The sequence below is a fragment of the Humulus lupulus genome, chromosome 5 (genome assembly GCF_963169125.1).
Source record: "Humulus lupulus chromosome 5, drHumLupu1.1, whole genome shotgun sequence".
Classification (NCBI taxonomy): domain Eukaryota; kingdom Viridiplantae; phylum Streptophyta; class Magnoliopsida; order Rosales; family Cannabaceae; genus Humulus; species Humulus lupulus.
The window spans coordinates 6,967,369-7,039,457 of record NC_084797.1 but is presented as its reverse complement, the minus strand read 5'-3'; the positions used below and the strand labels follow the sequence as shown (position 1 = coordinate 7,039,457).

Genomic DNA, 72,089 nt, shown 5'->3' with positions numbered 1-72,089 from the left:
CATTGTTTGAAGTAAGTCCGGTAGTGTTTCTAGGCGAGGACAATTCAAAATCTTCAATACAGTAAGAGAGGGCATTATTCGAATCAAATAAAAGACTCTTTAGCATTGGGAATGATGAATTGACTAAATTTGGTGAATTTAGTCGACTTGTTGAACCAACATCATCTTCTTTATCTCTTTTAGCTTTTTTCATAAATTCTACTCCCACCTTTTTCAGACTTTTCATCCAATGTATTTCTAGATGGTGGAGAAATTGAAGTTCCTATAAAGAGGGTGAGATCACAATTCCAAAATTGAACTCGTTTTGTAAACGAGTTAAAGACAACATCCAACTAGGAGACATGCAAGGACCAATGTAGTTCTTGATGATTAACGATCTCAGGTTTCGATGATGTGGTTCTAAGGCTTCAAGTATTGTACTATCATCTTCAACTTCACTCATTTTTTCATCAATTGTTAAATTCTTCTCAACAGGAAAAACTTCCATTGTGATACATTCTTTCTTTACCAAAAATTGGGCAAAGTCATGCACAATATCGTACATCTTGCAACTTCGAATAGCACCATCAAGATCATCCTTTATTGAATTTTGAAAGAAAGATCGCATGCACAAATTTTCAAAACATTGATAACCTTCATTCTCTGTATTTTTTCCATAATCATGACCTAAATAGCCTTGTGACATCCATATTTCAATCAATACATCCTTATAAATATCATCATTGTCACGACCCGAGCCCTAGGCCGTAGCAAATTTGTAATATCCATAACTTGGGTGGTTAACGGTCAAACTTTGACCCTCGGTGGAAAATAGTATTTATAAATGATCCTTTAATTTATATTAAATATTACTATAATTATAAGTCGAAACAATGGGATAACTCCTATAATTATATATGAAAATATTACGGATAAAAATAGGATCATTTATCTTAATACATAGAATAATAATATCCTCACAGTTATGTAGTCACCAAACAGTTAAATTTAATAAGTCATAAAATACCCAAAATAATACTTAGCACCCACCATTAAATAGCTAATTTAGATGTACAGACTGATAAGTTCCAAATTAAATACATACAATGTTCAAAAGATAGGACTATGGCACTAAACACATTGGCTTCAGCAATAATTCACACTTTTCCACGTTCGCGTCACTAGGCTCCTGGAATGGGAGAGATAGGGGTGAGCTTATAAAGCCCAGTAGGAAAGCAACTAACAACATAGGACTCAAAAGTTCAATAAAAAAACCCTGCATGGTTAGCTTTTTATAACAAAACATACATCATCATGTATAAACCAAAATAGAGAGAAACCACAAATAATCATAAGAGCATAGCTACAAGTGCACATCACACCGTTCACTAGATCCCTAGTTCCCGTTACCCACCATAGAAAATCCGACATCCTAAACCAGGTAGCCGGACCTGATAACCACCACAAGGGGGAGGCTCATAACACTTCCTGTATACAGATGCTAGGTCTTTACACCTACATGTGAGTGGACACCTGATCTACCTATGATAACACAGAGACTAGGTCGTGAAACAACAACGTGCACCAATCATGATCACTATGGCTCTCATCGGTATAACCAAATGCAGGTAAACATGAAAAGAAAGAAACATATTACCTTTATATTTTAGAAAATTGGGCAGCATAACAGCTACATTTGAATAAACCTAAAATCATAACCTGCATAAATAAGTGAACAAAAATATATATTTGGCACTCAGTGCCCTCAGAACAGATCAGAAAATATGCAGGTTAAGTTTTCAATTTTTCAAACATTTTATAAATATCAAAATTGGAATATGTTGAATGCAATTTAATACGAGTAAAATAAGTCCAATAGTCTAGTTGAGTCCCTTCCTCTTTAGATACTTCTTTAGAATTTAATCCGAGCCCAAAGCAAGGCTCCTAAGCTTATCGATGATCTTGGAATGATTTAGTAAGATTTATATATCACGTTTTTCCTACGTGCACCAAATGAGCAAACGATTATCATCATAGCATTTCTTATTCAAAATCGTGTCCAATGACATATAATATGACCATATTTAAAATTTCAAGTTCTGAAACCTCACCCAAGCGGTGCACTATAGCAGTTGGTGGCGGTACCGGAAACGTCGACGAATATATGCATAGCATATATCAAAACGATCCTCTTGATGAGTACATCACGAAAGTATAGCTCCTTCGCCCAAATGACCTCCGGTGTCGCCGGAAAACGCTTCCAAAGGGCGGAGATACCCAAAATCTTGCTGGGGAAAAATGGCGAGTTGACTGGAATGAATTAGTGGGTTTTGTTTCTCTCTCCATGCTGGTTCCAAGGGTATCAACCACTCGTCAAGAGGTGGTCGGAGTTGGCCGAAAAACACAGTCAAAGATGACGAACCAAAACTTTGACTGGCGATTCCGAACGATTGACGGCGAGTTGGGCGGTGCCGCTTGGCAGTTGAGGTCGCCGGAGCAAGGCGAAACCGATGAGCTTCCGCGCATAAAAAATGGTGGCCGGTGGTGGCTGGGTCTGGAGCCTTGCCATGGAATGCCGAGAGAAGAAGAAGAAGAAGAGGAGAGTGTCGGGGAGAGAGAAAGAAAAAGAAAAGAAAAAAAACTGAATATATATAATTAAATTAAATATTTTTTTTCTTTATTCCTCCCCTTTTTGACTTTTCCAACCTGAGAAAAGTCTTAGGTTTCACATTCTTCCCTCCTTAAAGAAATTTCGTCCCGAAATTTTCAAAGTACAACCCCAAGCTAAAAATTAAACAAATGAGGATACTCCTTGTACAACTCCAACTCTAACTCCCAAGTAGCCCCGTCATCTCTATGGTTTCGCTATCAGACCTTGACTACAGGAATCTCTTTATTCCTTAGCACCTTTAACTTTCTCGCTAAAATTCTGATAAGTTGTTCTTCACATGTCACGTCCTCTTGAAGCGGGATAGCCTCATACTCAATGATGTGTGATGGGTCTGGAGTATACATCCTCAGCATCGACACATGGAACACATTGTGAACATGCCCCAACCGCGCTGGTAAGTTCAATCGATAAGCGACCTCCCCATCCCTCTCGATAACCTCGAAAGGTCCAATTACCTCGGGGCTAGCTTACCCTTCACTCCAAATCTCGCCACACCAAGCATGGGAGTAACTTTCAAGAAGACATAGTCACCAACCTCAAACTAAACTTCTCATCGGAGGAGATCGGCATAACTCTTCTGACGACTTTGAACAACCTTAAGTCTTTCTTGGAGAAAAAAAAATTTCTCTGATCTTCCCAGTAGTACTACCAATTTGAGATCCAATTGTGACATGCTAATCTGGTTCTACCTAACACAAATGTGATATGCATGGCCTCCCATACAAGGCATCATAAGGAGCCATGCCTATACTGGCCTGGTAGCTGTTATTATAAGTGGATTCCACCAATGACAAGTGTTCTCCCCAGCTACCCCCAAAATCCAAAATACAAGAACGAAGCATGTCCTCCAAAGTTTGGATAGTCCTCTCAGATTGTCCGTCTGTCTGAGGGTGGTGAGCGGTGCTCAAGTTAAGTTCAGTTCCTAAAGCTTCTTGCAATGCTCGCCAAAACTTTGATGTAAATCGAGGATCTCTCTCAGAAACAATGCTGGAAGGCAACCCATGCAGTCGAAGTATATTACCCACATGAAGTCGAGCTAGTTCACAAACCTTACAATCCTTCCTAATTTGAATGAAATGAGCAGATTTTGTCAAACGATCGACAATCAACCGGAAAATGTCATGCTTTAATGGTGTTAATGGTAATCCCATCACAAAGTCCATTGTGATCTCGTCCCACTTCCATTCTGGTATAGGTAAAGGTTGAAGCAACCCTGAAGGTCTCTGGTGCTCAGCTTTAACCTGTTGGCAAACCATACACTTAGCTACAAAGTTAGTCGCGTCTCTCTTCATACCTTCTCATCAATATTGTCTTTTCAAATCTTGGTACATCTTTGTGCTTCCAGGATGTACAACAAACTTAGACCTATGGGCCTCAATCATAACAGACTTTCTAAGATCAGGGATTTTTTTTTTTTTTTTGCAACGACTAATCTTCCCTTATGGTATAAGAATCCTTCAGCATTTACTGTCCATCCATCTAACTGCTCACCGTTTTGGATTCGATTATAGATAAGTCTCAATTTCTCATCTTGCCACTGACATTTCTTAACTTGTTGAAGTAGCACTGTGTAGCAACCGCATTTGCTTTTCCATGAGGATATCAAAGTGAAATCATAATTTGCCCTGTACTCGACCCTTCTTCTTTGCCTCAAATTCAAGTCTCTTTGAGTAAAGAGATACTTTAAACTCTTATGATCAGATTCTAATTCAAACTTTTCCCCATATAAGTAACATCTCCACATTTTCAAGGCAAAAAAAATCACTGCTGCAAGTTCCAAGTCATGTGTGGGGTAGTTCTTCTCATGTATCTTCAATTGGCGTGAAACATAGGCAACAACCTTGCGATTTGGCATGAGAACTCCACCTAAACCAGTACCAGAAGCATCAATAAATACCACAAACGGTTCATCACTTATTAGGCACAGTGAGAATAGTCGCCGTAGTCAATCTTGGCTTAAGTTATCTGAAAGCTTCTTCATAACTGTCATCCCACACGAACTTTAAATCCTTTCTTGTTAGCTTTTTCAAAGGCATAGCAATTCGAGAAAAAAAATTCTCCACAAAGCGACGATAGTAACCTACTAACCCAAGAAAACTTCGAATCTTAGTAATGTTCTTTGATTTTTCCCACTGTATGATAGAATCTATCTTCGCATGAATTCACAGTAATGTCCTCTTGATATTTTACATGCCCTAAGAATTTGACCTCAGTCCTCCAGAAGTCACATTTTCTTTCTTAGCATATAATTGATGGTCCCTCAAAGTTTGCAACACAACTGTTTAATATTCTGTATGGTCCTCAGGTGTCTTGGAATACACCAAAAATCCATCAATAAAAACAACCACAAACTTATCCAAATAGGGTCTAAAGATTCTATTCATAAGGTCCATAAATATTGCAGGTACATTCGTTAACCCAAATGGCATCACCAAAAACTCAAAGTGTCCATAACGTGTTCTGAAATTATTTTTAGGAATATCCTCTTCCTAAATCCTCAATTGATGATAGCCTGAGCTTAAGTCAATATTGGAAAAACACTTTGAACATATGAGCTGATCAAACAACTCATATATCATTGGCAATGGATACTTGTTCTTAATTTTCATCTGAATTAATTTCTTATAATCGACGCCCAATCACAAGGATCCATCAGATTTCTTGGCAAACAAAACTGGAGCTCCCCATGGGGAAGTACTGTTCCTGATGTACCTTATCCATTAGCTCACCCAATTGCTTTTTCAATTCATCCAACTCTGCAGGTGCTATGCGATAAGGGGTAGTAGAAACTGGTTGAGTCCCGGGAATCAAATCAATGCAAAATTTGATCTCTCTATCAGGTGGTAGTCCTGGAAAATCCCCAGGAAACACATCTGGAAAGCCACTAACCACTGATATCCAGGGAAACTTGTCTAGAGGCCTAGACTTATCCTCAATTGCAAACAGACTCCCATAAACACTCTAAGTTTCTTTTCCCACCTAAACATGCCTTAAGGATAGGATCCTGCCTTACTGCATTCATGTTGGCTCGATATACAATGAAATCTTCACTTGCAGTTAAAAGAGTCACCATTTTGTGTAAGCAATCAACAATGGCTTGGTACTTAGACAACCAATCCATGCCAAGAATCACATCAAATTGTCCTATAGGTAACACCATCAGGTTTCCTAATAAATTATGCCATTCAAACACATTACAACCGATTTGCAGATGGTTGATACTTCACCATGCCCTCCCATAGGTACACTCAACTGCAATGTAGGACTAAAAGTTTCCCAACTCAAACCCAACATGCTAGCAAACATTAATGATATACAAGAATGAGATGCACTAGTATCAAATAATACATGAGCCCAAGAGTGTGAGATAAGAATCACACCATCCACAACTCCCTGGCATGCTCCTCCTTGCACATCATCACTACTAAGAGCATAGGCTTGACCAGAGGTTTTTTTTTTTCTTTTGCTTTCTCTTTTCCTTGACCATATGGCTTGTGCTTGGACTAAAGCCTCCTCCGGGATTGAACCCCCTCTAACTTCTAGCAGAAATAAGAGTTTGAAAACTCTGCGAGTACCCCTGGTTGAATCTTGAACCTTGGGGCTAGAACTGATGTTGATATTGGGATTGTTGCCCTGGTGTGGTTGTGAAACCATATGATGAAGTTTGAGACTGGTTACTCTTAGTTTGTCCTTTGAAAGGAGTAGACCTTGCATAACTCCCGATGGGTCCACCATGTGATGGTTGGAACCTCTGTTGTCGTGTGGGCAATCTTTCTTTCGATTCCTTCTTGATGAGCCTCAGTCCGTAAGGCTGCTGTCACACACTCATTCAAATTTCCAAAGGCCATAGGGCAAGTGGACCCAGCATTGAAGGGAGTAAGGGACAGAGGAACTGCTCAATTAAAAGAGGTTGATCGACAGTACCGGCATAAACATAGGAAGATAACTCTACAAACTTCATGTAGAATCATTCACTCACATCCATCATTATCTAGTCATTCTGAGATCTCATCAACCTATCATTGATCTTAAGCAATCAAAGGATCCAATCTAGTCCTCCTATGAGATGGGTTAAAATGTTGTTCTTCGAAAACCCATCTCAAAATTTCCTCAAGTCATCCCATCAATTCCTCTTATTCTACTTAAGACTCTCCACCAATCCAGTGCGCTCCTCTCCAACTTGGGCACATTAATATTAACATGATACTCCTTAGGTGTCCCCATAATGTTTAAACTCTTCTTTATATGCCTCGACCATCTTTCAGCAACCATGGAATCCTTTCCACCTTTAGGCGTTCATAGGGAATGCAACTGGTGAAGAAGGAACCTCAGCCTCAAGGACATCATCTGCAGGCCTTCTCCTTATTGTCCTTCCTTTCGGAGGCATTTTCTTAGGTCAGTAAATCAAAAGCTAACCAGTTAGTGAGGAATGGATGCTATCTATATAAATATGCCTTTTCTAGATCAAAATACTTTATTTTTAAAATAAATTTAATCTATTTGGTGACACACTCCGAGGTATTTGAACCCGGTGCTCTGATACCATTTTTATGTCACGACCCGAGCCCTAGGCCGTGACAGATTTCTAATATCCATAACTTGGGTGGTCAAAGGTCAAACTTTGACCCTCGGTGGAAAATAGTCTTTATAAATGATCCTTTAATTTATATTAAATATTACTATAATTATAAGTCGAAACAATGGGATAACTCCTATAATTATATATGAAAATATTACAGATAAAAGTAGGATCATTTATCTTAATACATAGAATAATAATATCCCCACAGTTATGTAGTCACCAAACAGTTAAATTTAATAAGTCATAAAATACCCAAAATAATACTTAGCACCCACCATTCCTCATTTCTAACTAGGACATAGCTAATTTAGATGTACAGAATGATAGGTTCCAAATTAAATACATACAATGTTCAAAAGATAGGACTATGGCACTAAACACATTGGCTTCAGCAATAATTCACACTTTTCCACGTTCGCGTCACTAGGCTCCTGGAATGGGAGAGATAGGGGTGAGCTTATAAAGCCCAGTAGGAAAGCAACTAACAACATAGGACTCAAAAGTTCAATAAAAACTCCTGCATGGTTAGCTTTTTAAAACAAAACATACATCATCATGTATAAACCAAAATAGAGAGAAACCACAAATAATCATAAGAGCATAGCTACAAGTGCACATCACACCGTCCACTAGATCCCTAGTTCCCGTTACCCATCATAGAAAATCCGACATCCTAAACCAGGTAGCCGGGCCTGATAACCACCACAAGGGGGAGGCTCATAACACTTCCTGTATACAGATGCTAGGTCTCTACACCTACAGGTGAGTGGACACCTGATCTACCTATGATAACACAAAGACTAGGTCGTGAAACAACAACGTGCACCAATCATGATCACTATGGCTCTCATCGGTATAACCAAATGCAGGTAAACATGAAAAGAAAGAAACATATTCCCTTTATATTTTAGAAAATTGGGCAGCATAACAGCTACATTTGAATAAACCCAAAATCATAACCTGCATAAATAAGTGAACAAAAATATATATTTGGCACTCAGTGCCCTCAGAACAGATCAGAAAATATGCAGGTTAAGTTTTCAATTTTTCAAACATTTTATAAATATCAAAATTGGAATATGTTGAATGCAATTTAATACGAGTAAAATAAGTCTAATAGTCTAGTTGAGTCTCTACCTCTTTAGATACCTCCTTAGAATTTAATCCGAGCCCAAAGCAACGCTCCTAAGCTTATCGATGATCTTAGAATGATTTAGTCCGATTTATATATCACGTTTTTCCTACGTACACCAAATGAGCAAACGATTATCATCATAGCATTCCTTATTCAAAATCGTGTCCAATGACATATAATATGACCATATTTAAAATTTCAAGTTCCGGAACCTCACCCAAGCGGTGCACTATAGCGATTGGTGGCGGTACCGGAAACGTCGACGAATATATGCATAGCATATATCAAAACGATCCTCTCGATAAGTACATCACGAAAGTACAGCTCCTTCGCCCAAATGACCTCCGGTGTCGCCGGAAAACGCTTCCAAAGGGCGGAGATACCCAAAATCTTGCCGGAGAAAAATGGCGAGTTGACTGGAATGAATTAGTGGGTTTTGTTCCTCTCTCTACGCTGGTTCCAAGGGTATCAACCACTCGTCAAGAGGTGGTCGGAGTTGGCCGAAAAACACAGTCAAAGTTGACGGACCAAAACTTTGACTGGCGATTCCGAACGATTGACGGCGAGTTGGGAGGTGCCGCTTGGCAGTTGAGGTCGCCGGAGCAAGGTGAAACCGATGAGCTGCCGCGCATCAAAAATGGTGGCCGGTGGTGGTTGGTTCTGGAGCCTTGCCATGGAATGCCAAGAGAAGAAGAAGAAGAAAAAGAAGAGGAGAGTGTTGGGGAGAGAGAAAGAAAAAGAAAATAAAAAAAAACTGAATATATATAATTAAATTAAAATATAATTTTTTTCTTTATTCCTGTCCTTTTTGACTTTTCCAACCTGAGAAAAGTCTCAGGTTTCACAATCATCTTTTGGAAATACAGCACAGTATGAGAAACAACACCTTTCTATAGCTGACAAATCAAAACAGCTTGCTTATAAGGAATGGAGTAAAGATTTCTTCAACATCTTTTGTTTTCCACAATTCGTTGTGCAGTACTTCCTCCCATTGAGTTTTAGTCTTCTTAAAACGCATAAGACTTCCTAGTGTTTTTGCTACAAGAGGCAACCCTTTGCTCTTCCTTGCAATATTTCGACCAATCTCCTCTAAATGTTTCCACTCTTCTTCTCTTCGTTCTGAAAATGCATGTTGCTTAAATATTACCCAACAAAACTCTTCCGACAAAAGCTCCATATAAATTATATTATTCGATGCCCTCATCATAATAAAAAGCAAAGAAAGCTACACACCAAGGCAAATGCTATATATATAGAGAATAAGTAGAAGTTTTCTAAGACCGTATATATATATAAGCTAATATAATTAGCCAAACGACATTGTCAGTAAAACAGTACGTATGGTGAACTTATCTTGTTCCTTTTTATTCATCATGTAACATCGGAATTCTCGTTGCACAGAAGTAGCTGCAAAATATTTCAAGCCCTCAGGCATGGATTCATCACTGGTTAAGTAGTATTTAGAGAACTTGGGCCAGCAATGGGAGAGCGCATGCTTCAAGTCAATTTCCATTAGACCAAAGGCTTCAACATTGGTATGAGACTTGAAATTAGCAGTAGAGATTGGAAAGTCATTATAGGATGTTGAGTTTAACTGCCATTCTACGAGTTCATTTCCAAAAAAATCTCCTTTTTGAAGACCATTCATCGGACTAGTACTACTTCCGAAGCTCCACACAACACCTTGTGTTATGAAGAGCATCATATCCAGTGGCTCTCCTTTCCGAATGATATAACTCTTCTCTGAATATGTGATTGGCTTTAGATATTTGCAGATTGTTTCATGTACATATTCATCCATGTTTTGAAACTGTGGAACCTAAAAACAATTAATAATATATATTATTAGCTCAAATTGAAGATCAAACTTAGTGATATAATATAATATAGATGATAACTTACCTTTCTTAATATAGGAAAACACATGTGTTTCTTAATCAACATTGCCAATGAAAATGGAAGTACATGCAAAAGGTTGATATTATCTACGTCTTTTCCTTCTTGAAGTCTCAACTGTATGAATTTCTTAATCTTTGGTGTTACATCCTCAGAAATTTCATTTTTTTGATATCCACAACTCCGCCTTTTGTTTTGTTGTGTTCGAGTCATATTTTTTCATACCCAATATTTTAGTTACCCAAGCTGCAAACTATTTCAAAATCATGAATAATAAGTAACATAATTCAGTATATTATCAAATTCAAACTACCATATATATGTGTCAGGTAAATAACTAGCTACTAATTGATTACGAACCTCATTAAGATCAGCATGGTTTTCAGTTAGTAGTGAAAAGAGAAGTTTGAAATCGAAATCTTTGCCTTCTCTAATTGTTCGAGTTAAGTATATTCTGATGATTTTTCTTTTATGCGGTGGAAGGTTTGATAGATAAGAATCTATTTCTGGCTGAATGATACTTATCTTTTTTCTAGTCTCTTCCGACTTTGTAGTTTCCAACTGAATGTATGTCTGTAAAATAATATATATCAAGAAGAGGGCAAGCCATGGCATATGTTATGATATATCAACAAATTCATAAAGTGGCACTAATATAGTTGAGAAGTTGTGTAACGAACAAAATTGAGCAAATGAATTTCTTCTCTATCTACGTATTGATGAATAAAACAGATATATATATACAGTTTACAGGAGCTTGAATTTAACAGAATAACAAAATCTGGTAGAGGAATCTGTTGTAACAGATTCAGACAACTCCCTAGAGGAGTGGAACAGACTAACAGTATTAACAAACTATGTAACTGAATCATAGCTCAATGGACAGTGGTCCATAACACCCCCCCTCAAGCTGTACTTAGACTCTTGTAAGTGCAGCTTGTTACAGAGATACTGAAACTGAGGTTGAGAGAGAGGCTTAGTGAAGAGATCAGCCGGTTGTTCAGCACTCGGTATGTAACGAATCTCCAGTTTCTTGTCAGCAACTTGAGAGCGAATGAAGTGGACATCAACTTCAATATGTTTTGTTCGCGAGTGGAAGACTGGATTCAAGGCAAGAGCTTGCGCACCCTGGTTGTCACACCAAACAGTAGGCATGAAGGGAACATGAACATTTATTTCAGTAAGAAGAGAGTGCAGCCAAATGAGCTCCGTTGCTGCTGAAGACAAAGCTCGATACTCAGACTCTGTAGAAGATCTAGCAACTGCAGTTTGCTTGCGGGAACCCCAGTTAACCAGATTGCCTCCAAGAAATAAACAAAACCCACTAACAGATTTTCGATCTTCAAGATTGGAAGCCCAGTCGGCATCGGAGTAGACTTGAATAGTTAGTGGAGAAGCAGGAGTAAAATAAAGACCATGATGTAGAGTACCTTTGACATATCGCAAGATGCGTTTACAGGCACTCCAGTGATTAACAGTTGGTGCTTTGAGAAATTGACTCAGTTTATTAACTGAGTAAGTAATATCTGGTCTTGTTAAATTCAGATATTGTAAAGCACCAATGAAGCTTCTGTACAGGTCAGGCCGATGGTAAAGAGGGCTATCTCCAAGGCAAAGTTTGTTACCAAGAATCATGGGTGTCGGAACTGGATTAGAGTCGAACAAGCTGGCTTTGTGCAGGAGCTTAGTGGCATAACGAGTTTGAGTGAGATGAAGGCCACGTGGTGTGCGAACAGCCTCAAAACCAAGAAAACTTTTTACCAAACCAAGTGATTTCAGAGCAAATGTGGACTTGAGATGGTGAATGAGCTGAGCAATAATGGATTGATTGTCTCCTGTGATGAGAATATCATCCACATAGACTAACAGCAGAATCTTTGAACCACGTACAGTTGCATAAAAAAGAGAAGTATCTGATGCAGAGCACTGCAGTCCCCAATCAACTAAGGCTTGCTTGAGCCTTTCAAACCAAGCGCGTGGAGCTTGCTTAAGCCCATAGAGCGCTTTATGCAGTAGACAAACATGATTGGGAAAATTCTTGTCCACAAAACCAGTGGGTTGCTTCATGTAGACACGTTCTTGGAGGCTTCCATTAAGGAAAGCATTGTTGACATCGAGCTGATGAATGTCCCAGCCATACGTTACTGCTAGAGAAAAAACAACCCGAATAGTTGAAGCCTTTATTACTGGGCTGAAAGTATCAGTGAAATCAAGGCCGGGTGTTTGCTGAAATCCCTTTGCAACAAGGCGTGCTTGGAACTTGTCCAAAGTACCATCAATCTTGTATTTTGTTCGAAAAATCCATTTAGAATGAACCACGTGAAGATCATCTGTATATGGCACCAAAGTCCAAGTTTTATTGCGTTGCAAAGCCTCAAACTCAGCATTCATTGCTGCACGCCAGCTAGGATTAGACAAAGCTTGCTTTACTGATGTTGGTTCCTCAAATAAGAGCTGAGTAGATGTATCAGCAATGTAAACTTTGGGTTTGTAAATTCCTGACTGAGATCTTGTTTTCATTGGATGAACTCGCAAGATTGGTGGCACAGTAGGCATAACTAGCTGACTGTTTGAGGTGGCTGGAACATTGTTAGATGGAACTGAAATAGATGACAATGATTGAGAGCTTACCTCATTTGTCCCAGACCTGTCTTGAGAAGGAGATGCTGCGTCAGGCACATCAGGGATACCAACTGAAGTGGAAGGAGTGGATGAGGTTGAAGCGACTCGTGGAGAAGCAATATGAATGTTCGAAGAAGATGTGGGGTTGGGAGCAGTTTGGAGATCCACGGCCTCGATTTGGAGATCCACGGCCTCGATTGTTCGGATTTGGATTATGACCAAATCGTTTGGCAGCAGAAGCAAAATTGACATTTGGATTTTGCAGATCCAGGGAAGCTACACTATTCTGTTGCTCAAGTCGCATTTCGTGATTCTGTAGAGCAAATTGTAGCTGAGTTAGACTAACTGACTCTCTGGAGGTCAGATTCACCACTACCGATTCATACTCTGGCCCTAAGCCACCAAGTATGTAGAGAACAAGCTCATCATCCGTGAGAGGCTGTCCAGCAGCAATAAGAGCATCGGCAAGACATCGCATCTTCAGAACATATTCATCCACTGGAGTTGAACCTTTCTTTGTAAGCTGAAGGTGAGTGCGAAGCTGCAGTATCCGAGCCTTGGAAGTGTTAGAGAACAGTTCAGAAAGCTCATACCAGATCTGTGCAGAGGAACCGCATCGAGCTACATGTCCCATCATTGTTTCAGACATCGAATGCAGCAGCCAACTCATGAGAAATTGGTCTAGACGGAGCCACTGATTGAACTCAGGATTTGGAATGAGGCGAGGAGGATCAGATCGATCAAAGATGGTGGCTGGGGGACGACGACGCTCACCGGTGAGGAAACCTTCCAGATCGTGTGCTCTGACTGTAGGGAGTACCTGAGATCGCCAGATGGAGTAATTTGTGCGCGTCAATCGGATGCTGAGAGCCACCATATTGGCTGGAAGAATCATCGCCGGAACAGGAGGAGGAGCCGGAGACGAAGAGTGAACGTCGTCGGAGGTGGGAGCGATTTCTGGATTTCTGCTGGTGGAAGCAGCCATGGATCTGAGCTTCGAAGAAGAGGAAGATGAATCGGTAGAGAAAGGAAAAAAAAAACCTAAGCGTCTGATACCAGTTGAGAAGTTGTGTAACGAACAAAATTGAGCAAATGAATTTCTTCTCTATCTACGTATTGATGAATAAAACAGATATATATATACAGTTTACAGGAGCTTGAATTTAACAGAATAACAAAATCTGGTAGAGGAATCTGTTGTAACAGATTCAGACAACTCCCTAGAGGAGTGGAACAGACTAACAGTATTAACAAACTATGTAACTGAATCATAGCTCAATGGACAGTGGTCCATAACAAATATTTTAAGTCATCTCTTTTGTTAACTATTTATTAACAATATATATATATATAAGGGACAATTCTTCTATATAGGGCTTCACTTTAAACCCTATCGGTAGGGCTCTCACTGTTTCTCGATCCCTGAACAGTTTTCAAAGCGGTTTTTTCTATGACCATGTATATTGTAGCTATTTAGAGCATCCTGCAAATTTTTAAAAAATTCTAAATAGTTTACAGTACCGAAAACTAGGTTTAAACATGTTGCTTTCCACGCGCATAAAAAAATTAGTCACGTGTGCAACAACATGTTTGAACCTAGTTTTGGGTACTGTAAACTATTTGGAGTTTTTCTGAAAATTTGCAGGATGCCCTAACTAGCTACAATATACACAGTCATAAAAAAAATTGCGCCGAAAACTGTTTACGGGTCGATAACACTAAGAACTCCATCAGTAGGCTTAAAGTAAAGCCCCTATAAGAGAATTTCCCTATATAAAAGTACATATATCTCTATATTTATAGCTAGGAATTATGAGTACATACCTGCAAATTTCCAATAAGATATAAAAATAGAAGTAAACCCAAGATATAGAAATGACAATTGCGAACACGTTCTCTTGTACATTGCTAGTTGTGTCAAGGTTTTGACCGAAAGAACTGAAAAAAAAAAAAAAAAAAGGGAAAGCATGAGAGATAATGAAGATTAATTAGAAGTGTCACATCTTCAATTCATATATTTTTTTTTCATTTAAAAGATATATAGTATAAAATATGTATGTATGTATATATATATGCACACAAACCTCAAATTTCTCAAACCCCACCAAAAACTAGGAAATAATTTTTTGGTAAAATCTGTTTTGCAGACTATGCGAGACTCAATGGCTTGAGAAAATATTCCAAAATCGAATATGTCAGTATTTGGTGGATTAACTGGGCAATATTGATTCAGCTTTGTGAAATTCTTCATGGGATGTCTGCTATGACAATCAAAAGGACCAGGAATACATTCTTTTCGTGTTAGTTTCTTACAGGCAAGATGCCAGCAACGTGACTCATGAAAAATCGAATAGAAGTACCAAAAGGCCCCAAACACCTATATATGATCGATCACGATATGTTACAAGTTTAATACTATAAAAAGGTAAATAACCATTCAAATAATCAACATGTTATGACAAGGAAAACTAATCTCTCTGTAAGAATTATTAAGATAATACTTACATGACCAAAAATGATGTAGAGGAAAAAGAAGAAGGCACCTCTAACTGATACACGTCGAGTAAGTGAGTCAAAAGTACTTCCTAGCTCTTTGGCTGATAAGTACACACGAAGAATCCGAGGTAGGTATTGGAGAATAAGTAATGAGTTGATGAACTTTCTTGCAGCCAAAGATTTTGATCCCGAAAGCTTGGAGAAGTACACTAAAACTACCATCTATATGTACAAATCCTAGATAATTAGCCATATATATACACTACTAGGATAAGCATTTTTTATGTCAATTTTTTAAAAGGTCGATTATGAACCAATATTAACAAGGTATTATATTATGTAGCGAAGTCACCGTAAAAAAATCTAAAAATAATACTTGAATAATATATGTAGACTAGCTAGCTAGTTTAGTCTTACCTGAGGGAGATGTTGTGCAAAACAGAGAACCACCACACCAGCCTCTGATCACTTCAGTTGATTAGCAAGAACCACCAAGAACAACACTACTCAAAGAACACAGAACATAGAACACAGCACACCAATTTACGTGGTTTCCTAATGAGACAATAAAGTTCTCATTAGACTAGTCCACGGCATAAATCTCTATCAAGCTTTATTGAAGAATAAAATGAATGTTTACAAAAGTGAGTTAGCCTTACAAGAAAATAAGAGGGTGCTATATATAGCCAACCCGAAATAACTGAAACTAACTAACAGACTAACTTAAAGGACTTGAGTACATTAATTGGTCATTACAACAATTCTCCACCTTGACCAATTAAAGTACATTACAGATCAGTAAACAAATATAACAGACATATTACAATTTACAAAACTTTAACAGAGATTCCTAAGATCACAATGATCATGAGTTAGTGATCTGAAGCAAGCTTAGACAATGTCTAAACTTGGCTGTTGGCAGTGATTTAGTGAGCATATCTGAGGGATTATTTTCTGTACCAATCTTGTGTAACTGAACCTTTCCTTCTGCAATAATATCTCGGATGAAGTGTAACCTTACATCAATATGTTTGGTTCTCTCATGAAACACTTGATTTTTACATAGGTGTAATGCACTTTGATTGTCACAGTAGACACTTACATATCGCTGTTCAATGCCAAATTCTCGAGTGATCCCCTTAAGCCATAGAGCTTCTTTAACAGCCTCTGTACAAGCAATATACTCTGCCTCTGTTGTTGAGAGAGCTACAATAGATTGAAGATTAGCCTTCCAACTAATAGTACAGCCATTAAGTTGAAAAAAAAAACCAGTTTGGGACCTTCTAGTGTCTAAGTCTCCTGCATAATCAGAGTCAACAAACCCCAATACACCTGTTTTGCTGCAATCAGTACCATATATTAATCCTATGTCTGAAGTCCCCTTTAGATACCTCATGAGCCACATAACTGCTTTCCAATGTTCAATACCTGGTTTCCCCATAAACCTACTAACCACACTAACACCATAGCATAAATCGGGTCTTGTACAGACCATAATGTACATTATGCTACCTACCACATTAGTATAGGGAATAGATTCCATGAATTTTTCTTCCTTATCAGTAGAGGGTGAATGAGAATTTGATAGTTTAAACTGTTGAGCTATAGGAGTACTAACAGAGCTAACTTTATCAAAACCATACTTAGATAAAGTTTTAAGAATGTACCCCTTTTGAGACAGCTTCAGCCTCCTTAGTTTTCTGTCTCGAATGATCTCTATTCCAAGTATTTTCTTGGCAGACCCCAAATCCTTCATGTCAAATTCTCTATTCAGCAGCTGCTTAACTTTGTCAATCTCAGTCATATGTTTGCTAGCAATTAGCATGTCATCCACATATAACAAGAGAAAGACAGTAGACTTTGCATTTCTAACATACACACAACTGTCATAAGCACTTCTTTTAAAACCAATTTTAGTAATAAAATCATCAAACCGCTTATACCATTGCCTTGGTGATTGTTTTAAGCCATACAAAGATTTCATTAATAAGCAAACCTGATTTTCCTTACCCTTTACCTCAAAACCTTCTGGCTGTTTCATTAGGATTTCTTCTTCAAGATCACCATGTAGAAAAGCTGTCTTTACATCTAATTGTTCAAGCTCAAGATCTTCAGTTGCTACAAGACTCAGTAGCATTCTTATTGAAGTGTGTTTAACTACAGGTGAGAATATCTCATTGTAGTCAATACCTTCTCTTTGTGTGAAACCTTGAGCCACAAGCCTTGCTTTATATCTAGGCTTTTCTACCCCTGGTATTCCTTCCTTAAACTTATAAATCCACTTGCAGCCAACAATTTTCTTCCCAATAGGTTTATCTATCAGCTTCCAGGTGTTATTTTTATTTAGAGAGTCAATTTCTTCTCTCATAGCTTTACTCCACTCAATCTTATCAACTGATGTCATAGCTTCAACATAAGTTCTTGGTTCATCTTCATTTTGCTCGGCTACACTCAAAGCATAATGAACAATGTCTGCAAAACCAAACCTTTCTGGTGCCTTTATGTCTCTCCTTTCTCTGTCTCTAACCAGTTGATAGTCCCAAGTGTTGTCAACTATATCCATGTCACTTTCTGCCTTGTCTTCAGTTTCTTCTTCATTTTCTTCTGAAGTATCAGGTTCCTCTTGAAAATGATTTAAAGGTATCTCCACCTCAACTTGAATCGTCTCCTTTATTTCTGGCTTTGTATGAGCATCAGATTTATCTTGTTTGAGTGTATCTTTGTACAGTTTTCTTTCTTCGAAGACTACATCTCTACTAGTGAAATATTTTTGGTGATTACCATCTTCAATACTCCACAACTTGTAGCCTTTAATACCCTCGGGGTATCCCAGAAAAATGCACCTCCTAGCTCTAGGCTCTAACTTGTCCTGCCTAATGTGAGCATATGCTAAACACCCAAAAACTCTTAAATGCTCATACCTAGCATTTGTACCTGTCCAGACTTCAATTGGAGTCTTAAACTCTAAAGCTGAGGAAGGGCATCTGTTTATGAGATAACAGGCAGTGACAACTGCCTCAGCCCAGAAATTTTTAGGCATTCCTGAATAAATGAGCATGCATCTGACCCTCTCTAGAATGGTTCGGTTCATTCTCTCAGCTAGTCCATTTTGCTGAGGAGTTCTTGGAACAGTAAGATGCCTTCCTATACCAGTATTCTTGCAAAACTGATTAAACTCATTGGAACAATATTCCAAACCATTATCAATTCTCAATTTCTTCACCTTTCTTCCTGTTTGGTTTTCAAGCAAACTTTTCCATTCTTTAAACTTAGAAAGAGCATCATTCTTATGCTTCAGTATATACACCCACACAAATCTAGAGTAGTCATCTATGATAGTAAGAAAGTACCTTGCTCCACCTCTTGAGATAGTTCTGGATGGCCCCCACAAATCCGAATGTACATAATCTAGAATGCCCTTTGAATTGTGTTTGCCTTTTCCAAATTTGACCCTTGTTGATTTTCCTAGCACACATTGCTCACAGAAATCAAGCTCTTCAATTTTATCCTTGCCAAAAACACCCTTCTGGCTCAAGACTTTCAGACCTCTGTTACTAATGTGACCCAACCGTTGGTGCCAAATCATAGATACTTTCTTCTCATTCGCCACTGTGTTAACTTGATTCTTCACAGCTCTCTTTCTCAAAACATAGATGGCATTTTCTTTAATGCCCTTCATAATGACCATGGATCCTTTAATCACTTTGAGTACTCCACCTTCAACCTTGACTGAACAGCCATCTTGATCTAACATGGCTACTGATATAAGATTTTTCTTTATATCAGGTACATGTCTAACTTGTTTCAGCTCTGTAGCACCACCTTTATCAAGTTCAATCCTTACTGTCCCAATTCCAGCAATAGTGCAAGCCCGATTGTCCCCAAGTCTGACCGTTCCTCCTGCTACTGCCTGGTATTCTTTGAACTGGTTTTTGTTTGGACAGATATGGAAAGAACATCCGGAATCGATAATCCAGTCGTTGTCCGTTACTCCATTGGACACAACCAATACCCCTGCACTGTCATATCCATTATTGTCATCACAATCTGAAACAACATCAACATTTCCAGATTGTTTCTGATTGTAACTCTTCATAACAGGACAGTCCTTCTTCAAGTGCGTAGTCTTATTACAGATAAAACACCTCTTCTTGAACTTTGAGTTTCCTTTTGCCTTGTTCTGTCCAGATTGATCTTTGTTTTCCTTCTTGGAAATCTTTCCTCGAACAAACAGCCCATCTCCATTTGCCTCTTCCTTCAATTCGGACTTCCGCTTTAATTCTTTTGACATTAAAGCATTTTGAACTTCTTCCAGAGACAATGATTCTTTGCCATACATCATTGTATCGACAAAATGCTCATAACTCTCAGTGGGTAGAGAGTTTAGAACAATGATGGCCTGATCCTCATCATCAACCTTGATGTCTATATTTTCAAGATCAAGAATGATCTTGTTAAATTCATCCAAGTGATCTTCAACATTTTTCCCTGGTGTCATCTTGAAAGAATACAGCTTCTGTTTTAAAAACAAACGATTTGCCAGCGACTTGGTCATGTATAAGCTCTCCAATTTGATCCAAATACCAGCTGCTGTCTTCTCCTTTGATACTTCTCGAAGAACTTTGTCACCCAAACTGAGAATGATGGCACTGTGAGCTTTGTCCAGTAACTCAGTCTTCTCCTTTTCAGATAACTCAGACGAGAGGCTCTTTTCTCCCAATAAGGCAGCTTGCAAACCTTGTTGAACCAACATTGCACGCATCTTCACACGCCATAGACCGAAATCGTTTTTCCCTGTAAATTTTTCAAGATCAAACTTTGCATTCCCCATTTCTCCTCCGGTTGTCAACCAAATCTTGATAATGATAATCAAGACTCTCCCCTTAACAACCTGGCTCTGATACCAGTTGTTGTGCAAAACAAAGAACCACCACACCAGCCTCTGATCACTTCAGTTGATTAGCAAGAACCACCAAGAACAACACTACTCAAAGAACACAGAACATAGAACACAGCACACCAATTTACGTGGTTTCCTAATGAGACAATAAAGTTCTCATTAGACTAGTCCACGGCATAAATCTCTATCAAGCTTTATTGAAGAATAAAATGAATGTTTACAAAAGTGAGTTAGCCTTACAAGAAAATAAGAGGGTGCTATATATAGCCAACCCGAAATAACTGAAACTAACTAACAGACTAACTTAAAGGACTTGAGTACATTAATTGGTCATTACAACAGGAGAGGAAGGATGGCTAAAACATCGATTAGAAGATAAGACCAAGGAAATCCTGTGAAAATGGATAGACCAAATTCCTTGGACATGGCTAGTGCAGTTTTCAGCCAAAAAATAATATGTAAAACATAAAATAAATCAGTAAGAGATCGTAAAACAAGAGATATGATCTCCATTTTGAAGTCTCTATCAATGCACTTTTGTTCCTCGTTTACAATTGGAATGAAAAGAAACAATGGATCGATTGAGACTCCAATTACACATGAAGCCAAGAATATCTTATTCCATAGTCGTGAGTATGCTGCCCATGGATTCAATATTTTCTCAACTTTTATTTTATCTCACTACAAAAAAAACGTTCTATACCGAGAACATGTTACCGAGTACAAGTTCTCGGTATAGATCATTTAGACAACCGCCTCCTTTACGCGGTTTTTTTATTTTAGTCTGTGTACCGAGGACCTTATACCGAGAACATATTCTCGGTATAGGGTCGTTACCGAGAACGTGTACTCGGTATAGATAATTCAGACTCCTGCCTTTTTTACACGGTTATTTCATTTTAGTTTGTGTACCGAGGACCCTATACCGAGAACATGTTCTCGGTATAGGGTCTTTATAATCTTCTTCTTCCCCAAACAGAGAGCTCATTTCTCTGAAACGGAAAAAAACCCAAAACCGTTTTCTCCGCCTCCCATTTCTATTTTCCTGGATTTCGGCCCCCACAAACTTTGTTTTCGGTCAAAGTTTCCCTTCCAAAGGTGATTTAAGTGGCTATAAGGTTTATTGAGGTAATTATTTACAAATATTTCAGTTTTTTTTTTTGTATAAATGTTTAATTTTTTTTTCGGTTTTGGTTTTTTATAATGAGTTTTTTGTGGTATGATTTTCAGGTTTTGCATTGTATACCAGCGGTTTTAGAGGTATTTCACATTTTCTTTGTAATTTTTTGGTTTTATTTATATTTTTTTCATAAATATATTTAGGGTTTTATTTATAATTTGTTTAATATTGTTAATATATTGTTATTTGTTATATTATATATATAATTTCTGATTATGTAATTAAAATAGGTAAAAATAATAATTTGTGATGAAAATTTGTTAAAAATTTAGTGATATCCAATTTAGAGGAAATAATATATTGTGTAGTATTTTAGTAAAATACATATATAGTTTTAAGATTTAGTTAGTTTAATCATATGATAAATAATTAATTTATTAGTATGAAAATTTATTAATTTAATAATTTATTTTTTAGGTATATAATTTGACTTTTAGTTATAAATATATGTTTATATGAAAATTTAATATTTGATTGTTTGTTTTTTAGATTGGGTTAAATAATTTTAGTTTTAGATTATTAGATTTGGTTAATAAATTTTGATTATTAGAGTGAGTTTTGTTTATTTAATTTGAATTTTGTTGTTGTTGTTAATTTTTTTATTCTTAGTGTTGATGAATATTGATGCTTTGTTTTTGTTGTTAATTTTTAGTAGAATTATGATATTTTAAATAGAAAATTGAATAATTAATAAAATTTAGAGTAATAATTATAAATTATATAGTCATTTGCAATGTATTTGTATTGCTTTGTGTATGTTCTGCGACTGGATATTTTTTTATGTGTTATTTGCAGGTTTTTAAATTTTGGGATATATGAAAATACAGTCGTTATGCTGCCCAATTTTTTTTAGAATTAAAAATACTCAATAAAATTTATAATTTAAGAAATAGTGAATTGATAAGTTGTATAATATATTTTTAATCATGATTAAATCAAATTAACAATAACATTATGCAACCAAATTGTATAATGATATTTTGTAATTTTTGTTTGAAGGTTGAGTATTCGGTTTTTGTTGGACTAAAGAGATTGCTAGTAAGATATTGAAGGCATTGGTAAGTTGTTTTTAATTTTTCTGTATTTTTAAAAAAAAATTTCAATTTTTGAATAATTTATGTTTTTTTATATAAATAATATAATATTAATTTTAATAAAAATATGAAATTATTATATTAGATAGAATGTATTTATTTTTAGGTTTTCAAAATAAGTATTAGTAAAAATGATATTAGGAATTAGAAACTTGTTATATGATTAATTAGTATTTTTTCTAAAATAAATTCTATGTTGTTTTGGTGAATTTTATGTTTATTAAACATATTAGTAAACATATTTAATATTTTTATAGAATTGTAAAATTTAGATATATTGTCAATATTAGTAGAAGTACTCAATAAAATTTCTAATTTAATAAATAGTGAATTGATAAGTAAAATAATATATTTTAAAATTAACATTTAAAAAATTAACATTAACATTATGCAACTAAATTTTAATAAAAATAAACATTAATTAAATAATTTAAGTAATAATTAAATCCTAAAGTAAATAAATAAATTTTAAACAAATCTTAGAAATTTTGTTTAAATTAATCAAACTATTCAATAAAGCATAAATAAAATATGTAATTTAATAAATACTAAATTAATATGTAAAAAAATAATATTTGCTAGTTGTTTTTAATTTTTCTGTATTTTTTTTAATTTTTTTTCAATTTTTGAATAATTTATGTTTTTTTATATAAATAATATAATATTAATTTTAATAAAAATATGAAATTATTATATTAGATAGAATGTATTTATTTTTAGGTTTTCAAAATAAGTATTAGTAAAAATGATATTAGGAATTAGAAACTTGTTATATGATTAATTAGTATTTTTTTTAAAATAAATTCTATGTTGTTTTGGTGAATTTTATGTGTAGTAAACATATTAGTAAACATATTTAATATTTTTATAGAATTGTAAAATTTAGAGATATTGTCAATATTAGTAGAAGTACTCAATAAAATTTCTAATTTAATAAATAGTGAATTGATAAGTAAAATAATATATTTTAAAATTAACATTTAAAAAATTAACATTAACATTATGCAACTAAATTTTAATAAAAATAAACATTAATTAAATAATTTAAGTAATAATTAAATCCTAAAGTAAATAAATAAATTTTAAACAAATCTTAGAAATTTTGTTTAAATTAATCAAACTATTCAATAAAGCATAAGTAAAATATGTAATTTAATAAATACTAAATTAATATGTAAAAAAATAATATTTGTTAGTTGTTTTTAATTTTTCTGTATTTTTTAAATTTTTTTTAAATTTTTGAATAATTTATGTTTTTTTATATAAATAATATAATATTAATTTTAATAAAAATATGAAATTATTATATTAGATAGAATGTATTTATTTTTAGGTTTTCAAAATAAGTATTAGTAAAAATGATATATTTTAAAATTAAGATTAAAAAAAATTAACATTAACATTATGCAACTAAATTTTAATAAAAATAAAAATTAATCCTAAAGTAGTTAAATAAATTTTAAACAAATTTTAGAAATTTTGTTTAAATTAATAAAACTATTCAATAAAGCAAGCATAAGTAAAATATGTAATTTAATAAATACTAAAATAATATGTCAAATTTAAATAATTTTAATAATATTTACACTGAAATATATTATAGTTAGATATCATAAAACAACATAATTAACTTCAAAAAGCATAAGACGTTAAAAAAACATATTTAATTATATTTGCTTTTTTCTTTGGTAATAAGAAATTATTACCAAAGATATAATAGTGTTATTATCACCTAGTGATAATATTATATTTTTTTAGTGTTCATCACAAGAAGCACGTCCAGAGGGGTCAATAGCAGAAGGATATGTGGTTGATGAGGCATTAACATTTTGCTCCATGTACTTGAAAGGTGTTGAGACAAAGTTCAATCGTCCAGACCGAAATGTAGATGTTGGACCATCACTTAAAAAGATGTCAGTCTTTCGATCTCAGGGTCGTCCAATTGGTAAGAAATCATTGACAATTTTGGAAGATGAAGTGAAGAAAATAGCGGATTGGTATATTCTAAACAACTGCAATGAGATCTTGCCATATCTTCGGTAAGTAATTAAAGTAGTTCATCATTTCATTGCATGTTTATTATAACACTTATTAGTAGCTCTTAAATTAGTTGTTTTTGTTTTTTGCAGAGAGCATAGGGAAATTCTACAGACTAGAGGTGTTGAAAACCTAGACCAATTACATAGAGAGAAATTTCCTAATTGGTTTTATAATAAGATTTATCATCTTCGACAAACAGGATCCTTGGAAGTAGATGAAGAATTAATCTCTTTAGCAAACGGTTCTTCAACTCATGTTGCGTCGTACCCTGGGTGTGTTGTAAATGGAGTAAGATTTTTGTGTTATGACAGGGACAAGAATCGCAAAACTCAAAATAGTGGAGTCTCTGTAGCGGGTGTCAAAAATAGTACTTATTACGGCCAGTTGGAAGAAGTTTTAGTGATGTCTTATCTTTCTGGTTGTTCTGTTGTATTATTTAAGTGCAAATGGTTTGACACTAATCGGTCTTCAGGATTAAAGTTTGAGCAAAACATAACGAGTATCAAAACCAGTTCGGAGGCCTTCAAAGATGATAAATTTATCTTAGCAACTCAGGCTAACCAAGTTTTCTACATTGAAGACCTTAAAAATAAATCTCATTGGAAAGTCGTCCAAGAAGTGCATCACAGAAATGTGTGGGACATCCCACTAGTTGAAGAACAAGCGGAGGATGTAGAAGTAGATGTTATGCACGACACTAGTTCCTCTAATTTCCAATTATTCGTTGATCTTGGACCGTTGCCACAAATCAGCTTTGAACGTACAGGGGCTCCATTACAATTTGTTGAGATAGATAATGTTGCAATTGAGGAGGAGAGGGAGGAGGAAATGGAAGAAGAAGAGGAGGAGGAGGAAGAGGAAGTGGAGGAGGAGGAGGAGGAGGAGGTTGAATATGAAGATGATGAAGAGGAAGATGAACACATAGAAACCGATGATGATAGTGAAGATTATTATAGTGATAATTAAGTGGTAATTTTATAATATGTTGAAGTAATTATTTTTAACAATAAATAATTTTATATTGTCATTTTTAACTGATAAATGTAATTTTAATATCGATTAATTTGACAGATATGGCTGATGTTGTTGCTCAATCTCACGGGGGTGATGGTGGAGGATGCGATCCTCCACGTGGACCGTCAGATATCCCAGCTGATTGTGAACGAGGTAATACTTTACACATTGATATACTCCTTAAAATTTAACAATTAATCCATATTAATTTTAAAATTGAATTTGCATACAATAGCGCTTCCAAGTAAACGTGGACGCCATAAAGGATTGAACACGCGGGAAAAGAGGGAACAGTTGGGGCGTCCTCTCCCTCTCGAGTGGGATGTGCGGGGGAGAACATATAAAGAGATCGGAGAGTACAGCTCAAATTTCTCAAGAGAGCTCGGATTACTTGTTCGACAGTACACAGATCCGGACTGTCCTCAATGGTCAAAAGTACCAAATGCCTCGAAAGAAAGAATACTTGCACATTTGGAAGTAAGTAGTTTATGTATTTTTATGTTAATTCTCATTTTATGTTATATATCATATTTACTAATGAATGTTTGTAAATTAGGATGATTTGTTTGATATTGGGCGTACTAGATATGGAGAAGGGCATATGCCTGGGATCTTGAGAGGCATTGATACTTCGTGTGCTAAAAAGTATTCTGACTGGAAGTACGATATTAAAGAGCATTTAACGATTAATGGGCCACAAAATCGTTATGGTGGTTGCACGGATACGCAGTGGCAAAAAACAATTGATTTTTTCCGACGCCCAGAAATTACGGTATTAATTTCTTGCTAAACTTAACTATCTTAATTAAATATATTACTAACGATAACTTTTTGCAGAAACGTTCTGCGGTCAACAAGGAAAATAGAAGGAAACTGAAAGAGCTTAGCTATGGAGGTTCTCAGTCAATCCCAGCCTTACGCTATAAAAAGGTTAGTTAGTTAATTAATTATTTTTTATGTTATTTTTCTTATTTACGTTTAATTATTAATTTTATAAAAATATATGTACGTGACAGCGCAATTTAGAGACTGGGGAACTTGAGTCCATCCCGGATAGCTGGATGGATACTCACCATAAATCAGGCACAGGGTGGGTGACAGAGACAGCCAAAAATACTTGGGTACGTTAAGTTTTTTTAAACATTTTTCAAATTTTTAATTGTTTCAAAATTTTAATTACATTATACATTGTGTCACAGGAGGAATTGCGTGCATACCGCGACACACAGCAGACACAGGCAACTGATACTGAGAGTTCCACACCAGTTTCGAGTGCGCCTGAAGATGAAGACATATCTTTGGTACAAAATGTCTTCGGAAAACGACGGGGCCACCAGAAAGGATATGGACGTATCCTTAACATAAGGGACCGAACTCCATTTGATTTTCGTCCTTCACAAACTAGAGATGAAGAGTTGTCTGAGATGAGAGAGCGTCTTCGACAGTTAGATGAGCATGTCCGGACTCATTGTATCACCCCGGGATCTCAATCTGCCCCACCACCACCCGATGATCCCGATGTTGGAGCACCGACTCAGTAGGACTTATGTATGAATTTTATTACAATTGACTATTACATTATCATGTTTAAGACAAGTCTTTATTTTGATTCAGCGAATATACTCTTATGTTTTTATTTATATCTTTAATATAAGTTTTTAAATTTTATTCTATTTTTTATTATATTTAATTCAAAATAAATAAATAAATAAATATAAAAAAAATTGGGGAAAAGTCTATACCGATGACATTGTCCTCGGTATATACTACCAAGATGTCGGTATATACCAGTACGATGACAAATTGGGGTTGGTTTTACCGAGGACATTTGTCACTTTCTACCGAGGACAATGTCACTTGAATTTTGTTTCAAAATAAATTATAACAGATCCTTCTTGACGTAATAAATAAATATCAGTGTTTATAGCATGCCCGTACGTGTAACTTTGAAGAAGAAAATACTTACCGCGATGTGACCAAATGCTTGCCTTCAAGATTGCTCATTACACGTCAATATATGTATATATAAACACTGCGATATGTTTGTCAAAATAATTTGCATAAAAAATTACTAGACCTATAAAAGAAATATGAATAAATATGTATTATATATAGAGTGAGAAATATGAAGAACACTCACCAAGAGGCTAGGCAATTCAGTTTGTGGGTGTGGTGGCGAAGAGCAAGGTGACTAGATATATTGATATATATATATACATACATATATAAAACAATGTACCTTTTCATTACTTTCTTTCACTGTCTTAATATTATTGGAGTGAGAAGGAAGGAAAAATAGAAAGCATCCTAGTTAAAACTTTCTTCTTTTTCATTCACCCTTCAATGACAATTTACTTTTTTTTACTCAGGATTTTCTCTTTTATCCTGTTGCTCTTGTTTCTTGAGTATCTATAATATCATCACTCTTGGGAGGTGTTGTGGGGCCTTGCTACTTTAGGTTTAGGTTGGTGCTTTTCCTTTGTGTATATAATATAAAGATTATAATATAATTATAAGGGCTGCTATTTGACATTTTAAGGTGTCTAACACCACATAATGTGACAACTCGCGATTGGTTAGCGATACCCTATAATATTTATTAATTCAAATATGTGAGACTCGATATTAAACTGCACTAATAACAGTATGTCGCTTACTTGTGTTGTTGGCCACCAATGATGTTCCTTAGCAATTCTCTATAATTATATATTATTCTCCTGTGTTGGTGCTATTTAGAACACATATAATAGAGATAAGAATTAAACTTATTAAAGCGTGTTTGATGTGATTTTTTTTTCTTTTTGTTATGTTTTTAAATAATAAGCTATAGAACAAAGATAACTGTATGACTACTTCACTTTATTATTGAGTGATCGATCATACGCTTGAAAATTCCGAACAAAAATCACAGATCCGTATAGTATAGAAACATATTATATCTATTAGGAAAAAGAAAAAAGTAAAAGGGGTGGACAATAAAGCAAAAAATTGGTAATGTAATAATAGTAATTATTATGTTAGGGAATAATTATTATGTTAGGGAAATAAAGGAGTGTCAGTAAGTACTCTTTCGGAACTTTTTTGCATATGATTCGTTACCTTGAAACCTTGCCATTAACCCTTGTACTCTTCGCTATCCACTTTGGTCCATTTTATAAAACTTTTGTTCATGGTGTATAAATTAATGGTACCGTTTAATGATATCATTAAAGACTGGTTCAAGATTGTCTTGTGCATGAGCTTTGTTTTTTTTGTTTTTTTTTTCACCTTTTGCATTGAAGTCCATAATATTCTAATATATAGAGGATTTCTCTGATAACAATGTTTTAATCATTATTAATAAAGTGGGATTGGTCTTGGATGTTGATTTTAATGGAAACGGTATGACCAAACAATTTAAAGTTGAGCTGAAAGCTTCTCAACTACTCTTCGTGTGTTATGCCTATTTTTTGACCTAATACATCGATTTATCGCAAGAAGAATAATTATGCTAAGAGAGAATCACATAACTTTTAATTATGCCACGATCTACTATATATGCAACTAGAATTATACTATTATATGCAACTTGACTATTTTGCATCAACTAGGAACCTATTTTTGTACCTTTATTATTGGAGTGTTGTTATATAGTATTTTAAGTTTAAGTTGTCTACTATTATATAATATAACATATAATAATTGATGTAATCTAATATACATGAAATCCTATATTAAATTAAATTAATTATGGTATCTCATATTATTTGGTGTTAGCCTACCATAACAATATTCTTATTCTTATTATTATTATTATATAACACATACATATATTATGATTCAGTCAAATTAAAGAGGCCCTTGTCAATTAAAGTGTCATTGTAGCACTTCTGGGCCAAAAAAGAAGTGGTACATATCTAACCCTAGTCCATGCGACGCCCCAGAAGTGGTCATAAAACGAGCCACTCTTCTGTCGGACCAAGAAATCGACATCAAAAACATCTAGTTTGGTCAATACAACATCTTCAAGAATAGCTGGGAGTCCTTTGTCGTTACTGCATGACTGGAAAACGTTCGAGCAGCCAACCTCTATATATATATATATATCCTAAGACGTATTTCAAAATTGATACTGGGAAGCCTAGTTTCAAAAGTTTAGTGACTGCTATTGTTGAAGCGACGAATGTTCATAAAAGTCAACAGGTTGCAGAACAAAGTGTTACATCTTTATTTTTCTCCTCTCTAGTAGTGCTTTGAGAGAGAATTGTCATCTTTGGGCTCTTCTTTTTTGCTTTATTGATAGTGTGAAGATTTGTGTGGGTGTAATTTTATTTATATTATATAATTTAATAATTTAAATTTTTTTTAGAGTATAAGAAACATATATTGAGTTGGAGACAAGTAAGAAATTATATTTCATACATTAAAGGCACTACTATAGAATGGGAGTTTCATGACTCCATATTGGAGTTATCGAAGGTTATTATTAACTGGTAATATTGGAGAATGATATTTCAAAGGAGTTCATTTATTGGGACTAAGCGTCGCCAACTTTCATGAGCGAGTGAGTGAAATACTGTGCTTTGATCATAACAAGTATTATACTATGTAATATGTATAATCACTATAGTAGAGGATCCGAATCATCAGTGATTAATTATACTGTATAATAATATTTAATCATATAATAATTCACAAGAACGAAAACCCATTTGATAGATAGATTATAGCTAGTGAGCTAGATTAAGCGTCCTTCCAATTGACTGATAAACAAAGCAAAGAAAGCCACATATGCAAATATAATAAAGACATGGGAAATTCTCTAATACCGTATGTTTATGCTATTACAAGGCTAAGGATAATATTATGAGTTGACATGTATGCTATGTTCATTCTCTCGTGTCTTATTTTCTTGTCCCTTATTCTCTTGTGCCTTTTTGTTCTTTATAAAACGTCGAAATCCTCGTTGCAAAGATGCAGCCGCAAAATAATTCATGCTCCCAGAGATGGATTCATTGGTTTTGTTGTATTTGTAGAACTTGGGCCAACAAATGTAGAGTACATGCTTCAACTCAATTTCCATAAGAGCAAAGGCTTCAACTTTGGTTTGAGATTTGACATTTGCAATGGAGAGTGGAAAGTTATTATATGAAATTGAGTTGAACCTCCATTCTATGAGTTCATTTCCATAATAATCACCTTTTTGAAGACGGTTTGTAAGACTAGTATTGCTTCCGAAGGTCCAAACAACGCCTTGTGTGATGAAGAGCACCATATCAAGAGGCTCTCCCTCTCGAATGATATAACTTTTCTCCGAATATATGACTGGCTTTAGAAATTCGCAAATTGTTCTATAAACACCTTCATCCATGTTTTGAAACAGTGGAACCTATAAATAATCAATACACAGTAACATATTATAAATTAAATTAAAGATAAAACATAATGACAAATATATAGAAACTTACCTTTTTTAACAAAGGGAAACAAATGTGTTCCTTAATGGATTTTCCTAGTGTCGATGGAAGAATATGCAAAAGATGTTCGATATCCACATCTCTTCCTTTTTGCAATCTCAACTTTGCGTATTTCATAATGCTTGTCTCCATATCTTGGCAAATTCCATTTTTTGATATCCAGAACTCTGCCTTTTGTTGAAGCTCATGCTTTTCCACATCCATTATTTTGGTTACCCATGCTGAGAATGTCTATACATAACAAAACAAATAAAAGTAAGCATATATATATATATATAGTTAATTCAACATCATCAAATCCAAGCAAGCTTGCCTAATTATGAGCTATAGATATTCATTTACGAACCTCATTCTTGTGTTGCTTATAATCAACATGCTCTTCAAGTAGGGAAAAGAGATGGTTGACATCAAAATCTTTCTCTTGTCTAATTGTTCGTCTTAGGTATCTGTCGATGACTTTCTTTTTATACGGTGGAAGTTGATGGGCTTCTAGATAAGAATTTATTTCTTGTTGTATGCTGCTTATCTTTCCCCTATATGTCAATATATATATATATGTGAAATTAAATCCCCACATGAGCTAACCTGTCAATCAAAATAACAGACAAACAGAAAACAGTTATACATCTCAGCCATTCTTTATTCCACAACTCATAACTACCAAGGATCAAAGTTTTAGAACCTCACCTATAAATATGAGACCCATTCCTCTCGTGAAAGTCAAGTTGAGAAAGAATTGTTCCAAAGCTCCATTTTATGTCGTTTTAGATTCAGGAAAAGAGAAAGGAAAAACAAGAGAGAGTTTCAGTGAGAGAAAACTGTACACAAAAAAGGAAGAAACAGAGAAGAAACCAAAAGAAATTTGTAAAGCAAGAGGATTACCTTTCAGGCTGTGATCTGGATTCCTCCATTACTGTACTCGATTATTCATTGTAGTGGAAAGGCTGAGCTAATCTCTGAGGCGAGCTCAACGAGGACGTAGCCCCAATTGGTGGTGAACCTCGGAAAATTTTCTGTGTGCCCTTCTTCTCTTCTTTCCTCTTTGTTTACTTCTTTGATTGATCTGGTATTTGATTTGTTGTTGAGCCCTAACTTTCGGTTCTATCTGGTTTTTTACTTGTGTTAACTAATAAAGGAGATATGCTCTGAAAAGAATAAAAGATATACTGGGTTAGATATCATTTATAAAGTAAAAACAGTAAAGAAAACCGCGACTAAAGTTTTTGTCATATTCTTGTATTGAGTGAAAGGTCAGCTTTGACCTTGTGGTGTCTAATATTTTATTGAGTTAGTGTAGGGTCAGTTGGGTAATACCTACAGTGGTATTAGAGCCAGGTTTCTTGGCTGGAAGGTTCAACTCAGAGGTGACACCAAGATTCTATAAGATTGGAGGAAGAAGATCCCCAAGTGGCAGGAGACAATCAAGAAGAGTTTCAGGATATTTTATTATCCAAACCTACTGAGAATTCTAAACCTTTATCTCTTTTAAATTCTGAATTTACTAACATAAGCAATATTAAAGTAGACATTGACAAGTTTGATGAGTCTGGTGATTACAGAATTTGGAGAAGAAAAATCAGATCTTTACTTGCACAACAGAAGCTATTAAGGGTGTTAGAGGAACCAATTGAGTGGCCAGAGGGTACAACCAAGATACAGCAAGAAGAATACCTAGAAACAGCTACAGGGATCATTGTCTTCAATCTTTCAGATGCAATAATAAGATTGGCAGATATAGAGGAAACACCAGCTAAAATCTAGAAGAAGTTGGAGGAGCAATTCCAACAGAATTCACTCACAAACAAGATTTTCTTGAAGGAAAGAATCTTTGGGTACAAGATGAGTCACTCTAAGACTTTAGAGCAAAATCTTGATGAATTTTTAAGAATGCACATTGAGCTTGCAAATTCAGGGGAGAATGAGGCATTGAGTGATGAAAACCAAGCTATCATTATTCTAAATTCTCTACCAGATTCTTATAGGGAAGTCAAGACAGCCATAAAGTATGGTAGAACAGAAATCACATTGGAAGAAATGATTTCAGCACCCAAATCAAAGGAGCTTGAAATGAAGAGCGAGAAGTTGGGCTCATCAAATGGGGAACTTAATCTAAGTCATGGAAAACCACATCACAGAAAGCAACATCATCACAGAGGACGAAGTCATAGTCGCGGATGTAGTAGAGGCCCAAACAATGGAAGAGGCAGGTAACAATCTAAGGGTCCTAGGGATCCAAATGGCTGTTTCTATTGTGGCAAACCAGGGCATGTGAAGAGGGACTGCTACCTATGGCAAAGAAAGAACAAAGGCAGATCTGAAACACAAGACTCAGATTCACAAAAATCAGATTTTCACTTTAATAAACACAAGGACAAACCATCTGCTAACCTAAGTGATGGCTATGACAGTGGCGAAGTTTATGTGGCAGCTACCGAATTCAAAGATGATTGGATTCTTGACTCAGGTTGTACATTTCATATGACTAACACTAAGAATGTTTTGACTGATTTCAGGGATTCAAAAGATGGAAAAGTCATACTAGGCAACAACCAATCATGTCAAATAGAAGGTTCAGGAACAGTAAGTTTTAAAATGTTTGATGGGGTGATTAGATCTCTCACAGGGGTCAGGTATGTTCCTAAACTTGCTAGAAATTTAATTTCTATAAGTGTATTAGATGACATGGGAATTGTAAGTAAAATTGAGGCAGGAACTATGAGACTAAGCAAGGGAGCTATGACAATTATCAAAGGCCATAAACATGAAGGATTGTACTACTTACAAGGAGAACCTTTGATTCAATGCAACAACACAGTAGCTCAATCACCTGAAGATCTAAAGGCTGTCCTATGGCATAGACGATTGGGCCACATAAGTGAAAAAGGGTTACAAATGATGAGTGAGCAGAATTTACTTGGAAATGGTAAGGTTAGTAAGGTTGATTTCTGTGAGTCTTGCATCCTAGGTAAGCATCATAGACTTAAATTTAAAAATGGTTTGCACAAGACTAAGAAAATACTAGAATATGTTCATTCAGATCTTTGGGGGCCTAAAAAATTATCTACTTTTGGGAGCTGTGTTTATTTTATGTCCATTATAGATGATTATTCTAGGAAAGTATGGGTTTTTCTACTTAAACATAAGAGTGAAGCATTTCAAAAATTTACTCAATGGAAAATTTTAATGGAAAACTTAACTAATCATAAGGTCAAGACCCTAAGGACAGATAATGGACTAGAATTTTGTAATGATCAATTTGATAATTATTGTAAAGAGACAGGTATTCAGCGACATATAACAGTAAGGTTAACACCACAACAGAATGGTGTTGCCGAGAGAATGAACCGAACCTTAATGAATAAGGTTAGGTGCTTACTAATCCAATCTGGATTAGCAAAAGGATTTTGGGGAGAGGCTTTTTAACAGCAGCCTATCTCATTAATAGATGCCCATCTAGTGCTATAGACTTCAAAACACCAGAAGAAATGTGGTCTGGTAAGCCACCTGATTTGTCAAATCTGAAGGTATTTGGTTGTGCAGCCTATGCACACCAAAGTGTAGGAAAGCTAGAACCTAGAGCACTTAAATGTGTTTTTCTAGGTTATCCCGAAGGTACAAAAGGTTACAAGTTATGGGTAAGGGAAAATTCTGGTATGAAAACAAAAGGTTACAGGTTCCGACTAAATACACTTTTAGATACAACAAATTGTAATTTTTTTATGACTAATAGTTTTAATTATGGATTTTTTTATCCTCTATCTCCTTATATTAAATGTTTACTTTTATATTTTATCTTTTATTTTAGTATTTATAATATTCTCTTAAGCCATGATGTATATTTATATTCATCCCCTTAATTTTAACAGTATGATTTGACAGTTTTTTTTTAAAGAAAAAATATTATGTATCTCTTTTATATAATAAGGGTATAGGATAATGGAAATTCTTGTTTTTAAAAATTTTTATTTTTTTAATGTTAACTTTAACATAATATTTTTATATTTAATGTTAGTTTGTAAATACTTAAATTTAAATAAAATAAAATAAATAATGAAAAAATTAAAATATGATATTTTTGAGGTATTTTACGATGATAATTATTTTAAAATAATAAATAATTAAACAAATTAAAATAAGATATTTTTGAGATATTTTACAATGATAATTATTTTAAAATAATAAAAAATTAAAAAAATTAAAATATGATATCTTTGAGTTATTTTACAATAATAATTATTTAAAAATAATGAAATCATATATTTTATAACTTAAATAAAATTTAATTAAACTTAAATTCACTTATTAATATAATATCATATTAAACATATACTATAATCTATTGTGAATTACCAACAAATTTCTTTTTTAAAAAAAACTAGCAACAAACTTAAATTAAAAATCACGTATAATATTTAATATCACATTAAACATATAATATATAATCTATTGTTGTCACTCTCAAATTCAAAAACCGGAACAAACATAAACTTAAACAAAAATAAATAAATAAATAATTTAAAATAGAATATTCTTTTAAAATTTAGATGACATTAATATAAATTTAATAAAAATAATTAATAATTTCTATAAATAAAACTAAACAAATGTGTATATTGTACGTTGCTTGTATCTAGTATGAATATAAAAATAGCTTGTTTTCAATAATTTATAATCTGTTTATATATGAATTATTGTTCTATCATTTGGTTGATTTAATTTGTCTTTCCTTTTCTCTTGGAGCAATGCTACACATATTTTAATTAGACATTGTGATGAGTATTTTTTTTCAATCATATTTATATGTGTGCAACCAAAAACAAAGTAATAATACTTTTCTTATGCTATAACATACCCACTTTCAAACTCATTCCTATGAAGTCAAAACTCTTACTATGGAAAGATGATCTTTATTTATGACATAATACAAACAACCATGTATGTATGTATATAAATGTGTAGAAGAAAAAATTGCTTACCGCAATGCGGGGAAACCCTTGCCTTCAAGATTGTTCATAACTCAATATATATGAAAACTGCAATTAATCTGCTTAATAATTGTTGAAATAATATAAATACATGTGTATAAATATTAGAAAAAGAAGGATGAAAACACTATTATATATATACTAAAACTTCTGTTCAGGTGTGCCGAAGAGCAAGGTGAGAGTCTGCTAGTGCATGGACCAGCAGCTGCCCTCCATATACGACTTCAGAAGACAAGTAGAGCCAAAGGTACGTAGAATATTAATCCATTGTTTGATAAATGTCTATTAAAATACAAAATTGCAATTTGAGAAGGTGAAGGATTGGACCTTTCTACGTAACTCCATATATATATATAAATATATATATATATATATATATATATATGCTTATAAAAGTCAACAGTCGAGTCAACTATGATGAAACTTCTATGCATATTATCTTTTTTAAATTCCGAAGAAAAATCACAAAAAAGAAAATGAAAGCAAAACAAAATGGCGGCTAACACAATAATTATATTAATAATGTGATGGAATAATATGTGAAATAATATTTTTAAACTAATATAAAAATATTATTTCACATTATTATATATATAAAAAAATTGATCACAAAGTAAGAGTATGATATACAAAATTAACGGTAGAATTCATAATATATCTTGAAAAAATAATTATTTTGCCAAATATTAGTTGATAGTTACCCAATTATTTATTTAATTTTGAGAGATTATGTAACATCTCAAATTCTCTAATACGGCTTAGTACCTTGATTAGGATGTCAAAATGACAATAATAGGTTTATTATATTATTATGTGTAAATATGCATAATTATGTGAGATATATTATTATATAATTGTATTTGCATGCATATGGATCCGTTTCTTATTAGAATGACATTTTAGTAATTTTGTCTGTTGATGACATATTTGGATATTTGTGTGTTTATGAATTGAGTCCACATTATTATGTGGATATATTTGAGTTATTCAGCACGGGGCGATCCTAGAAAGCAAGTTAGCAATTTAGTCTAAACGATGTCAAATACCCGGCTCAAAAAAATTTTAATACATAAACATTTAGTGGCTTAATCACATGTTTAGTCCGAATGACTTGTTTAGCAAGTCCAGCATTGATTTTAAACACAATTGGTAACAGACCCTAATTAGCAGGGCATTACAATTTTAGCACAATCAGTGACACTAGACATGGTCAAATGTGTCAAGTCTCATACCTAGTATTCTAATTAATGGATAATTACCAAATTATTTTTCAAATTAAGAGAAACTAGCTTAGATGTTGGGAATTATGAGAACAAATGAAGTGGTTTCTTCTTTAGTAGGAATGTCACATGTGGTTGAGTTGGATATTAGAGGATGTTAGTAAAATTAGTGATGCTATACATAGTCAAATGTTTCAAATCTCATACCTAGTAACCTAATTAGTAGATAACCAAATAAGTTCTCAAATTTTGAGAGATTAGCTTAGAATTTGCGATTTGTGAGTACATATGATGCGATTCATTCATTAGTAGGGCTCTTAAGTGTCTAAGACGGATGTTATCCCCATTTCCTGCATGGGCTCTGGGCCTTCGTCTTGGCCCGCTGTCAGAGGGCCAGCTCGGCCCGTGGGCCCGGCCCAAGGTCTCTTGGTACTGAGAGTGCCCTAGGGGACAGGCATGGATCGGGGACTCGAGACTGGGCCCGTGGGAGTGTCCGGGATGCGCCTCCGGGATCGTCCTCGACGAGGATGGTCCGGGCGATGCCCCGAACACCCGGACCATCGCGGCCTACGCGTCCTGGTCCCGGACCCTGATATGGTCCGGGCTTATGGTAAATGGAGCGGGCCAACGGTAAACGGACCTGGGTCACCTGATCCCCAGTTGAAGGGGCCAAGCGTCCAGGACCTTGAAGCCGCCTCATTCCGCGTGGGAGTTGTCCCCACTTGTCGCCTGCAGAAAGGGTCACCTCGGGATTGCACACTTATGTGTCAGGATTGCGCAGCCAAGTACTCTGACTGGTCTTGTCTCCTCAATTATTTAAGATTAAGTAAAAAAAAATTTTAATCTTAAATTATTGCTTGGATTTTAAACAAAATTACTTAATCTTTAATTGAAAAAAAGTAGACAAAATGATAAATAGGAAGATTTTAATAATAATAATAATGAATTAAAAAATTTGAGGATATTAACAATAAAAAATTAAATTTAAATTTAAAAAAATGTATTTTTCATACTTAATCTTAAATTGAAAAAAAAGTTTGATTTTTTTATTAAAAAAATGTAAATTTTATTTTTTGTTAAATTGAAAAATAAATTGAAAATTATTTTAAGAATATTAACAATGTGGACAAATCATGTAGTGTCACGTGTCATTTGGCCAGTCAACTTTAACATTTACTTATTTATTACTTTTATTTTAAAATTAATTTAATTATACATTAATTTCATTTTGTAATTTTTTATTAAATTCTTCAATTTGTATACTTAATCAATAAGAATTTTATTATATTTATATTTTACTTAATTATATTTTATTAAATCATTTATATTTTTAACTTTTTCAATTACAAAACATCTAATATTAATGTTAAAATTAATTATTAATTATTATGATTGGTAATTTTATTTTATTTAAATTATAGTTAAAATTTATTTTTTTGATGAATTTTTAATTATACTTACATTTTTATTTAATTAATTATTAAACTTTTATTAATTTTACTAACTCTAACAAAATTTGGGCAGCATAACGGCAATATTTCAAACTATCCCAAAAATTGAAAAACCTACAAATTAAACACATATATACCCAGAATATTCCCAGATCATACAAAACATATATATACATTAAGAAATACATTAATTTACATATATACAAATATTTAACCACAAAAAAACATATACCAAAACTGATTGTTTTATTAATACAAAAAAAATTATTAAATACATATTTACAAAAATATCAAATTTAATATAAAACAATTTTAAAATATAAACATACATTATTAATCTGGTTTTTTTAAGTTCATACTTTAACTAAAATACATATATCGCAAAATACAATATAATAAAAATTAACAAGCAAAATTAAACAAATACATATAACACATTAAAATAAAAAAAATACATATTCAAATCTGTTTTTTTAATTTTACAAAAAAAATTATAAATACAAAAAACATATATTATAAAAGTAACTTAAATATAGTTGTTATTAAGAGAAACAAATACATATAAATCATTAAAATAAAAATTAATTTTGACGACTATATTTTTTGTAATTAATGTTAATTTTCCTAAGACTAACAAAATGTGGGCAGCATAACTACTATATTTTAAACTATCCCAAAATTTTATAAAACCTGCAAACTACACACCCGCCCAGCTCTATCAGCAGGCCCTTTCTTTTGCAATACTTAATAAGGTCTCTCATGGCCCAATTATTATTACAGCGTTCTCCACCATAGAATTCGGCCTTCGGGGTCAACCCGGCGGCTTCTATGAGGAAGGCGGCGCAAAGGAGGCTCGAGGGCTTGTTAAGGAAAGCGGCAAGGGCCGACGAAGGGGGGAAAACGAAAGGCGTTTTCTGGTCCCCCCTGAGCCGGGGGGTGTGCCACGACGAAACAAGGGAATGAAAGGCCGCTTTGCGTTGGAAGCTCTTTACCCTCCCCACAATGATGGCTCTGTTGTCTTGGGGAGCGTTGAAGCTTGCTTCTGCTCTAGAGATATTACTAGATCAATATACAGAATATTCTCAGAGCATGCACAACATAAACGCATATTTACTTAAAATTTCTAAAATATTTTAAAATTTGATTTTTAATTGCTAAAATTTAATCTTATTATAATACCAAATCTAATCTCATAATCTTAAGATTAATCGAATACTAATTAAATTAATTTCTAATTATGAGATTATATTAGATCATCTAATGTAATAATTTTACTATACTATCATGCACAACATAAAATTTGATTTTTTCTTGTACCTCTTTTTCTAAAATTTAAAACAGAAAATAAAAATAAAAAAAAAACAAAAAACAAAAATTAAATCATATATAAACAGAAATAAATAAATAAAATAAATAAAAAATAAGAAAATACAAAACAGAAAATAAAAACATAAATATAAATATAAACATATACATTTTAAAACATATATAAATATATATATCGGTTTAAATATATATATATATTAGTTTAAATATATAATATATATCAGATTATATCACTACAACAAAATAGGCATTTAATGGCTATATGGGGGAGACATTGTAGACATTTGATGTCTCCCCCTAGGGAAGACGTTGTTGCAGGGGCCATCTAAAGTGACCCTATGACGTCTCCCATGGGGAGACTTTGTAGACATCCAACGTCTCCCCCTGGGAGACGTCATAGGTTGTACACGTACACCCTATGACGTCTCCCAGGGGGAGACGTTGGATGTTTACAAAGTCTCCCCATGGGAGACGTCATAGGTTTTTGTATTTTTTTTTTAAAAAAATTAAATAATTATTTTCAGTATATTAATTAATAGAATTAAATATATTAATTTTTTTTGAAATAGAATTAAATATATTAATTAAAAAATCTAAATTATATACAAATTTAAATTTTGAATTTTCATTAATAAAACTGAAATGTGTATATCTAATATGTTTTTGCTAGCTAAATATACAAAATTGTAATATTTGTTGTTAAACATACAAAATTAACAAATATTACACTAGCTAGCTAAACACATAGTAAGAAAGAAAAAGTAAAAGTAAATGACAAAAACCTAATATGTGGGACGATGACTTTGAATTATCGGTAGCATATGGTTCGCCCAGTGTTGTCGCATTTCATTAATCTGTGCTTGTGTATATGGCGTAGTGTTTAGCTACAAAAAATACAAAGTAAAATATATTAGTTAATCAATTATTTGATTATATATACTTTAATAATAAATAAATTATTAACTTTGTATAAATTTATATACATACCTCTTTCTTCAAGTAACGTCCAGGTCGTGAATGTTCAATGTAATCCTTGAACATTCTCATCATATAATATCCACATGCCACATTGTCTGGTTGATGCGGACACTAATATTTAAATAAAATATCAAGCAATTAATATAAAAAAATATCAGTAAAATTCAAGTATAATTAAAGTCGTGGTTACTTACTTTCGGTTGCACAATTTCTATATTATTTGGAATCTCGGGAGGTTTTGGTAGACTGGTCAGAAAAAGGTTGAAAGCATTGACTATTACTGCCACAATTTCTTCACGGTTTTCCAGTTCTGAGTTCACCGGATCACAACAACAAACGTAATATGCATATGGGGCCAATATAATCAACATCCAATGATCACTGCACAAGAAAAACAATACTTGGTATAAGTCTCCAACGCAAATGTTATAAGGACTAAGTATCTGGCAGTAACAAATTTTTGAACTTACCCATGGTTCCAGGGGACAATCATAAGTTGCTCACTTGATCTTAATTGACGACAGCGCTTGAACAGACCTTGAACACGCTCTTCAAATGAACTTCCTTTAGTGGCTACAACATTAGGATTGACAAATAAAAACTTATTTTGGCGCCCTTGTTCTACCAAAAAATTGTATAACAACCTATTAAAAAAAGAGTAGTAGTCAAAAATATAATTTAGGAAATTTGTTGTTAAAATAAATCAAATAAGAAAGGTTAAGTAAAAAAATTGTGAGATACCTCATGTAGCAAACAACAACTCCTTGTCCAATCTTTTCCATTCGAATAAATTGAAGTATGTCCTCTTTGCATATGTAAAGACTTGAAATATCCTGACCGAATACATCCTCATCTATGCCTGGATTGACACAGTCATCGTCATTCCAACGAGATATAATATTGTATATCTGTTCCAAAGGACTGGTGTCTTGTGTTAGAGGATCACTCAAACGTTGTGTTCTTTCTCGGGGTCGTTGTGTTGAAGGAGCAATTGGTCGTTCTGATATGTTATTACTTCTAGAACAAGTCTGTAAAATAATATTAATAATTAGAAAATTTACAAACAAATTGAAATATATAATAACAAATATGATTATATAAACATGATACATCACATGTTCATGTATATCATCAGATACGATGACCAATTCCTTAGGCCATGATATAGGATGCCCAATAGCCTGAATGACTATGTACATATGTTGATCAGGTTTTGCATAAGGAAGAGGTGTCGCCGGCTTAATAGCGTCAGTAATCACCACTTGGTAGTTGTTACCCAGCTCTTTGTCAATGAGCTTGCCTGATGCAACAATATTGGATAGCGAACCAATGGCTAACTGACAACTAGGTACCTGCACATTATAATAAGTAGCATTATGTATATGTGTGTATGCATGTACATACATAGTCATTTTTAACTATCAAATTGAAATTACCTCAGTCAAAAATGGTACTGGTGGTTCAGGCTGATAGTAAGATGGTGCTGGTGGGTCAGGCACATAGCAAGATGGCCCTGGAGGGTCAGGCACATAGTAAGATGGTGCTTGTGGGTCGGGCACATAGTAAGATGGTCCCGGTGGGGTTGGAACTACTGGTGGGACTCCAATATTGGATCCTGAACCACTCTGTTGGGCCATGAAAGATCTCAACATTTCCTCTTGTTTACGAAAACGTTCTTCTAGACGCGCTTCTTGTTGACGATGTCGTTCTTCTTGTTGACGAAGTCTTTCCTCAAAATCATTTCTCATAGCGCTAGCCGAAACCGTGTCTTTCGATTTCCCTTTCATTTTGGTAGGTTTCGGAGTATCCCAAAACAATGCGAGGGACACACCGTAACCTTTAGCCCGAACACGCCCTCGTGGCTCGGGGGTGCCCAATGCCCTCGCCAACACATCATCAGGGCCTTGGGGTTCCCATTGACCCTCCTCAATGAGTTTTCGATAATGAGCCTGTAAAATAAAAGTAATTTATTTAAGTTAGTTATATTTAAAATAAATAGATTATATAAGTTCAATATATATATAAAAACTTACAATGTTTTTTTGAACCTCAGCTGTCTCTCCAATAAGTTCTCCTTCTTTATTCTTCGGTCGACCCATTGTCCATAAATCAGCTCTATCAATATCAGATAATTGTTGCCCAGTCTGTTGTTGAAGCATCTCTTCCACACGCACGTAGCCTCCTCTAGATAGGTTGTGGTTGTATTTGTTCATTCTTCGAGCCATGTATTCGGAACAAAATTCAACTGCCTCTTCAGCAATGTAACATTCCACAATGCATCCTTCTGGGCGACTTCTATTTCTGACATACCCCTTAAGAATCTTCATATATCGTTCAAATGGATACATCCATCTTAAATAAACGGGACCACAAAATCTCAATTCTCTAACCAAGTGAACTGTAAGATGAATCATTATATCAAAAAAGGAAGGTGGGAAGTATTTCTCCAGCTCACACAAGACCTCAGCAATTTCATCATGTAACTTGGGTAACTTAATAGGATCAATCACCTTACAACACAATGACTTGAAAAATAAACATAACCTTGTGATAATCTCTCGAACTTTTTGAGGTAAGACAGAACGAATTGCCACTGGTAGCAAGTGTTGCATTAGAATATGACAATCATGAGATTTCATACCACTCAAAGTACAACTTTTCATGTCTACCAATGACCTTATATTTGATGAATAGCCATCTGGAACTTTTACATTAAATAGACAGGAACAAACTTCCTTCCTTTCATCTTTAGTGAGGGTGTAAGCAGCAGGAGGCAAGTATGTTCGTCTCTTATCTATTTTCGGAGTTAATCCTTCACGTATACCCATTGCAGCCAAGTCTTGTCTAGCCTTAATTCCGTCCTTAGTTTTCCCAGGAATATTCAACAAAGTTCCAATCAAACTATCACATACATTTTTCTCTATGTGCATAACATCTAAATTATGGCGTACAAGTAAGAATTGCCAATATTCAAGCTCGAAAAAAATAGATTTCTTTTTATAACAACTTTTGGGCTCTTCCACAACCTTAGCCTTCCCACGACCCTTCCGCTTTGTAGGTGTACGAACTTTAGGCTTACCTAACTTAAACATGATTTTAGACATCTTCTCAAGTACTTCACTCCCATTTACAGGTTGAGGAGCCTCCTCAAACTCTTGTTTGCCGTTGAATGCCTTTTTCCAAGTTCGATATTTATGCGTACTAATCAAGAACTTCCTATGACCCATATAACATACTTTTCAGGAGTGTTTTAAGTATTCAGAACATGTTTTTTCTTCACAAACAGGACAAGCCTTATATCCTTTCACACTAAACCCGGATAAATTTCCATAAGCAGGAAAGTCATTGATAGTCCACAACAATACAGCTCTAAGATTAAATTCTTCCTGCCTGTACGCATCATAAACCTTAACCCCTTCATCCCACAAAGTTTTCAAATCATCGATAAGAGGCGACAAATATACGTCGATGTCATTGCCAGGTTGTTTAGGTCCCGATATCAACAATGTCAACAAGGTAAATTTTCTCTTCATGCACAACCATGGGGGTAGATTGTAAATGACAAGCATAACAGGCCAACAACTATACTTACTACTAAGAGAAGTGTGTGGATTAATCCCGTCAGTCGAAAGACCTAAACGAATATTACGAGATTCATTTCCAAAACAAGGCCACTTCAAATCAACCCTCTTCCAAGCTAGGGTGTCAGCTGGATGCCTTAATTTACCATCATTTATTCTCTCATTAGCATGCCACGATAAATTTTTAGCATGTTCAACATTTCTAAACAACCGGATGAAATGAGGAATAGGAGGAAGGTACCATAAGACCTTGGCGGGTACTCCTTCCTTGACATCCTCACCATTTCTTTTCTTTTGCCATCGTGACTCACCACAAGTAGGACACATTTTTGCATCTGCAAAGTCATTCCGATATAACATGCAATCATTAGGACATGCATGAATTTTTTCATATTGCATGCCCAATGAGCATAATGTTTTCTTTGCTTCATAAAATGAAGTTGGCATTTCATTACACTTCGGCAACAAATCATTCAAAAAACAAAGTAGATCAGTCATCCCTTTATCACTCCAACCGTGTTTAGCTTTCAAATTGTACAACCTAAGGAGTGCGGATAACTTTGTAAATTTTTTACAACCGGGGTAAATCGGTTTCTCAGCATCACTAAGTAGTGTCTCAAACTTATCTGGGTCTACTCCGGATCCATAATGTGCGTCATCAATCATATCATCTAATGCATCACAATTCTCCTCTACTATATTCCTCCTTACTTCATTGGGTCTACTTGGTGGAGTTGGCGCGACATGCATTCTCTCCCCATGCATATACCAAACCGTGTAACTTTTGTCGATTCCATTGAAAAATAAGTGTTGTTTGATCTTACTAAGATCCATTTTCCTTACATTTCCACACTCAATACATGGGCAACGAGTAAATTTTAAGTCTTTCACATTCTCCGAACAAAATCTTAAGAATAAATCGACCCCGTTTTTATATTCCACGGATAACCTATTCGCTGACATCCATTTTCTATCCATATCTTCTCCTATGTCTATGAAAAATTAAACAATAAAAACTACATAAGCATATGGCCGAGCGTATGAAAAATTGGGCAGCATTTCTTCTATATTAGTAACCTAGCCATCAGTCAATCTTATCAAATCCAATCAAATAAGCACAACACAATTCAAATATAATAATAGAATACATAATTCTAGACAAAATCGAACAGCATTTCCCCTATAATATTGATCTAACCATCTGTTAACAACAAGTCAAACAATTCAAACAGCACACAATAAGTTTCTTCCTTATAGCTCCACAGCACACAAACAAATTTTCCAGAACCTACTTCACTAAAACACACAGTTCTCAACCTTCTGTTATCACCGCAACACACAATTTTAATCTCATAACCTACTTCACTATGGATGAATATTTAAGATATTCAAACTCCTCTAACAAAAATTTAATAATACTAAAACGAGAGATAAGATAATGTACGTACCTCTTGCAATTAATAGTCCTAGCTAGAAAATTTACTTCACTTTGCAATGCACTTTGCTATTAAATTCACAACCAACAAAATTTAATTAATTAATTAATTAATAAAACATAATATATATAATCAACCTACTTCAATGTTAATAAAATAATTAAAATATAAATACAAATATATAATTTTTGAATAATATAATAATATAAATAAAAAAAATCATAAACATATATACTTGAATTACTTATTTCTATACATGCAATTTAGTATGTAAATTAAAATTAAATTATTTTCCTTATTTTAGACACATATATATACTTAATCAACCTAAAAATTTAATTAAAAAAAATCTACAATTTTCGAATTAAATTGTAAAAAAAAATAAAAAAATAGTAAATAACATGGTATAACTATTAAATCTCAATTGTGTATCTCAAATCTTCATTAAAATCATTTTTCAAACTTTTAAAAAATATTTATAATAAACTCACAAATCATAAAAAAAATACACAAAAATAATTATTTCTATCATTCTAACTATAATGCATTGTTTTAATAATGAAATCATATCTCAAATCTTCTTCAAATCAAGCAAATATTACCCAAAACCGCAACCCACAATACCCTAAAATCTCAATATTAACCCATTATAATTAAAGAAAATAAATAAAAATATATAATCATAACTATTATACATTAATTAAAATGAACAAACATACCTAAAATTAGTTTTTGGAGGAGAAAATCGGCCAAAATCGGTATCAATTTCGCCCAAAATTACCCACAATACCCAAAATCGCAACCCACAAAATACCCTAAAATCACAATATTAACCTATTATAGTTAAAGAAAATTAATAATAGTACATTATCCTAACTATTAAACATGAATTAAACTTAAAAACTTACCTCAAATCAATTTTCGGAGGAGGAAAACGGAAGAAAAATCGCCCAAAATCGCCAAGGAAATGCCCAGAAATCGCCTCTGGTTTCGTCTGGTTGGTGATGGCTCGGGGAAGGTGATATATAGGGGAGGCTTCCAACGTCTTCCCTGGGTAGACGTGTACACATCCAACGTCTCCCCTGGGAAGACGTGTACACTTCCAACGTCTCCCCTGGGAAGACGTCCGATGTGTACACGTCTTCCCAGGGGAGACGTTGGATGTGTACACGTCTTCCCAGGGGAGACGTTGGATGTGTACACGTCTACCCAAGGGAGACGTTAGAGGGCTCCCATTGTCAGATTTAATTATTATTTTTTCGACTTTTTAATTTATAACAAATAACGTCTCCCACCACTTTTAATGACTTACCTTGGTAGTCATCGACAAGAACTTTTAATGACTTACACCATTAGACTTTAAATATCCCTGAATACTTTTAATGACTTACACCATTGGTGTAAGTCATTATAGAGAGTCATTAAAAGTGAAAATTGTTGTAGTGTATAATATATAATATATAATTGTAACGACCCAAGTATTCTAGACTTTGGACCATTAATGACTACTATACTAATCTTAAGAAAACGTACATATGAAAACCATAACTTTATTTAAAAACTGTAAAGTAAAGATTAAATACATAAAAATTCATTTAGGATATGGGATCCCATTGTTTTGAAAACAAAACATAACTTAAATAAATTGGCTACAAAATTAAGTGCGGAAAAATAATACATAGAAATCATAACTAAAAGACTTAAAAACTTCATCCTCGAATCGAACGCGCATTCCACTGATTCCATCCAGCCTCAATACACATCACTACTACAAATATAGGGTTTCTCTGCGCTTTTTTTTCAATCTAAAATAAAAAGCGCAGAAAAAAGGATTGAAGGACACTTAGGAACTTTGTTACTGCGGTTTTTTTAAAAAACGCAATGTAAAGTAGGAAAAGTGGGAAGTGAAAACTTTTTCTCTGCGGTTTTCTTAAAAAAAATGCAGAGAAAAGTTGCACTACTTTTCTCCGCGGTTTTCTTTTATTTGGATAGATCTCGAAAAAATATCAAAGTTAAAAAAAAAACAATCAAAATGGACAACCAAGCACAAAGTTATGCTCGATAAAAGTTTTGAAAAATTACACTACTTTTCTCTGCGATTTTTTCAATACAACCGCAGAGAAAAGGTTCCAGACCTATATATAAACTCATACTTCCCCACAAGGTTCGTAAACCGCAGAGAAAAGCCTTTTTTGTAGTAGTGCATCCTCAAGCTGCCAAGAATCTTTCTGCCGCCACAACTATTTTCCTGCACATATAAACATAAAGGAATGAGCCTAATGCCCAGCAAGGAAAAACTACTAACCACATAAACATACACATAAAATCATATCATAACATATGTTGAAAACATATCATAACATATATTATATAAGACTATACTAATAATGGCCATTATGACATGTGATAAACCATCTACATCCCCTGTCTAATATTTGAGGTAGGTTAGATCACATGTAGTGTATGATAACCCATTTACGTCCCCTGTCTAATATTTGAGGTATGGTGAATCATAACATAACATATAAAAACATAAACTTATCATAACATAACATAACATAAAAGCATGACATATCATACAAACATACAAGATCTAGCCTATTTTCCTTACCAAAATACCGGGATGATGAGAACAAGGTCAGGATTTTGGAACACTCCTAAAAACCATTAATAGAGATGTGAGTTTTTTTAAAAAAAGAGATGAAGAGGAATGAACTAAACCATCGAGAAGATACTTACCAACAAGAAATCTCAAGTTCGAAGAACTTAGATGCCTAACCAAGAATAGAGAAGATTGGGTTAGGAATTGAGTAGAGAAAAAGTATAAGAACTAATGAAACAATACAGAAAAGGAACTAAGAATAGGAATACCTTTGAAATTGTTATGACCGAACTACACCTCGAAACCGAAATACACTCTATGAACCTTACTTCCCAAGTGTCTAATAAGCTTAGAATGACAAAGCTTATAACCCCAACCCAAGTGTTTATCACTCTATAGTCTCACTAGCACCTAGAAGGCTCTGATCAATGCTTGAAGAATGAATGAAAAGGCTTGGTGCTAGGTCCTATTTATAGAGTTCTATGAATAAAAATCTTATAATTATAATCCAAATTTAAATTTAAATTTAAAATAGAATCCTAAGGAATAAAAATATTTTAATTATAATCCAAATTTAAATTTAAATTAAAAATAGAATCCTAACTTCTAACTTTCTAAATCCCGTAACTTTAAACTAACCTACAGTAAAATCAACATATCTGGAGATGTAGGGCTCCGATTTAGAATATCTCTATACCTCTAGAAAGATAATTAAATTATCTAAAACTTTTTAGAAATAATATTTTTCGAAATTCATAAGATAAATGGGTCAAAAATAGGTCGGAAGTTACAGTACCCTAAAGTTACGAAAAAAAAATCTATTTAATTATCTAAATAACAACCTAATCCACAAATAAATAAAATTGTGAGTCTAAATATCTAAATAAATATCATGCTCCTAACAGATTCTGGTGAAGACTAAGTCTTATATTTCCCTTATTAAAATAATGATTCCTTAATAATCATGCATATGACAATTGTCATAATCCTATTGGCTCTATCTAAACCTTAGGTTATAATAATCATCATATTAATAGCCAGCAATATTAATCAAACCTTATGTTATAATTAATATTCTTAAACTATAGGTTAAACTTATAAAATTCATAACTATTGCTAGAAGTTTCCAAATAAATCCCGGCTTGAACCAAAATCCACAGTAATAAACATACTATAACAACTACTAGCTATTACTATTACTACTATTATCTAACTACCTAAGTAAAGTTCTTGGACTCTACAATAATATATATTAGATTATATATAATATATAATATATATTAGTTTATATATATAATATATATCAGTTTATATATATAATATATAACATATATAATTATATATATCAGTATATACCTGTGCAGCGTGGTGGTCTGGTGGTGGCGGGGTGATCCGGTTGGCGGGGTAGTTCGGTGGTGGCAGGGTGGTCCCGACGGCGGTGTGTACAACTGAGAAAAAAAAAAGAAATGAGAAGAAAATTTATGGGCAAAACAAACTAACAAACAAAAAAATAAAATAACTTACCCTTGAGAGAGATGGTGTCGTTGAAGAAGAGAGGGTATGGGAAAGAAATGAGAGAAATCTGAGATAATGAAAAAAAATGGAGAAGAAGACTCGGGCGGCTGAGTTATAATGTTATGACTTTTGCCGGCGCGTTTCGTTGCGCCAGCAAAAGTATAAAATTGCGCCGGCAAAAGTCTATCAGAGAAACCCTAGTTCAAAACAACGCCGTTTAAATAAGCATACCTTTACCGGCGCATTTTTTGACTTTTGTCGGCGCAACTAAACGCGCCAGCAAAAGTCTGGCCACCTACCTCCTTGAAAACGTGCACAGAATTAATTTCACGCTGACTTTTGCCGACGCGTTAGGTGAATTGCGCCGGCAAAAGTCACTTCATAATATATTGTTAAACTTTTGCCGGCGCAACTCGGAATTGCACCGGCAAAGGTTACTTTTGCCGGCACAACTCGGAATTGCGCCGACAAAGGTTACTTTTTCCGGCACAACTCAGAATGGCGCCTTTGCCGGCGCAATTCACCAAATGCGCCGGTGAAACCAGCAAAAACGTTGTTTCTTGTAGTGCATGCTCTAAATTGTCCGATGGATGACTGCTTGGGTGCACCCCTAAAAGAGGCACATTGGTGCACCCCTAAAAACGACACAATGGTATAACCCTTTCTGTTTTTGGTGTTGTGATGATTTTCAACGCAAATTTTTTTTATTGCCAAAATAATGAAATTTTATCACAAATTTTTTCTATTAACCACAACACTAAAATTTACACAAAAAATGCATTCTATATTATTATATTAATTTACCTTATAAATAAAATAATATATATATTTATTTATAAAACATTAATATAAAAATAAAAAAGACAAAAAAATGGTTGTTGTTGCTACAATACTGTAGCATTTCAGCAAAATGGGATAACATTTGGCCAGCCATTGGATTTTATTTGCTATTAAAACAGTAACAATTTGCAGGGATGGAGTCCCATTGAACTTGCCCATATATGAATATCAATTTTTTATGGTATTTTTTCCATTTACTTTTGTTATGTTAGTTTAACTTTATTTAAATTTCTTATTCATAAATATTATTGTTTTACCATTGATTTAGATCGGTGTAGCTTCTAGCTATAAATTTGTTTTTTTTTTCATTTTTATGATTGTCTTTATATATATGATTTCTAAATCAAAATTTAAACTTTACTATTTTCTTATTAATGAATTTTCTCATGTGATTGAAAGCTATTTTTAATTATTAGTTGGATTTTTTTATGATTTTATCTTAACTTTACTTAACGGTCTCATGACAAAATGACTCATTTTTTAAAGTCATTTTACACTCTAGCCTAATTTTAATAATGTTTTACAAAATAACATCTCATAATTTAGACAGGTAGTCAAAAAATTCAAACAATCGGTCAAAACTTTTATACAGCTGGTCGAATTTTATACAAAAACCATTTTATAAAAAATCATAAATAGTACCAAAATTACAAAAAAAAAAAATATTTCACCCATTTTTCTTTACTTAATAATAATCAAGATTATTATTTTTATTTTAACTTGGACAAGCTTTGGGGAGGGTTTGGTTCTATAGAAGGCTTGGGCAAGTTTGCCGGCGGGCTCTCGGCAGGTTTGATGGTTCTGCATTTATTTATACAATTTGTGTAACGCCCCACGTCACTAAGGCTGCTTCCTAGAATGACGACTAGCCCTGCAAACCAACACGAGTCTTTCTAGAACTGCCCAAGAGGTCACCCATCATGAGATTACTCCAGGTCAAGCCCGCTTAACTTTGGAGTTCTCAAGTGATGGGCTACCGAAAAGATGATGCATCTTGTTGGCATAAGTAGTACCCATCAATCTATTTAAACTCTCTTCAACTATGTAGTCCCATACCTACAAAGTCTTAAAATCATCACACTTAACCTTCCCCAGGCGATGTGGGATTGCATAGCTTTACCCGGTCTTTCCCCCTACAGATCAGGGGATACTGACTGTCACAATCACCCACCCTTAGGGTTCTGACGTCCCCATCGGGCACACTTTCGGCTGTGTCAAGGCTCTGATACCATTGTAACGCCCCACGTCACTAAACCTGCTTCCTAGAATGAAGACTGGCCCTGCAAACCAACACGAGTCTTTCCAGCGTGCTTTGTCCTCACTTGCACACTTCCTGGGAAAACTTCCCAGGAGGTCACCCATCATGAGATTACTCAAAGTCAAGCATGCTTAACTTTGGAGTTCTCAAGTGATGGGTTACTGAAAAGATGATGCTTCTTGTTGGTATAAGTAGTACCCATCAATCTATTTATTAAACTATTTTTATGTATTCCCATACCTACTCAGTCTTAGAATCGTCACACTAAACCTTCCTCACGCGATGTGGGATTGCACAGCTTTACCCGGTCTTTCCCCTACAGATCACGGGATACTGACTGTCACAATTACCCGCCCTTAGGGGTCTGACGTCCCCATCGGCCACACTTCTGGCTGTGTCAAGGCTCTGATACCATTTGTAACACCCTACGTCACTAAGGCTGCTTCCTAGAATGACGACTGTCCCTGCAAACCAACATGAGTCTTTCCAGCGTGCTTTGTCCTCACTCGTACGCTTCCTGGGAAAACTTCCCAGGAGGTCACCCATCATAAGATTACTCCAGGTCAAGCACGCTTAACTTTAGAGTTCTCAAGTGATGGGCTACCGAAAAGATGATGCATCTTGTTGGCATAAGTAGTACCCATCAATCTATTTAAACTCTTTTCAACTATGTAGTCTCATACCTACTCAGTCTTAGAATCATCACACTTAACCTTCCCTAGGCGATGTGGGATTGCATAGTTTTACTTGTTCTTTCTCCAACGCCCTTCTTCAATGTCTTAATGTATTATATTGAAGTATTATACCACACAAATTTCTTTTATTAAATAATTAAAAAAACAGAAACTTGTGATATGCAAATATTACTATAGCAAGAGAAACTATTTAATTTGATGAATAATAATAATAAACTTTTATATAAAAATAAATTAAATGTTCTTTTTTTTAAAAAAAAAAAAAAAGCTCAAAAAAGAATAACCACACATATGTATACCTGTCATTCAACGTTGAGTTGATTGTTGACCCAAGCATATACAAATCTTCCTTCTTCGTTTCATATTATATATATATATATATTTATATTATACTAATTCCTTTTTCTACTATGAACATCTGAGCGAAATAGCTAGCCTCTGCAGGTGAGTATTTTTCATACTCAGTATGTATATATATGTAATTATATAAATTCATATTTTTTAATATGCATGCAAATTTTAATTTGCACACATATTGGAAAATGGTATTTGATTTTTCATGTAATTAGCTGCTATTTTCTCTGTCAAATAATTCAGCAGGAATTGTAATATATTCATTCTTCGTCAAGAGGAGAGGAAACCACAGCTATGAATATTCCTGGATACAACGGTTCCAGCACAGTGCGGTAATTAATTAATAATGTATTTTTATTTATTAATATGTAAATTTCATCCAAATTTTCTTATTTGAGCCATACATGAAGATTCCTAAATTTTCTTATTTATTACTATGTGCTTCAGGAGCTATAAGCTGAAGATTCCTAAAATTTGTATTTTTTTTAATTACGATCGATTATACCGTTCAATATTTATCTTATTTGCTTTACTACTACTAATTTAACACTTCCTTTCATACTACTAATTCATTACTTTGAACTAGTGGAAAAATAAATAAAAATTAAAAGTTTAGACAGTCTAATTTTTTATTTATTATTTATATATTGATATACTGTAAAACGTGTACAAATTAGTAACATGTGGGACCAAAAAAATTGATTGATATTAATCATAGAGATGAATTGATCATATTATGTTAAATTTAGGAAAGTAGATATCCAACGTACCAATTTATAAATGTTACTATCAGGCCTCTTATAGTGCCCAACACCATATGAGGTGACACTCTATAATTGGTTAGCGATACCTCATAATACATATTAAATTAAAATAAGTGGGACCCGATATTAGATTATACCAATAACAATATGCCACATACTTATGGTGTTGAATACCAGTAGTGCCCTTTAGCAATTCTCCGAAATCATTCAAAGTTCTCTTAATTGGGTTATGAAATTATTAATTTATGGTTTTCCTGAATAGTGAGATTATTAATTTTTCTATACCATGTGGAATCTATATATTCTTTAGAAATATCAAATTAATCTTTTCTTTTAGGAATGAAAAGCAAGATTCCAAGGCCAAGAAAGATGGAAGGCAAAATCATTCAGCACTAAACCCATGGGCAGCATACTCTAGAAAATGGAATAAGATTTTCCTAGTTTCATGTGTAATTGGAGTCACAATCGATCCATTGTTCCTCTACATTCCAATTGTAAACGATGACCAAAAGTGCCTCAATATTGACCACAATATGATGCAAATATTTCTTGTTTTGCGATTCCTTACCGATTTCTCCTACATTCTAAACATCATTTTTCAGCTTCAATCTGCAATTGCAACGTCTAAGGAACTTGGTCAATCTATTTTTATAGGTCTTCCTTGGTCTTATCTTCTAATTGATATTTTAGCCATTCTTCCTCTCCCTCAGGTAACAAACACTAAGTCACATTCAATGTATTTACTGGTTAGATTTAATTCGTGTATATAACTAATAAAGAATTTGTACGTATATAGGTGGTGGTTTTGATGTACTTTCCCAAGATTACAGCATCAAAATCTTTGTTTGCAAGAGAGTTTCTCAACTTACTACTACTTTTCCAATATGTTCCTCGGATTCTTCGTGTGTACCTTTCAGCCAAAGACTTAGGAAGGACTTTTGACTCACTCACTCAACGTGTATGGGTCAGAGGTGCCTTCTTCTTCTTTCTTTACATTATTTTTGGTCATGTAAGTATATATCATGAATCATATTATTATTATTTTCATATTTTTTTTACCAAAAGCACATGATCAATTTTATATATATTGGCATAGGTGCTTGGAGCCTTTTGGTATTTCTTTTCAATTTTTCGTGAAACAGCTTGCTGGCACATTGCTTGTAAAACTCTTGGATCTCAGGAATGCAAACCTGGTCCTTTTTACTGTCATGGCAGTCACCCCATTAAGAATTTGACAAAGTTGAATGAGTATTGCCCCGTTAATCCCCCAAATGCATCTGTCTTCAATTTTGGAATATTTTCTCATGCTCTTGAATCTCGTATAGTCTGCAAATCAGATTTTCTGCAAAAATTCACTTCTAGTTTTTGGTGGGGTTTGAGAAATTTAAGGTTTGCATACATATACTTAACCTTCTATTTGAAAAATCTCATATAATTAATGTGTGTGATCACATCTCTAATCTCCATGGTTCTTCTTCTTATTATTATTATTTTCAGTTCTTGTGGTCAAAATCTTGACACAAGTAGCAATGTGCATGAAAACTTGTTTGCAGTTCTTATTTCCATATTGGGCTTACTTTTGCTTCTATACCTAATTGGAAATGTACAGGTATGTATTCAATCATTACTAAATTTTCTTTCTTTCTTTCTTTCTTAATTTTTAAATTTGTCTTCTTAACTCCTATTAATTTATAATGGATAATTTAAAAGACATATATACAACTTGCAACCACAAAGTCAGAAGAGGCAAGAAGAAATATAAGTAGCAAACAAAGAGAAATAGATTTGCATCTATCACACCTTGATCTTCCACCGAAGAAAAGGGTAGTCATCAAGAGATACCTATCCAGAGCAATGAAAGAAGGCAAAGAGTTTGATATTGAACAACTAGTTTCTCTACTTAATGTTAAAGCTCGTCATAACCAGCACAACACCGAGGTTAGTGATTCTACACTCTGGTTTACGTTTGATAATTTTTTGAAAAATAACACCTTTGTCTAAAAATTTGACCGATAGTAAAAAAATATTCAGCTAACTCTCTAAAAAAATTTACTAGTTGTCTAAATTTTTTTATTTAGATTTCTTAAAATTTCGACCAATTATCTAAGTTGTTATAGGTCATTTGGCAAATAATTATTAAAACTCGGCTAAATTGAAAAATAATTTTAAAAAAATAGTTCATTTCGCCAAGGATCGGTATTTATATCCATGGATGATTACTTTAATATTAACAATTAGATTAATATCAATGGTCCATATTTATAGTTGTTAATTAATATTTCTAAAAATAAATTTTAATTTTTTCAAATTTTTGGAAGGGTTACTTGATAAAACGTGTAATTATTATGAAAATATAATATTGCAAACTTTTTATTTTTCAAATGCATGTCAATTTCTAAATATAGCTAGTGTTTTTCATTGGTTGGAAACAACAATAATTATGGCAAAAAAAAAAAACTAAATTCGAAATTAATATAAAAAAAAATAATTACTTGTCGGTGACTTGCTATTGCAAGTCACTATATTACCACATTATCATAATTATCAGTATCCATTGAGTAGTAAAATCTCCACTATATATATATATATATACTATATATATATGTATATATAACATATATAATATTCATTTTGGAACAGACATTTCCAGGTTTGGTTATCAAATTATTGGATGTGAAAAAGCATGAGAAGAACGCAGCCGAACGAAAGGCAAAGTCATGGATACAACAATTTGAAAGTCTAGAACCTAAAATTGAAACAATTATGGAATACGCAAGGCTAAGATTGCAAGAAGGCAAAGATGTAGACATTGTACATCTTTGCCATATTCTACCTTCGTCACTTGAAGTATCAATCAAGAAACTCATTTGCTTACCAATGATAAACAAAGTACGTACATTCATTATTAATTATACCACGTTATATTATATATATGTGTGTGTTTGACCTTATGAAATTTTGACGTGAGTTATTGAATATGGGATATGAACAGGTTCCATTGCTTCAAAACATCGATGACAAAGTTCTCGAAAATTTCTGTAGTGTTTTAAAACCAGTCATATACTCAGAGAATAGTTATATCATTCGAAAGGGAGAGCCTCTTGATATGATGTTGTTCATCTTACAAGGTGTTGTGTGGACCTTTGACAGTAGTACTAGTTCAATCGAGCGCCTTCAAAATGGTGATTATTATGGAAATGAACTCGTGGAATGGGAATTGAACACATCAAGATGTTCCAAGTTCCCAGTCTCAATCTGTAATCTCAAATCTCACACAAAAGTTGAAGCCTTTGCTCTTAGGGCTATTGATTTCGAGGAAGTACTGTTGAAATGCTGGTGCAAGTTCTTTCAAAGCTTACCCAATAATGAAGCCATGTCCGAGGGCATGAGGTCTTTTGCAGCTACGTATTTGCAGCGAGCTTTTCGACGCTACATGAATAAGAAAAAGTCACAACAGAAGAAGGGTCCAGGTCAAGATAGGGAAGAGATAAAGGAAATCATTATTAATTAATGTTTCGTGAACTATAAAATATGTATTTTATTAAGAGGTATATTTAAATTGTGTTTGGAATTTATTATGTAGGGAATTTGTAATCTTAATATAATTTTCTGAGATTATTTTAATTCAAGATTTAGTTCTGAAACACCATTAGTTCTATATTACATAATGCATATTAATATTTGGTTTGAATAATGATATGTGCACCAAAACATTACGCCAACTCATGTGGCACTGTTTTTAAAACAGTGGGTTTCGCCTGAAATAAATTTGATAGGTGAAATGAAACTGTCACGTCAGATGGTGTAATGTTTTAGTACATAATTTTGGTGCACATATTATCACTCATTTGGTTTAATTAGTAGTTTGGTGAATGTAGAAAATATATGGAGACTAGTTTGTTAAATAGAGCTATTAGCACAACAACAAAACACGTTATTACCGGTAGAAGCTCCGTCGGTAATAACACTGGATTCCGCCGGCAATAGTTGGTCAGTAATTATGGTTATTACCCGCAGACTGACACCCTACCGTTAATATATTAGTACCAGGGGATTATTAGGGGTGGACTCCGCCGGTGTAAAAAGTAGTCAACATCGTGTTTGACTCATTTAATACCAGCGGGTCCCACCCCTATTAATCTGTCGATAATTAATTAATAATTTTTTATAAAAAATATTAAAATATAATAATTTGTTTGATTTTGTTTAATAATAAATAAATATATAATGCTTATTTAAAGATAATACAATTTAACATAAATTAAAATTAATTATTAATAACACAATTAATAATCATCAAACAAAATTACATATAAACTAATCATAAAATTAACATAATAAAAATATACATTGTCTTAATTTAATTATATATTGTTGACGCCGTTTTTTGTCAACTTAGAAAAGGAGAGCACTAAACACGAAATTATAAAAATCAATGATAAACACTCGATATTTTACACGGTTCAGCAGTTAAAATCTGTCTAGTCCACGAGTCAATATTATTGAATTGTGAAATTCCCTTAAAGCTTTCAGAAATCAATTTAGCAGAGTATTCCCAATACCAAATTCAGCGTCTCTACAAATGAATTTCTCCAGTCTATTTATAGACTGGTTTACAGAATATTTCCCCTCATATTTTGGGAAGTTATTATTCCAATTTCAAATCAATACAATTAAATGTGTTTAAATACTTAATATCCCATGACATTCGGGATTTATTAACAGATTGAACAAATCCCCTAGATATACGGATTTAAAACAGTAATCGTATTCACACTAGATTATCGACCTCGAACATATGACTTGCATACCTTCGAGATCGACCAATCATCGCGAGCTCGCTACTTTGGTTTGCCTCATCCTTATCAAATAGCTTTATCGATATCGTCCTCTCCAAGCTCGCAGTGCCCAGGCTCGAACCTTCTCGACCGATGCTAGATCGCCAACAAGAAATAATAAGGAAATTTATACAAGTGTCGAACGCTTGTAATTGTAGCTTCGAGCTTAACTTGTAACCTCGGAACACCTTCGAGGCCACACGTATTTCCGAGCTCACCAATTCCAACGTCGTCGTTTTAATACTGAGCGAGACTGTCAAACCCAAATCATATAAATGCTGGTGACATGGCACACTTGCTTATTTCGAGCTTACATTTTACGAGCCTATCAAGACCATAATTTCCATTCTCGAAATTTGGGTGTAACATTTTTCCCCCTCAAAAGTCTTGGTTCGAATCCTATATGAGAAGGAAACTTCTGAACTTCTACTTTCGAAAATCTTGCCACCTATTGCACTCGAATATGGACACGCGTCAGCCAAGGGTTGACACTAGTACTTGAGTACTCTTTACATCTGCCCACATCTTTTCATATCCCCATTTTGCAACCATTAGTATATTTATACCCCATTCGTTAAGCTCGCCTTCTTCTGGACGGACGGTCTCGTTCCTTCCAGATTTTACTCTTTTCAACATATCCGTAAGTATCTCATCACACTTGTCCCTTTTTTTCATTACATAGTTAGACTCAAAACATTCACACATTTATTCCTGCGGCCAATTACCACCGCCCCACCCCATTAGAAATGATGAAGAAGCATAGGGTAGCCTTGCTCCAACTACTCTATATTCAGAGATCCATGTCCTACCTTCTCCATGAAGACCGGCTCCCAGCCTGCGGCCTCTTAGAGGAAGGCCAGTATACGGATGACTTAGCTTACAAGTATTTGAGGTGAGACCACATGCCACTTCCCAATGACAGACTTCCCCCTCAGAGGAGATCTTCGAGCTCGCGGTCACGTGCCCCTGTAGCCCGTCGACACGATCGGCCTGCCTCTGGCAATGAAGTTCATGACGAATCCTCACCATGCTCAAGTGATGGAGGTAAAGTGGGGCTCGACTCCTCCATGTGGTCTCCTTATATGCTTAAGCACAAACCCGATGTATTGATTCTCTTTGAGGATCCTAGGGAGAATTTTTATTTATGCTCACGGGTAGATCATAGAGTTCGTAGGTTTATGTAATGCCTCGAATTTCCTAATAAGGTTTAAGACCTTGATTAGGAGGTCGGGAGGGCCATAAATGATTTATTATGTGATTTAGTGATCATATGCATGTTTATGTGAATTATATTATTATATGATGATAAATGCATGCATATGGGTATATTTTTAATTATAAGGGCATTTTGGTAATTTGGCCTGTTGAGGGCGTGATTGTGTATTTTTGTGCATGTGGGTGAGTTATGAATGGTACCACATTATATGTGGATATGTTCGAGCATTTCAGCATGAGAGGATCATGAAATGCAAGTGTTCGGTCTGGTCATAGCGGGTTTAAGTTCGGGGCTCGGGGTGAGTCTCGGGGTGATTTTAATGATTAGAGCATTACCAGGAGTTAAAGGGTAATGGGATATAATTTATTGGTGTTTGAGAATATCGAGAATAACAGTAATTGGAAGGTGTTAATTATAATTAACGAAATATGTGCGAAAGGATGATTTTGCCCTCGGTGGCTGTTAAGGTTTTATTTTAGACTTGAGGGCATTTAGGTCTTTTCAACCTTAAGGATTTATATAAGCCATTAAGGCTGTAGAAGGGTAACAAAAACATAGTCTCTTTCCTCCTTCTCTCCCAATGGTTTTCTCCTCCATTTTTCTTTGAATTTTCAAGCTCTTTTTGAGGAATCAAGCCAAGGAACCAAGCTGTGATAAGCTAGGGTTATGCTCCACCATTGAAGAGGGTGTGTTGCTAAGATTGATAAGAGATTTTAGCCATTAGAACTCTTGCTTTTGCTCTGTTCTCCTAGTTGAGTTTCAACTGGTTTTTGGGTTGGAAAGTTGGGAATTGATTGGAGTTTTGGCTAGGGTTCTTGAGGTAGTGATGCTTGGGGTATGTGAGGATGGCTTTTGGGTTCATTTGGCTTCAAAAATGGGGTTTTGAAGCATTGGAATCGAGTTGGAATTGAAGGAGTCGAAGGAAGAGATTTCAGGGGAGTATCTGGTTGGGGGTAGCGCTATAGCGCCCATTAGAGGGCGCTATAGCGCTACACAAGATTTGTTTGGGCGGTTTGGGGTTCTGAGTATAGCGCTGGGGCACTATTGAGCAGTGTTGTAGTGCTACTCTGTTTTTCCAGAATCTCGTTTTGAGTGTTTTTAAGGGTTTTTGGCTCGGGGTTTCAATCCTTAAAGCCCAGGATCGAATCTACTCACCGTGTGGGTACATTTCGGGGTCCCGAGAGTGGGGTTTAGATCAAGATCCTATCTTTTTTTATTTTCATTAATCGGAGATTGTATTTGGTTATAACTAGGTGACCGCTAAGGGATTAAAGGATCGATCGTTCTCAAGGGTTGTTCTTGTTCTAATTCTCGCTCGAACCAAAGGTAAGAAAACTGCCCCTGTGTATATGTAAGTTATTCTTGATGCATGTTGGATGTCTAAATCTGATGCATGTGATGCACGAGAAACATGTGATTAGGGCATGCTGTGAATATTGAATATGAGATTGTTCAGAGGTTGAGTCTCTGTGTTTATGCATGATCCTAATTGTGCTAGCAATTGTTAAGTAAGCATGCTGAATGCCCTGTGTTGGATATTTGACATATGATATATGTTTGGTAGCATTACTTACTTTTGTATGGCACTGACTAGTCAGGGTCGGCACTGGTCGAGTATCACAGACCTAAGAGCCGAAAACGGCATTAGCGTCTTGAACGTAGGGCCGATAAAATATTAGATATAATCGATATTAGCATTTAATGACTCTAGGAGCATTAATGCTAGACCGACCTTAAGTTCGATGAAATTTATAAGCACTTGTCTAGTTTAAGACTAGTTACTCAGAGCCAGGGCCAAAGGCCTAGGTGACGGTTTGTCACATGGCTAGGGAGCAGTATCCCATGGTTATGACTTTCTGGTCATGAGGAATGTTATGTTGGTGACTAATCATCATGCACCTATCCTGTTTAAGCTAGTGAAAGGATCACTTATTTATAAAGGGAACGGAACCCACCTTAGCGACTTGTAACACTGTCACTCTTCTATTTAGGGCTATAAGCTCGGTATGGTTACCAGAACCACTACTGTTAAATCACTTATCTGATTGAGATTGACTTGATAGTCATCCACTCAAGAGGGCAGGATTCCTTATCCTGGATGCCCATCATTACGTGAATTTGTTTGCCTGCTTGAATAGGGCTATATTTGCTAGGCGTGTGCCTTATGATTTGATGATATGTTATTATTTTTCATGAGCATATTAAGTTTTCTTGTTAGGCTTCGGCTCACGGGTGTTATGTGGTGCAGGTAAAGGCAAAAGAAAGCTGGACCATCCTCTAGTTGGAGAGCTTAGGTGACGATGTGTACATATGCGGTTGCTCAGTCGCCACGGCCGAGGGTTGAAAGAGGAACTAGGTGTTGTGTAAAATCGATACGCAAGTGCACGTAATCGTAACAAGTAATAAAGAGTAAGTGAAATCGTTCCCACAAGGACTGTATATTAAGTACCAAAACTTAATTCCTATTTCTATTTGAGAAGAGAAGTCAAGTTTTCACCAAGATTGATTGAGAGAAATCAATCTCTCAAAATAATTATGGGAGATTCGAACAAGGTGTTTTGATGGTGTTCGGAGGGATAAGGCATGCTTAAATGGCTATGCCATGTGCCCAAGAAAATGCCTAAGAGTGCCTAAAGGTGCTTTAAGTGTTTGAAAAATGTGGTGTCCGAGCATACCTTGAGATGGCCGATCGGATGCATGTTGATCCGAGGACCATCTCGCCTATGTCCAAGGATCTAGGCCCAGAAATTTGGTGCCTAAGGTGCTACGTCTGACCAGGAGGAGTTACATCCGAGCGGCTGTGCTAGTCCGGGCAGCCCATGCATTCAAGGTTGATGTCGGAGTGGCTGGAGGAGATGCGTCCGAGCGGCTGTGCCAGTCCGAGGTGCTTCTGCCGCACCTGTGTCCGAGAGATGCATCTGAGGAGCCCAACGCTAACACCCTTGTATGTCCGGTCGAACATCTAGCATCTGAGCGGTCTTGTGTCCGAGGAGCCAAGATGTGCTTGGCATCTGAACGGTCTTGTGTCCGAGGAGAGACAAAAGGCCTGGTCGGACGCATGTCCGAGGAGAGACAAAAGGCCTAGTCGGACGCATGTCCGAGGAGAGACAAAAAGGCCTGGTCGGACGCATGTCCGAGGAGAGAAAAAAGGCCTGGTCGGACGCATGTAATCCTAGCGCAACCAAATTGAGGATACTCAGCAACCTGTCTCTATACCATGATGATTTTGCAAAATAGACAAAGGGATAATTGAAAGAGAGTCAAAAGGGGGCCTATGTTTTCATTATATCAAGAAATAGAATTTGAAGAAATCACAAGACAAGATCTGTCGTGGGAGTTTACGTGAAAGTTATCAACCGAATGGGAGCTTTTGAATGACCTCAAGAATATTTTTCTAGAAGAAAAGTTTATCATACGAGAAAAATCGTATAATAAACTTGGGGGGCAAATATTATCCCCAAAAAATGGAGATCGATGACGTGGCAATAGAGGTGACAAGTGGCAGTACATGGTCCGTAAAAGACACATTAAATAGTCAATAAATACATTGACTCCTCAGAGTTGTGATAAAATTTTGACTGGCTTGAGAAGTGTCATGATCGACCAGGCATGACCTTGTCTGACCAGTCACGACATTACTGCCCAGGAGTGACATTGCTGCCCAAGAGTGGCATGCTAGACCGCAGTGCCATGTTAGACGAGAGACATGGCATGCTAGACCAGAGTGCCATGTTAGAGGAGAGACATGGCATGCTAGACCAGAGTGCCATGTTAGACGAGAGACATGGCATGCTAGACCAGAGTGCCATGTTAGTCCAGCATGCATGTGTCCGACCAGCACTTGCATGTCCTACGAGCAAGTGTTCCTACCAGCAAGTGTATGTCCTACCAGCATGCACATGTCCGACCAGCAAGTGTATATCCTACCAGCTAAGTGCATGACTATCCAGTAGAGGTGTGTTCGACCAGCTTGAAGGAGATATGGGTCGACCAGATAGAGGAGGACTAAGTCAAGATTCCCAGAAACGGCTTCAACAAGAACCGGTCTTGGCACACGCGGGAATCTCTCATTCTTCCCACAAAGTTGGTGTTCTGTTAAATTTTGAATATTTTTGTAATTTAAATATAATAAGAATAATAAAATATCTCGATTCTAGGGCATATCAGATGTATGATCCTAAGCCTATAAATACATGGCTTATGAGATCAGAAGGGGTTTTCTTCTTCTTTTTAGACTTTTGTGAAATTTTGGGTCTGAGTTTTCTAGAGAGAGAAAGTGCTTGTATCTGAAAGAATTCTTATATTCCTGCAATCTGTACTGAAGAAACTCAGTTGGCTCAGTTCATCTGATCTTGAGTACAGATCTATAATCACAACTCTAAGTGGATTAGGCTATTACCAACATATTGGGGCTGAACCACTATAAAAATTGTGTGTGTTATTTACTTTCTTTTCAAACCCGTCTGTGTCGTTTTATTTCTCTTGAAGGTTTCATCGTTTTTTACGTTCTCACGTCGTTGGCCAGAAACACGGTCAACAAGGATATTAGAGGATGTTAGTACAATTAATTATAATAGACATAGTGAAATGTTTCAAATCTCATACCTAGCAACCTAATTAATGGATGGCTCACAAATTATATAACAAATTAAATTGAATATTGCTAATTATGATTAGTACAAAGGATGTGGTTTCTTCAGTAGTAGGGATGTCGAGTGGTTGAGTAGCATATTAAAGGATATTAGTATAATTAGTGACACTAGGCATAGTCAAATGTTTCAAATCTCATACCTAGTTACCTAATCGTTACCAAATTAATTTTCAAATTACGAAAGATTAATTAGTTCGATATTAAGACTTGTTAGTACAAATGATTTGATATCCTCGTTGATAGGGCTTCCAACAAACTGAGTGGGATATAAGAGGATGTTAATATAATTAATGACTATAGACATAGTAAAATGTCTCAAATCTCATACCTAGTAACGAAATTATTCTCAAATTGTGAGAGATTATCTTGGATGTTGCGAATAATGAGTAAAAACGATGTGGATTCCTTTTTGGTAGGGTTGTCGAGTAGGATATTAGAGGATGTTAGTACATTAATGATAATAGACATAGTCAAATGTTTCAAACCTCATACCAAGTAACATAATTAATGGATGGTAACCTTGTTTATCAAATTCAGAGAGATTTGCTTAAATGTTGTTAGTTATGAGTTCAAAGGATGTGGTTGCCTCTTTATTTGTGATGTCGAGTTGCTGAGTAGGATATTAGTGACACTAAACATAGCCAAATGTTTGAAATCTCATAACTAACCTAATTATTTTATGTTTACCAAATTAGTCTCAAATTATGAGAGATTAGCTTAGAGGCCGATTGCGATTAATGAGTTGATTTGGCTTCCTCATTAGTAGGGCACCCAAATAACTAAGCGAGATGTTAGGGGATGCTTATACAATTAGTGACACAAGACATAGTTAAATTTTCCACAACTCATACTTAGTAACCTAAATAGTGGGATATTTACCAAAGTAAGTTCTCAAATAGTAATGCATTTCATGGAGGTTACAAATTGTGTACACCAATGTTGTGGTTTGTTTCTTAAATGTGTGTGGAGTTTGTTTAAATGAACTAAGGTAATATTACACGCTACTTCCCTTGAGCAACATGTGCTTTACTTAAGAAAACTATCGCCTTCCACAAAAAGCCAGAAGGCAGTTTCTAAGCAATATTGTATTCCATGAAGTAACTACAAGTGATTCTCCGTAATCTATAGCCTATACGTAGCACTTGGTTCTACATGGTGCAATATGTACTGAAAGAACCTTTGAGCGGGAAATTCAAATTTTGGGTTTTCAATTTGAGATAAAATAAAATATTATTCACAAATAAAGGTTTATTGTTCTAATTTATCTATTTTTATTTAATTTTTGTTTAGTATTTAAATTTTGTCATTTATTTATAAGTTATTATAATTATAGGTTTATTTTGTTTTTATAGAATTTTGTTAGTTTTAAATTTCATAGTTAGAACTATATATATATATTTGTTGTCTTTAACTTTTACTAATGTTTTTCTTGTCTTTTATTTTCATGTGTTTAATCTTTGTTTTAGTTAGATTGTTAAATATTGTTCTTTTTAACAAATCACACCCAAAAATAATATTGTTTCATTTATAGTAGGGATGGCAAAAAAATCCGGCGGGTCGGAGCCCTGACCTGAAAGGGCAACCCCCGATCCGGATATTCGCAAGGCAATAATGGAGCGAGTCAAGATCCAATCTGACCTGTTAGAGATTGAAGCGGGTCGAATTACGACTCGACCCAGTTGTTGTTGTTTTTTGTAATCAAATAAGTTTCTTTAAAAAAATCAATTTGCTACCACTATTTAGGGTGGTCCATGATCCAAATATATATATAATAAGACAAAGTATATATAAGAGAGAATGAAGAGAAAATTGATGTTTTATTTTGAAGTATATTAAATTTTATTTTATTTTAGTATGCAAGACAATTTATAAAAATTTCTTAGGCAACTCATTTCTTTCTAGTATGACACATTTTTAAACCATTTTTTTTATATTGTAACATTTAAAAAAAAATAGTTTTTCTTTTATTAAAGAAAATAAAACTTTGCTGAGTTGGGTCTGACCCGCCCCATCACATTCGGGACGGGTCTGACCTGACCCGCATCAAAAGTCTTAACGGAGCGGGTTGAATCGAGGAGAGAGCTTAGTGGGTCAGGGCAGGGATGACCCGCCCCATTTACATCCCTAATTTTTAGTATTTTATTTTGTTATTAAATTTTAAATATTTTATTAGTAGGATTCTCAAGTGACTAAGTGAAATATTAGGGGATTTTAGCACAATCAGTGACACTAGACATGGTCAACTGTTTCAAGTCTCATACCTAGCAATCTAATTAATTGATAATTACCAAATTATTTATCAAATTCAGAGAAATTAGCTTTATGTTGGGAATTATGAGAACAAATGATGTGGTTTCTTCTTTAGTAGGAATGTAACACGTCGTTGAGTTGGATATTAGAGGATGTTAGTACAATTAGTGACACTATATATAGTCAAATGTTTCAAATCTCATACCTAGTAACCTAATTAGTAGATAACCAAATAAGTGCTCAAATTTTGAGAGATTACCTTGGATTTTACGATTTGTGAGTACATATGATGTGGTTCATTCATTAGTAGGGCTCCCAAGTGTCTAAGACGGATATTAGGGGATGCTTCTAAAATTAGAGACACAACACATTGTCAAACGTTTCAAATTTCATAGCAAATAATCTCATTCGAAGATGGTTTCCTATGTTAGTTCTCAAACAATAATGAATTAGATTAAAGGTTGCGAACTATGAGTACCAATTGTGTGATTTCCTTCTTAGTAGGGCTCTCAAATGACTAAGTATGATATTGAAAGATATTTGTACACTTAGTGATACTAGACATAGTAAAATGTGTCAAATCATATGCTTAGTAATCTAGTTAGCTGATGGTTTGCCTTGTATGAGATTAGCTTGGAGGAGGCAAATTGTGTTCAAATGATGTGGATAGTGAAACTCTTGATTTTGGAATACCGATTGTGGCAATTCGACCATTGAATCGGTCCGAAATGACTAAATTTCTAGGCGAGGCTTAAAAACATATATTAGAAATTATTATTTTATTGATATATGGATACTACAAGTTTTTTTTTTTTTTGCGTGACTAGTCATACTTTTAGGCAATAACGTGAATACATACAAAGCCTATATATACATATAATATTAACAATAATGTAATACCAATACCATTTAAAAAAAAAAAAAAACCACGGCTATTAACAAAAAAACAAAACAAAATTGCAATTTGAGGAGGTGAAGGATTGGTATTGGACCTTTCTACGTACCTCCATATTCCGTATGCTTAAGTCCACTCAACTATGTATGGAGGACAAGTACAATAACTTATCCTTTTTTAATATAGTACGCACATTAAAGATAATTTGGTTCAAAATTCCAAAGAAAAAAAAAACCAAAACAAAACAAAACAAAATGGCGGCTAACACAATAATAGTATTAGTAATATTATGGAATAATATGTGAAGCTAAATAATATAGGGAGTTCAATGGCGCACCCCCTCTAGTTTTTTGTTCCAAAATTATTTTCGACGCAAATTTTATTTTATGACAGTGTATATTGTAGTTATTTGAAACACCCTATTAATTTTCAGAAAATTCCGAACAATTTATAGTGTAGAAAACAAAGTTCAAATAGTTTGTTACACTCGTGACTGTTTTTTTATGCGTGTGGAATGTAACTTGGTTGAAACTTATTTTCGGTACTATAAATTATTTGAAATTTTATGAAAATTTGCAGAATACTCTAAATAACACGCTCATAAAAAAAATCACCGAAAATACTTCCTGAGCTAAAAACACCAAAAGGTGCACTGATGTGCTCCTTTTTCGGGTGCTGAGAAGAATCCTCCTCCTATGTTTGAGTTCTTAAATGATATGCTTAATACCTTACTGAAAAGCCTCAAATTAATTATTATTATTTTTTTGTTGGAAAAAAAACCAAACAAATGGTATTATCATTATATTTAAAAATATAATGGTTTTGAAAGTTTAAAGATAATTAATAAAATTGAAAATATAATTATTAAAAATGTTAAATTACTACAGGAAAACAAGCTATTACCGGCGAAGCAAACCGCCGGCAATAGTCAGGAAAGCCGCCGGTAATACTTTTACAGGCAGTCTCCGCCGGCAAAAATGCGCCGGTAAAAACCGGTCGTTAAAAGTTGTTATTACCGGCGGAACTAGCCTCCCGCCGGCAATAATTTGGTCAGAATTCACGTCTGACACATTATTACCGGCGGTTTCCGCCGGTAATTGTAAAATATATTTAAAAAAATAATTAATTTTTATAAATTATATATAATTAATATTAAAAAACTAAACTTATAATTAAAAAAATTTAGAAATAAAATCAATATTATTTAAATTAATATCCAAATTAAAAATACAACTTTAAAATACTAAAATTGTCTTTTCAAAATAAAAAAAAACATACACTTAAATTTAATAATAAATAATAAAACCTAAACTAATTATTATTGTCTTCATCAAAAGTTTCATTTAAAAAATCTTCAACATTCGTGCTTCGACTCAAACCTTCATGAGACTATGGTGCTGGCGGCGAAGGATAATATGGCCGAGGTTGTGGGCGAATCAAAGGAGACTGCTGTTGTTGTTGATTTGGAGAAGTGTAGTACTGCTGATTATAAACGGGCTGCTGTGTCGATCCTCCATAATGAGGATATACTGGCTGCTGCTGCATGAACGACCCAAATTGACCATACATAGGTTGTTGTTGTTGTTGCTGCTTCTGCGGTAATCCTCCAAACTGACTTCCCATAGGTTGTGTCTGAGGAAACTGGGAAGAAAGTCCAAACATATAATTAAAAAATGGCGACTGAGAGGAACCACCAGATATGTTTGGAGAATTTTGTTGTGGTTTCTGTGGCATCGACGACGTCCCCGGGCTTTGATTAGATGTACTACCTTGTTGTTGAGAAGGTAAGAACTGCTGCAATAAACTTTCATAGCGTGGGTCATGGAGGGAAGAATCAGTCTGAAAATTTCCTGACTCGACCTTATCACGCATCTTAACCCACATCTCAGCCAAAACTCCCATCATCTCTGGAGTCACATTAGTAGGAACTTGTGACTGAGTTTAGCTTGAACTTCGACTTGTGGAGCTAGATGCTGATTTCTTCCCTTTGCCACTAGGCCTGTATCCCACTCCTATTTGATAATCAGACCTCGACCCAAGGACTTTATCCATAACCTGATACTGTATTGATTTAGCAGTAGAACCTTCACTAGAAGCAGATTCCGAACCTGACTAACTACTTTGAATATTTTGCCTCTCCATCTCTTGGGTCATTTGTTCCTGCCAAAAGAAAATGTTAAAAAACCAATATTACTATAATTTAAGATCAATAAAGAAATAAAAAACTTTAACTTACATGTAGTTCTTTGCAAGTTTCGCTAACTCAAGTCTTTGTAGATTTTTTTATATGAGTATCTCTCCAAGCATCAATAGCATGCTCATCAGGTTCATCCTACAAAATAATAGTGTTAGTTTAATTAATAATATAATAATATCAAATAAAGTTAAGTATTTTACTTACATATTCGTTACGAATCGCTGCCATTGATTTAGAGCCTTGCGTCGACAAATACTTCATTTCCTTTCTATTTTTCTTGTTCTGCGTGGATCGCGCTATAAACTTTTGTTGGGTGTCGTTACACTAAGTACTGGGGTTGAGCAAATCTTATCTTTGAGCAACTGGAAGCTTTCTTCACACTTATCATTCCAGTTAAACTTTTGTTGCTTCCGGGTCAGGTTGGTAAGCGGAGTGGCTATCTTAGAAAAGCCCTCTACAAACTTCCTATAATAACCTGCTAGCCCTAAGAAGCTTCTTACTTCTGATGTGTTCTTTGGTCTAGGCCAATCTTTCACGACCTCTACCTTTGATGGATCTACTGCAACTCCGTCTTTCGATATGATGTGCCCGAGGAACGCCACTTGTGAAAGCCAAAATTCACATTTCTTGAACTTGGCGTAGAGTTGATGCTCCTTCAATCGTGTCAAAATCAGCCTCAAATGTTCCTCATGCTTTACTTCATCCTTGGAGTATATTAAAATGTCGTCGATAAACACAACGACGAATTTATCCAAATAGTCTTTGAAGACCCTATTCATTAAGTCCATAAACGCAGCTGGTGCATTAGTAAGACCAAAAGACATCACCAAGAACTCGTAATGTCCATAACGAGTCCTAAAGGCTGTCTTAGGAATATCTTCTTCCTTTACCTTGAGCTGATGATACCCAGACCGTAAATCGATCTTTGAAAATGCAGTCGCGCCTCGGAGTTGATCAAACAAATCATCGATCTGAGGTAGCGGGTACTTGTTCTTAATCGTTACTTTGTTCAGCTCACGATAGTCTATGCACATTCGCATACTTCCATCCTTCTTCCTCACGAATAGTACCGGAGCTCCCCATGGTGAATGGCTTGGCCTAATAAAACCCAAGTCTAGGAGTTCTTGTAGCTGCGTCTTTAACTCACTTAGTTCTGTAGGTGCCATCTGGTATGGTGCCTTAGAGATAGGCTCGGTGCCTGGTACTAATTCTATCGTGAAGTCTATTTCTCGATTTGGCGGCAATCTTGGCAAGTCATCGGGAAATACCTCTGGAAATTCTTGTATAACACGGACGTTTCCAACCTTAAGTGGTGTCTCCCTCTCCACATTCGTGATGCTGGCTAAGAACGCTTGATATCCTTTCTCCATCATTCGTTGAGCTTTGAGAGATGATACTAACGGGGTGCGCAATCCTGAAGCTTGTCCCATGAAGCATTGTCTCTAGCCGTCAGGAGTCTCGAACATTACCTTCTTGCGTTTGCAGTCAATCGTTGCGCCATGCCGTGCTAGCCAATCCATGCCTAGTATTACGTCGAAGTCCTTGATCACTAGCTCTATCAGGTCTCCTTCTAGTTCTATGTCCTCAATCTTGATTGGTACGCCTCGTACTATTCGTGATGATAGAACTACTTCGCCCGAAGGCAACTCGGTTACAAACCTAGTTCTAAATCTTTCACTAGGTTTGTCTAATTTTTCTATCATTCCTAATGAGATATACGAATGAGTGGCTCCCGAATCAAATAATACATGACATAAGTTATTGAGGATAGAAACCTGACCTGTGACCACCTTGTTGCTAGCATCAGCCTCTCCTTGGGTTAAAGCAAAAACCCTAGCAGGAACCATCTTTTCGTCCTTCTTCCCTTCTGGCTTTTGCTGAGGACAGTCTCTTTTACGATGCCCTTCTTGACCACAGTTGAAACACTCCTTGGTGTTGGCGCGACATTCTCCAGGATGCTTCTTCTGACACT

At 34.7% G+C, this 72,089-nt stretch overlaps 3 protein-coding genes and 1 long non-coding RNA gene across 5 annotated transcripts; 1 reads left to right on the top strand and 3 right to left on the bottom strand.

Moving 5' to 3' along the window:
- Positions 1–7,388: 7,388 nt before the first annotated feature.
- On the bottom strand, positions 7,389–8,995 carry LOC133780231 (uncharacterized). The gene is made up of 3 exons (XR_009869174.1): positions 8,585–8,995; positions 8,370–8,473; positions 7,389–7,663 (listed from the first exon to the last, which is right to left on the bottom strand). It is a non-coding gene; the product is annotated as an uncharacterized LOC133780231 (long non-coding RNA).
- A 21,411-nt stretch (positions 8,996–30,406) lies between these two features.
- On the bottom strand, positions 30,407–31,580 carry LOC133834322 (cyclic nucleotide-gated ion channel 1-like). Its single transcript, XM_062263908.1, has 3 exons — positions 31,412–31,580; positions 31,057–31,296; positions 30,407–30,977 (listed from the first exon to the last, which is right to left on the bottom strand). The coding sequence occupies exons 2-3, from the start codon at positions 31,267–31,269 to the stop codon at positions 30,453–30,455; spliced, it is 738 nt and encodes a 245-aa protein (XP_062119892.1). The 5' UTR covers positions 31,270–31,296; positions 31,412–31,580; the 3' UTR covers positions 30,407–30,452.
- Positions 31,581–53,275: 21,695 nt separating this feature from the next.
- On the top strand, positions 53,276–57,714 carry LOC133834319 (cyclic nucleotide-gated ion channel 1-like). Of its 2 annotated transcripts, none has more exons than XM_062263901.1 (9): positions 53,276–53,396; positions 53,553–53,638; positions 54,408–54,780; positions 54,867–55,079; positions 55,167–55,459; positions 55,568–55,679; positions 55,781–56,008; positions 56,711–56,959; positions 57,063–57,714. In XM_062263901.1, exons 2-9 carry the CDS (start codon positions 53,601–53,603, stop codon positions 57,579–57,581), a joined length of 2,025 nt encoding a protein of 674 aa, XP_062119885.1. In that variant the 5' UTR covers positions 53,276–53,396; positions 53,553–53,600; the 3' UTR covers positions 57,582–57,714. The 2 variants fall into 2 exon arrangements, with proteins under 2 accessions (XP_062119885.1, XP_062119884.1); XM_062263900.1 differs by having other exon boundaries at positions 53,345–53,396; positions 53,550–53,638.
- Positions 57,715–69,309: 11,595 nt separating this feature from the next.
- LOC133778780 (uncharacterized) lies at positions 69,310–69,822 on the bottom strand. The gene has a single exon (XM_062218804.1). It carries the CDS (start codon positions 69,820–69,822, stop codon positions 69,310–69,312), a length of 513 nt encoding a protein of 170 aa, XP_062074788.1.
- Between the last annotated feature and the right edge of the window lie 2,267 nt (positions 69,823–72,089).

What these genes read in the sequence shown, in the direction of transcription:
- LOC133834319 (XM_062263901.1), top strand. Translation starts at nt 53,601, where the DNA reads ATGAATATTCCTGGATACAACGGTTCCAGCACAGTGCG. An exon ending in TTTACATTATTTTTGGTCAT is followed by an intron (nt 55,080 to 55,166) that starts GTAAGTATATAT and finishes ATATTGGCATAG; the next exon opens with GTGCTTGGAGCCTTTTGGTA. An exon ending in ACCTAATTGGAAATGTACAG is followed by an intron (nt 55,680 to 55,780) that starts GTATGTATTCAA and finishes ATAATTTAAAAG; the next exon opens with ACATATATACAACTTGCAAC.
- LOC133834322 (XM_062263908.1), bottom strand. Translation starts at nt 31,269, where the DNA reads ATGGATGTGGAAAAGCATGAGCTTCAACAAAAGGCAGAGTTCTGGATA. An exon ending in GTTTCCCTTTGTTAAAAAAG is followed by an intron (nt 30,978 to 31,056) that starts GTAAGTTTCTAT and finishes GATTATTTATAG; the next exon opens with GTTCCACTGTTTCAAAACAT.
- LOC133778780 (XM_062218804.1), bottom strand. Translation starts at nt 69,822, where the DNA reads ATGGGAGTTTTGGCTGAGATGTGGGTTAAGATGCGTGATAAGGTCGAG.